Genomic DNA, 72,089 nt, shown 5'->3' on the forward strand with positions numbered 1-72,089 from the left:
GTCTCTCGATCTTCTGGTGACTCCTCTCAAACTCAATTTCTGGCTTTCAAGATTGCCCCTGGGTAAAGAAAATTATCTTTCTTCTGCATCTTTAAGTTTGTATCATTATACTGACTCATGAAATTCTTCTTAGCGGTTAAGCAAAGCCCAAGAAAGCCAGGGTGGCTAAGCCAGCGGAAGACCGGAAAGACCCTGCTCCTGAACCGGCAATACCAACTCCTGCTCCTGAACAATCGAAAGCACCAGAAGACCCTGCCGTCATTGTTCGAATAGATCCTCCTGAATCGTCTGTTGATGAAACTATTCTCAACCCGTCTACTGTTGAACCGTCAAGCTCAGCTAACCCGCCGATGACTTACAATAGTGACGTTTTAATCACTGGTAGTAGATTTGTTGAACCGGGCAATCCAATTGTACTGGCCAAGCACTCTGCCAAGCAAGAGGCTTTAGAAAGGCAGAAAGTGCGGTTTGACGTCTCTCACTATGCTCACCTGAGTATTAGTCACGTGCTATCTAGATACCTCAGTCATGTGCATTCCAGCCGTGACTCTGAAATTGAGATGGTCAAACAGCTGCAACTGAAATATGAGGTATGCTCTCCGGCTTTCATTAGTTTACATATGCTCTGCCAGCCCCCAAGTCTCCGGATTATGATGAACCTGAATGATATGTAGACTTATGATATAGGTTGATTCTTTGTCTTAGATTTTCCCTCAGTGGATTAGCATAAATTTCACATGTAGTCCCCAAGGGCCGGCTTAATTAATCATGAATGAGCCGGTACTTGACTTCATAACTGTTTTGAATTAGTCCAAACAAATGTTGTTATCCGGCTCAAGATGAAAAAACTTTCTTAATATCATGCATTAGCCCCCAAGTGCCAAGCATTGTTACTTGTAAAACACTTGGGACTTTCATCATAGAAGAGTCAATTTTGCCTTTAAAAATTGCTTTGGCAGACATTAGCCCCCAAGTGACGAGTGGTTTTGCATTGCAAAGAACTTGGGACTTTAATCATTTGACCTTTATTGGAATAAACTTTTGACACACCTGTGCATGTCTGTAGACCGCCATCACTGAATTGGGTTCTCAACTGACTGACGCAAAGACCCGGTTGGCGGCTCAAGAGACTGAGATAAAGAATGCCGGCTCCAAACTCCAATTGAGCCTATCTAAAGCAGAGAAACTGAAGACTAGTTTTGATGTGGAGAAAAAATCCTGGGCCGATGAAAAAAACCTTGCTGATACAGCATGCTGAGACAGCCGAGGCGGCTCTCAAGGAGGTTACCACGGAGCTCATCGGTTTAAAAAACCGTGTGTCTCAGATGGTCTCTGCAATCTTTGGTGAGTCATTGTATTATTTACTTGAACTCTATTTTTGCTAGAAATATAAGCCGCCTGCTTATCCTTTTAAAATACTCATAGGTCCACGGAGCAACAATATGAGCCAAAACAAATTAAACAAACTCAAGGCGGTTTACACCCTGGTGGAGCAGCTGTACATTGGAGCTCAACGGGCGCTTGCCATTATTTCCCCAGCCAATCAAGGACCAAACCTCTTGAGTGATGTTTTGAAGAAGTTATCTATCTTACCCACCAGATTCCAAGAGGTCAAGCGGTCTTGTGCAAGAGCCGGAGCCCTCACTGCTCTAAGCCGCTCGAAAGACTAGGTGCCGAAGCTAGACCCAGCGGATGTAGCCAAGGGGTATCCCAGCCTTAAGGAAGACAAGACTCCGTTTGATCAAGATGATTTTGTTGCTTGTGTGAGGGGAGTTCGTCCTCATGCTACCATCCTTGGCGACGAGACCAATATTGAGAATAAAATGATGGCTACTCCTTATAAAGTGACAGATCTCATCCTGCCGGTTCACCAACACACGTTCACCCCAGAAATTGACCTGTATGGTCTAATTGATGATCAAGATGAGTTTGTTGCTCTTCATGGCTTTGATTGGTCCAAGCCCAGTTTCCAACCAGTGGAGGAAGATGAACCGGCGAGGGAGGAGTCATAACCATCCAAATAATCTGGCTAAGACTTAATGAAATGGCCTTAGCTTAACATCTGCTTAGGAGAAAAAATAGTTTTAACCTTTTGGGCTCCCAACGCCTTGTAATAGGTTAGCTTAAAACTGCATGTTCTGCCTATTCCATCGTGCATATCATACTGCGTATGACTTTTTTATCCGTCATGTCAATATATGCTTTATATCCTTTATCATATCTGCAGTGTTTAAACCTGTTCCTGTATGTGAAAGATGAGAAATTGTCCTGGCGGTTTGTCGCTGGACGGGTCAAAACACCCAATACATAACTATGAAATTACCATAGCGGAATAATCAGGGCTATATGTAAATATAAATAAGGCTGGAAAGCCTTTGATTAAAGAAAAAACACAGATAATTCTATTTACGCACGACAATGTCATACTTGTGCTCTTTGATGCTGGACTGCCGATTTATGTGACCCGGATAGTAAGGGTGACAACCCAATCATTTTAGAAGTCAATACTTCCATATTCCTGATGACTGTTATACATTGGCAACTTATTGTCAAAGAACCAAGCCAGCTTAAATTGAAACCATACTTACAGTTAGATTCTAGACAACAAAAACCAGTAAAACAAAAGGGTATCTTTCAAATAATGTAAATCAAGCATCAAGAAAAACTTGGAGGCTTCTGATTCGAATACGATCAGTAAACCAAACCAAAGGGGTTAAGATAGGATTCAAATATGATCATGTAGCCCTCAGTGGCTTTGGCGTTGCGCCGATCAAGAGGGTACCGACAACTATGTTCTCTTTGGTTTGAATACGACCTATGTTTGAATAGGAAGCCCCCAAATGACCTTGAGAGGTTTTTAACGACCCTGATTCGAATACGATCCAAGTTGGACCCAAAAGGGGTTAATCTATGATTCAGATACGATCAAGAAGCCCCCTAGTGAGTTTGGCTTTGCGTCGATCAAGAGGGTTATGACAGCTATGTTCTCTTTGGTTCGAGTACAACCTATGTTTGAACAGGAAGCCCCCTAGTGACCATGAGGTTTTAACGGCTAGATTCGAATACGATCATGAGCCAGACCAAGAGGGTTAAGCTAGATTCGAATACGATCAACCTCCACTTGGTCGTCTTATACTTAAGATAACAAAGATATGTGATCATTAAGGAAAAAAGGACAGATGTCCTACTTTATTATTTATCATAATATATACAATGTCAAAGTATGTACATTATGAGAGCCGGTGGCTCAAGTGTAGTAAGGCCGAAGTTGAGCAATATTCCACGGCCGGCGGGTCTCCTGCTCCGACTTACGTGAGTCTTTGTGCTCTCGAACATCGATAAGGTAGTATGACCCATTATTCAAGTTCTTGCTGACCACAAAGGGTCCTTCCCAAGGTGGGGATAGCTTGTGCGCATCAAACTGATCCTGGATGAGCCGAAGCACCAAATCACCTTCTTGAAAGGTTCTTGACTTAACCCGGTGGCTATGATAATGGCGCAGGTCCTATCGGTAAATTGCTGAACGGGCTGCTGCTAAGTCACGCTCTACATCCAATAAATCAAGCGCATCCTGACGAGCTTGTTCATTATCAGCTTCAACGTAAGCCACCACTCGGGGCGACTCATGACGGATGTCACTGGGCAGGACTGCCTCTGCTCCATAGACCATGAAGAAAGGCGTATAACATGTGGATCTGTTAGGGGTATTATTGATGCTCCATATCACATAGGGTAACTCTTCCACCCAACAACCCGGCGTCCGTTGTAAAGGGACCATAAGCCAGGGTTTTAGACCTTTCAGGATTTCCTGATTGGCTCTTTCAGCTTGACCATTGGATTGGGGGTGAGCTACTGATGAAACATCAAGCCAGATATTTTCTCGATGGCAGAATTCTTCTATAGCTCCTTGTGATAGGTTGGTGCCATTGTCAGTAATAATGCTATGTGGAAAATCAAAACAAAAGATCACTTTCTTCATGAATTGAACCGCCGTGGCCGCATCTGACTTACTGACCGGCTCTGCCTCAACCCATTTTGTGAACTTGTCCACTGCCACCAAAAGGTGCATCTTTTTATCTTTGGATCTTTTGAAAGGTCCAACCATATCAAGCCCCCAGATTGCAAATGGCCAAGTAATTGGAATCATCCGCAATTCCTAAGCCGGCACATGCGCACGTCGTGTGAGTTTTTGACACCCATCACACCTACTGACCAGATCCTTCGCATCAGCGTGAACCGTTAGCCAGTAAAAACCATGGCGGAAAGCTTTGGCCACAAGAGACTTTGAACCGGCATGATGGCCACAATCTCCTTCATGGATCTCACGAAGAATTTCTTGACCTTCTTTAGGAGAGACACAATGTTGAAACGCTCCGGTGACACTGCGATGATACAACTCATTGACTTGGACCGCCGGGTTATCTGTCTAGCCAAGGTTTCATCCTCCGGCAACTCGCCCCGGGTCATATAAGCCAAATATGGCACTGCCCAATCTGGAATGACATGAAGATCCGCCACTAATTGTGCTTCCGGGTCTGGAACAACCAAGTCTTCCTCTGGAGGCAACTTGACAGAAGGGTTATGCAGAACATCTAAAAAGTGTTAGGTGGCACCGGCTTACGCTGAGATCCCAACGGGCTTAAAGCATCGGCTGCCTCATTCTTTCTACGGTTAATGTGCTCCAATTGATAACCCTTGAAGTGTCCAGCAACAACATCAACCTCACGTCGATAAGCCACCATGAGAGGATCCTTGGAATCCCACTTGCCTCATACTTGCTAAGCCACCAAATCTGAGTCGCCAAGGCACCATACCCGGCTCAAACTCATTTCTTTAGCCATTCGAAGACCATGGAGTAAAGCCTGATACTCAGCTGCGTTGTTAGTACAAGGAAACATCAACCACAACACATAACAAAACTTTTCACCTCGAGGGGAAGTTAAAACAACTCCAGCCCCCGAGCCCTCCAATTGCCTGGACCCATCAAAATGAATCGTCCAATATGTGTTGTCTGGCTTCTCTTCAGGTATTTGCAACTCCTTCCAATCATTAATGAAATCCACCAGTGCTTGAGATTTGATGGTTGTACGTGGCATATATTTTAAACCATGAGACCCAAGTTCAATGGCCCACTTGGCGACTCGTCCAGTGGCTTCTCTATTTTAAATAATATCTCCTAAAGGAGCAGAGCTAACCACAGTGACAGGATGACCCTGAAAGTAATGCTTAAGCTTCCGGCTCGCCATGAACACCCCATAAACGAGTTTATGCCAATGTGGGTATCTCTGTTTGGACTCAATGAGCACCTCACTGACATAGTAAACCGACCGCTGAACCGGATATTCCTTACCAGCCTCTTTGCGCTCTACAACAATGGCCACACGGGCAGCACATGTGTTAGCGGTCACATATAACAATAGTGGCTCCTTATCAATGGGAGCAGCAAGAACCAGCGGCTCAGCGAGTTGTCTTTTCAGATCTTCAAAGGCAGAGTTGCAGCATCACTCCAGACAAAATCATCCGTCTTCTTCATTTGATATAACGACATAGCCTTCTCTCCTAACCGGCTTATGAACCAGCTTAAAGCCACAACACGACCCGCCAGCCCTTTGAACGTCATTGATGCATGCCGGCTTAGCCAAAGACGTAATCGCCTTGATTTTCTCCGGGTTAGCCGCAATGCCTCTGTTAGACACCAATAAACCCAAAAGCTTGCCTGCTGGTACTCCAAAAACGCACTTGGCCGGGTTAAGCATCATCTTGTAGACCCGGAGGTTATCAAAGGTTTCCTTCAGATCATCTACCAAGGTTTCCTTCTCTCTGGATTTCACCACTATATCATCCACATAAGCATGACATTACGCCCAATCTGATTATGAAGACAGTTCTGCACACACCACTGATAAGTCGCCTGGGCACTCTTAAGCCCAAAGGGCATGGACACATAACAAAATACTCCAAATGGAGTAATGAAAGCTGTCTTCTCCTAGTCCTTAACCGCCATCTTGATCTGATGGTAACTAGAATAAGCATCCAAATAGCTTAAATGCTCACAACCTGCCGTAGCATCAATGATTAGATCAATAGGACAGAGAGCAAAAGGATTATCCGGACAAGCTTTGTTTAAGTCCGTGTAATCCACACACATACGCCAGGTGCCGTTCTTTTTAAGCACGAGCACTGGGTTAGCCAACCACTCTAGATGAAAGACGTCAATAATGAACCCGGCTGCCAAAAGCCGGGCCACCTCTTCTCCAATAGCCTTGCGCCTTTCCTCGTTGAACCGCCGAAGAAACTGCCTGACCGGCTTTAACTTTGGATCAATATTGAGAGTGTGCTCAGTGAGTTCTCTCGGTACACCCGGCATGTCAGAAGGCTTCCATGCAAAGATGTCCCGGTTCTCATGGATGAACTCGATGAGCGCGCCTTCCTATTTGGGATCCAAATTAGCACTGATAATAAATTGTTTGGATGAGTCGCCAGGCACAAAATCAATTATTTTGGTATCATCAGCTGACTTAAACTTCAGCGCCGGCTCATGCTCCGTAGTTGGCTTCTTCAAAGATGTCATGTCTGCCGGGTCAACATTGTCTTTGTAGAACTTTAACTCGTCCGTTGTGCAAACAGATTCTGCGTAAGCAGCATTGCCTTCCTCACACTCCAAGGCTATTTTTCGGCTTCCATGTACTGTGATAGTACCTTTATAGCCCGGCATCTTGAGCTGCAGATAAACAACATGGCCGCGCCATGATTTTTGCATCAGCCGGTCGCCCAAACAGGGTGTGATATGGGCTTTTGATTTTAACCACCTCAAAGGTTAATTTCTCAGCCCTGGAATCATGTTCATCTCCAAAAGCTACCTCCAGCTCAATCTTACCCACTGGATATGCCGACTTACCAGACACCACTCCATGAAAAACAGTGTTGGACGTCTTAAGACTTTTGTCAGTCAACCCCATGCGACGGAATGTCTCATAATAGAGCATGTTGATGCCACTGCCTCCTTCCACGAGCACTTCAGTGAATTTATATCCACCAACCTGAGGCGCCACCACCAAAGCCAGATGACCCGGATTGTCAACCCGGGGCGGGTGATCCTCCCTACTCCATAGAATAGGTTGCTCAGACCATCTCAAATAACGAGGAACCGCCCGCTCAACAGCGTTGACCGCTCTCTTATGAAGTTTCTGGTCCCTTTTGCATAAGCTGGTGGTGAACACATGATACTGCCCACTACTTAGCTGCTTTGGGTTACTCTGAAACCCGGATTGCTACTGCTGACCTTCTTGGCTAGATTGCTGATTATAACCACTTTGATTACCTTGAGGGCCCTGGCCATGAAAACTGCCACCGCCTGAATTGCCGCCCGGGCCATGAAAGCCGCCACCGCCTGAGCTGCTGCCAGGTCCATGATTACCATTGAACATGTTAGAATTCTTGAAAGCCTTCATGATCGTATAGTCTATCCATAGATGGGTGGCCGGCTTCTCCCGGGTGTCGTGTCTTGGATAGGGTTCATTTAGTAACTGCTCAAGGGTGGGATCTGACCTGCCTGACCGAGGAGGTGGCCTCCACTTACGCCGTTGATTGTTGCCCTGTGCGTTGGTGTTAGCCACAAACTCTAGACTACCGTCAGCCTTACGTTTATTATTACCTCCTTGATTTGTCGGGTTATGCTGGTGACCTTTGCCGTTGCCGTTCTTCTTTCCCTTCCCTGTCTTCTCTTCGTCAGACGCGGGATCCTTGGTACTATCAGAGTCGACGTAATTGACCAGAGCCGCCATCAACTGGCCCATGTCATTGCAATCATGCTTGATCCGCCCCATCTTCTGTTTCAGAGGTTCAAAATGGCAATTTTTCTCCAACATTAACACCGCGGAGCCGGCATCCATCTTATCAGCTGAATGTATTATTTCCTTTACCTGGCGCACCCAATGGGTTGTGGATTCACCTTCCTCTTGCTTGCAATTAGTCAAGTCCACAATCTACATGGGTTGCTTGCATGTATCTTTGAAGTTCTGAATAAACCGGGCCTTTAACTCTGCCCATGAGCCGATGGAATTGGGTGGCAACCCCTTCAACCAAGTGTGAGCTGTTCCATCTAACATCATAGTGAAGTACTCGGCCATCATTGCGTCATTGACCTCCAATAATTCCATGGCCATCTCGTAACTTTCAATCCATGCCCCGGGCTGTAAGTCGACTGTGTAATTAGGCACCTTATGAGGCCCCTTAAAATCCTTTGGCAAGCGCTCATTACGCAGAGCCGGCACCAAGCAAGGGACACCTCTAGTCCTCGTGGCCGCGCCCGCTTCAAAAGAGGTTGTTGGATAAACCAGAAAAGCCTGGTGAGACACCTGCTCAGCTGCCTGCTGAACCGCCCGCTCAGCCTCTTGGCAGATCCTATCCTGGTTAACCAAGTTAAGAGCTCCATCGTGTGCCGGGTCATGCCTACGTGGCTGGTTACGACGCTGGGCGTTGCTTGACACAGCCGCTGAATCCATATGCCTGCTATAGCTCGGGCTCCGGCTTGGGCGAGGGGTCGAATGGATCCTGTCTCGACTATAAGAGTATGCTTCCTGCTGTGCCAGAGCCGTCTGAAGAAGTTCTCTGACCCTTCGCGTTTCGATCGCCGTCGGAGAGTCGCCTTCCATCGGGAGAGCCGCCAAGCATGCCGATGCAGCGATCAGATTCTCCAAAGGGTTAGAAAAATGACCCGGTGGTGTTGGTGCATAACGAGGCGGAGCAGTATTCACACGAGGGGGTTCCATAGCCCGTGGTTGAACTGGCACCCCAGCCCTGGGTGTTGTAATCCGGTTTGCCTCCGGCAGGTTACTGGGACCGGCTCTGGGCGTGTGGAAGAGGTTCCTAGGCTCGTAAGTAAGAGGCAGACATGATTGAGTTTTCTGGTGCCTTCTCCTCATGACCTCGTTTGGTGCGTTCAGATCCATTGTGAGCCGAAAGGTCTCTGATTGAAGTTGCTGAGCCCGAGCATCCAAAGCCGCCCACTCTGCAGCCATCCTGATGTCCTCCACCACCAAGTTTTCCTTGGGTTGTGCTACCTCCCCGCGTAACTGTTCCACCTCCGCATCATGCTGAGCCTTATCCGTCCGTTCGACCACGGCGGTCAATAGGGCAGTCATCCTATCCATGAGATCCATCAGCACCTGAGCCAGCGGGCGCATGGGGTCTCCTGACCCGGCCACTGCCGACCCGATGGTTATTGCTGCCGCAGCCGTAGAGTTTTGAGCGGGCTGCGTACCAGTCATGAAGATCCCCGCTATGTTCGGCGGCTCAAAGGGGTCCGGAATACTGCTGCCATCAGAACAGCCCCCAAGCCCGCCATCTTGTAGTTGATACAATGAATCTGTCTCACCTGTGGATGACTCACCGTTAGAGTAGACGGCCATCTCACCGCCATCCACAGATCCTTCAGAAAACTCCCCTGCATGGATGCAACCCACGAAGGCACGCCTCACGGCGGGCTGAGTCCGGGCGGGTCTCGCATGCTGAGCCGTCTTGATGAGGTCGGTGCAGATGTCCGGCTCAGGGCCCGGCTCGTCGATCCGGCCGATGAAGACGTGGATTCCGCCGAAGGGGACCCGGTACCCGTACTCAATTGAGCCGGCATCGGGGCCCCAGCCTGCATCGTCGATGTAGAGCTTGCCGCGATGACTCTTGGTCATCCGGCCCACAGCATATCCCTTGAGCCCTTCGAAGCTGCCCTTCAAGAACTCAAATCCACCATGCGCTAGCCCCACGGTGGGCGCCAACTGTCGTGGAATTGTCACGGCAGATGTCCTAGTGAAAAGACTTAGTCGTGGAGCCATCACAACTAGGAATCTTAAAGGGGTTAAATGGGACAAAGGACAAGAGAGGTTTACAGTGGTTCGGCCCCTTGCGGTGAAGGTAAAGCCTAGTCCAGTTGATGTTGTATTGCTAGGTTTCGATGACCAAAGAGATAAATATGCTAGCTTGGCTCTTGATCTGTTGTTTCTTGCCCTGAGCCGCCGCCGGGTCGTCCCCTTATATACACGGGTTGACGCCCTGCGGCCTTGAGTCCCGACCGGCTCATACAACGTGTCTGGCTCGGTGACAACTCTTACATGCCTTACTTTACAAGTCTTATTCATACATGGCAGTTTATACTTACGGGCCTTAAGCCGCCTCTGGGCTTGGGCCTACTACAAGCCTTATCATAAACCGTCACATTGTATACTCTTCGGGCTTCCTTTTAAGTAACCCGCCATTGTGATTGACCCGGCCCCTCCTGGGCGGGTCATACCTGGTAGTCATATCCCCAACAATATGCAACATATATAGCTAGCCAACATATCCAACAACAAGCATCCAATGGTTTCATCCATACATACATATATAGGTAGCAAGTTTCACATTGTTCATGCTACAAAATCAAAACAAGAAGGAAGCATAAATAGAAGAGTAGACTCCATCAATGCAAGCTTCCTCATCTAAAGCAAATGTACAAATTGGGAAATAAGAAAGTTAGAAGAAGAAGAAGACTAGTTAGAAGAGGAAGAAAAAGAAGAAGAAGAAAAAGAAGAAGAAGAAGAAGAAGAAGAAGAAGATTTTTTTCTTCTCTTTCTTTTTCTCCTCTCCTCTTCTTTATCTTCTTCTTCTTCTAACTAAGGTAGGTAAAAATGCCACTTTATTGCTAAGCTAGGTAAAAATGCTAAGTGTAGGTCATTTTAGAGCTAAGCTAGGTAAATAGGTCTTTTTGGAGCTTAGTAAGGTTATTATGTCATTTTCGAGGAAAATAAGCTAAGTCTATATCATTTTGGAGGTAGCAAAGATTATCATGCCATTTTTGATCTAAGTATGTCATAAATGAACTGAAGAAGCTAAGTATAGCTCATTTTTATCTAACTTGGGTAATAATGCCATTTAGGAGGAAAATAAGCTAAGTATCCATTTGTAAAGCAAAACAGTAGAGAAAACTTACCCTCATCACAATAAATGTGATGAAGATCGCAACTAAGGTAACAGTTGATCCAACAGCATAATGATACCAAGCCTCATTATCAATGGCATATTTTTTAATCTTCTTAATATTCACGCTCATTGCATCCATCTTAAAGCGCATTGCATTCATCTTCATCTTGTGATCATCGACGACATCGGCAACATACAACTCCAATATCTTCTTCTCTTCTTCAATTCTTTTAATTTTTTCTTTCAAATACTCATTTTCTTTTTCAACTAAATTTACCTTCTCGATTATGTCTACTACACAACCTTCTTGTAGACATTGTTGGGTCTCCAAGTGCAGAGGTTTGTAGGATAGTAGCAAATTTCCCTCAAGCGGATGACCTAAGGTTTATCAATCCGTAGGAGGCATAGGTTGAAGATGGTCTCTCTCAAGCAACCCTGCAACCAAATAACAAAGAGTCTCTTGTGTTCCCAACACACCCAATACAATGGTAAATTGTATAGGTGCACTAGTTCGGCGAAGAGATGGTGATACAAGTGCAATATGGATAGTAGATAATGGTTTTTGTAATCTGAAAATATGAAAACAGCAAGGTAACTAATGATAAAAGTGAGCACAAACGGTATTGCAATGCGTTGAAACAAGGCCTAGGATTCATACTTTCACTAGTGCAAGTTCTGTCAACAATAATAACATAATTGGATCATATAACTATCCCTCAACATGCAACAAAGAGTCACTCCAAAGTCACTAATAGCGGAGAACAAACAAAGAGATTATGGTAGGGTACGAAACCACCTAAAAGTTATTATTCCAATCAATCCATTGGGCTATTCTATCAAGTGTCACAAACAGCCCTAGAGTTCATATAGAATAACACCTTAAGACACAAATCGACCAAAACCCTAATGTCACCTAGATACTCCAATGTCACCTCAAGTATCCGTGGGTATGATTATATGATATGCATCACACAATCTCAGATTCATCTATTCAAACCAACACAAAGTACTTCAAAGAGTGCCCCAAAGTTACTACCGGAGAGGCAAGACGAAAACGTGTGCCAACCCCTATGCCACTAGTAGAAAAAGGGTCAAACGTGAAGCACATTAGTGCCGGTTTGAATTTGAGCCGGCACTGATGTGTACATTAGTGCCGGTTCCAACGGCTAGCCGGGCCGCTCTCATTAGTACCGGTTCATGGCGAACCTTTAGCACCGGTTCGTGCCACGAACCGGTACTAAAGTGAGTGGTGGCAGGATGTTGTCAGTCCGGGGCCCCTCCAGCACCTTTAGTACCGGGTCGTATCACGAACCAGTACTAAAGGTCGTCCTACATAGACCCTTCGTCCACCCGAGCTCGCTCTGTTCTTCCCCTTTCCCCTCTCCTCTCTGTTCTTTTCCCTCTTCCTCTCAAGCTCATCACACATTTTTCCCAAGATTTGAAGGCCCCCATCCATTCAAATGATCACAAAGGTTAGCAACTTTTTCCTTTCATCTCTAATTGCTAGTATTTGATTTATATGCAATTTGAGGTCAAAAATAACACTTAGTTTGCATATGTAGGTGTGGTTTACTTAGTACCTTCTAAATCTCCGTCGTAACCACCATCGATCGCTCGCAATGTCCCGTCGCCGGCACCACCTTGTGGTGAGCCTCTTGTTCATGAAGTTTTATATAAAAAAAAATTATGTTTGTGTGATTTGGATATATAGTTACTCGTATAATTATCTTACCCATATGTTGTTTGTTATACATAGTGCCATGGTTTTGATATTCGTCCCCATCGGCCCTCGTCCGGGTTATGATTCGGATGTGGTATATTCTCTTTTAAAACTATTCATTGCATTTCATGTTTATGACAAATTATGCCCATCAAGTTGACATAGATATTTGTATGTAGGAGGTAGTTGAACCGGAAATTCCAACCGACCCTATTGTCGAGAGGTTAAATTTAGTTGAAAGAGAAAACGAGGATTTGAAGGAAAAATTGAAAAGAATTGAGGGGGAGAAGATGGAATTGGAGTTGCATGTTGCCGATGTCGTCGATGATCACAAGATTAAGATGGAGAAAATGCGCTTGAAGATTAGAAAGATTAGAAAATATGCCATTCATAGTGAGGCTTGGTATGATTATGCAGTTGGATCAATTGTTACCATAGTTACGATCTTGATCGCATTTGTTGTTGCATTTAAATTCTTTAGCTAGAAAGTTATTTGTTTGTTGCATTAAAGTGTTGTATGATCTTTATGTATGAACTTTATGTATTGTATTAATTTGATGTTTTCGGTGCTGTGTATTGAAGATGAGCCAGCAATGGATGTACGATAACCGATGCTCTCCCGAGTTCATTAATGGCGTGCATACTTTTCTGCTTGCGGCTGAGGCAAACAAGCGAGCGGATGGTTTTATGCATTGTCCATGTGCTGACTGTAAGAATGGTCACAATTACTCTACGTCAAGAACCATTCACGTCCACCTGTTTGAGTCCGGTGTCATGCCCCACTATAATGTTTGGACCAAGCATGGAGAAAGAGGGGTTATGATGGAAGACAATGAAGAAGAAGAGGACGACGACAGCTATCCTGGCCATGGGTTCCCTGAATATGATGATACAACAATGAGGGAAGAAGCTGAGCCAGTAATGCGGGAAGAAGCTGAGCCGGCAATGCGGGAAGAAGCTGAAGAAGAGGCATCAGCTGAGCCCGTTGATGATCTAGGTCGGGCCATAGCCGATGCAAAGAGAAACTGCCCAAGTGATTTGGAGAAGAAGAAGTTGCATCGCATGTTAGAGGGTCACAAAAAATTGTTGTACCCGAATTGCGTAGGTGACAAGAAAAAGCTGGGCACCACACTGGAATTGCTGCAATGGAAGGCAGAGAATGGTGTATCTGACAAGGGATTTGGAAAGTTGCTGGTAATGATAAAGGATATGCTTCCAAAGGACGACGAATTGCCCGAGAGTACGTATGAAGCAAAGAAGGCTGTCTGCCCTCTAGGGTTAGAGGTGCAGAAGATACATGCATGCCCTAATGATTGCATCCTCTACGGCGGTGAGTACGAGGATTTGAACGCTTGTCCGGTATGCGGTGCATTGTGCTATAAGATCAGCCGTGATGACCCTGGTGATGTTGAGGGCGAGCGCCCCAGGAAGAAGATTCCTGCCAAGGTGATGTGGTATGCTCCTATAATACCACGGTTGAAACGTTTGTTCCAAAACAAAGAGCATGCCAAGGCGATGCGATGGCACAGAGAAGACCGTAAGAAAGACGGAAAGTTGAGAGTACCCGCTGACGGGTCGCAGTGGAGAAAAATCGAAAGAAAGTACGGGAAGAAGTTTGCAGATGACGCAAGGAACGTATGGTTTTGTCTAAGCGCAGATGGCATTAATCCTTTTGGGGAGCAGAGCAGCAACCATAGCACCTGGCCTGTGACTTTATGTTTGTATAACCTTCCTCCTTGGTTGTGCATGAAGAGGAAGTTCATTATGATGCCAGTGCTCATCCAAGGCCCTAAGCAACCCGACAACGACATTGATGTGTACCTAAGGCCATTGGTTGAAGAACTCTTACAACTGTGGAATGGAACAGGTGTACGTGCGTGGGATGAGCACATGGGGGAAGAATTTGACCTAAAGGCATTGCTGTTCGTGACCATCAATGATTGGCCTGCTCTTAGTAACCTTTCAGGATAGACAAATAAGGGATACCGCGCATGCACGCACTGTTTGGACGATACCGACAGTATATATTTGGCTAATTGTAAGAAGAATGTGTACCTAGGACATCGTCGATTTCTTCCGAGCAGGCATCCCGTAAGAAAGAAAGGCAAGAATTTCAAAGGTGAGGCGGATCACCGGATGAAGCCTCGCCACCGTACTGGTGCTGATGTACATGATATGGTCAAGGATTTGAAGGTGGTCTTTGGAAAGGGTCCTGGTGGACAACCTGTTCCGAATGACGCTGACGGACGCACACCCATGTGGAAGAAGAAATCTATATTTTGGGACCTGCCCTATTGGAAAGACCTAGAGGTCCGCTCCGCAATCAACGTGATGCACGTGACGAAGAATCTTTGTGTGACCCTGCTTGGCTTCTTGGGCGTGTATGGGAAGACAAAAGATACACCTGAGGCACGGGAGGACCAGCAACGTATGCACGGAAAATACGGCATACATCAAGGTCATGCAAGCTACGCTCTTACCAAAGAAGAGAAGGAAATCTTCTTTGAATGCCTGCTTAGTATTAAGGTACCGTCTGGCTTCTCGTCGAATATAAAGGGAATAATAAACATGGCAGAGAAAAAGTTCCAGAACCTAAAGTCTCATGACTGCCACGTGATTATGACGCAACTGCTTCCGGTTGCATTGAGGGGGCTTCTACCGGAAAACGTTCGATTAGCCATTGTGAAGCTATGTGCATTTCTCAATGCAATCTCTCAGAAGGTAATCGATCCAGAAATCATACCAAGGTTAGAGAATGATTTGGTGCAGTTTCGAGTTGGTGTTCCCACCATCCTTCTTCAACATCATGACGCACGTCCTAGTTCACCTATGCAAAGAGATTAACGTTTTGGGTCCTGTATTTCTACACAATATGTTCCCCTTTGAGAGGTTCATGGGAGTCTTAAAGAAATATGTTCATAACCGTGCTAGGCCAGAAGGAAGCATCTCCAAGGGCCATGAAAATGAGGAGGTCATTGAGTTTTGTATTGACTTTATTCCTGACCTTAAGCCGATTGGTGTTCCTGAATCGCGGCATAAGGGCAGACTGGATGGAAAAGGCACGCTAGGAGGGGAACAAATAATATGTATGGACGGACATTCTCTCACTGAAGCACACTACACAGTTCTACAGAATTCCGCCTTGGTGGCTCCGTATATGGATGAACACAAGAATTTGCTACGCTCCAAACACCCGGAGCGGTCTGATGACTGGATTACACGTGAACAAACCAGGAGTTTCGCCAGCTGGTTGCAGACACGTACCATGCATGACACCTCTATTGAAGATGACCTGTACTTGCTGTCCCAGTTACCATCTTCAAATATAATGACTTTCAAAGGGTACGAGATAAATGGTAATACATTTTACACGATCGCCCAAGATAAGAAGAGCACCAACCAAAACAGTGGTGTCCGCTTTGATGCAGAAACCAAGACGGGAAAGGAAACATATTATGGTTATATACAGGACATATGGGAACTTGACTATCGACGTGGTTTGAAGGTCCCTTTGTTTCGGTGCAAATGGGTCAATATGACACGAGGCGGGGTAACGGAAGACCCGCAGTACGGAATGACAACAGTGGATCTCAACAATCTTGCGTATGCAGATGAACCATTCGTCCTAGCCAATGATGTGGCACAGGTTTTCTATGTGAAGGACATGTCTACCAAGCCAAGAAAAAGAAAAGATAAGGAAGCAAATGCATCGTACGATGAGCCAAAGCGGCACATAGTTCTTTCTGGGAAGAGAAACATCGTGGGAGTGGATGACAAGACAGACATGTCAGAAGATTATGAAAAGTTTGATGAAATTGCTCCATTCACAGTGAATATTAACCCGAGCATCCCGTTAAATGATGAAGATTTTCCATGGTTACGGCGCAAAGGGACACACGCGAAGAAAAAGTTTCACACCCAAAGATCTGGGATGTGATCGGCTTCACTATCATCACTTTCTTCTGTGTTTCACACCTAGGAGGGAATCTCTGTAATAGTTAGGGTAGTTATGTGTTTTGGCATTTGAAACGCGAAGAAATTTTATGTGCAAACAAATTCTTTCATGCCTTTACTGATTTTTAAAGTTAAGTTATTCACAAACTAGTGATTCACACTAATTTCAAATAATTCAAAATTTAAACTATTCAAATTTGAAAACTACGGGCACTAACAGAAAGTTTGTAATTTTTTGTACCTAAAGCAAAAATATTCACAAAGAAACTCTAAATACACTGATTTTTAAAGTTAAGTTATTCACAAACTAGTGATTCACACTAATTTCAAATAATTCAAAATTTAAACTATTCAAATTTGAAAACTACGGGCACTAACAGAAAGTTTGTAATTTTTTGTACCTAAAGCAAAAATATTCACAAAGAAACTCTAAATACACAAAAACAACTCAAAAATAAATAAAGCAAAAAAAGCCTGCCTACTGGGCCAGAGCGGCCTGCATACGACTAGAAACCCAACCTGTTGTTGGGCCAGGATGCAGGCCCACAAAGGCCCAGTAGGCCCACAGGGCAGCACAGAACATGTAGGCGTAGTAGGCCTGCTTTGGACAGGAGCTCGAGAGAGCTACCGCACGGGAGGTTATAAACCAGTGCGGATGCCCCTCGGCTAGCGAGGTGGGACTAAACTTGCCAAACCGCACCAAGCCAGCGCACCCCCTTTAGTACCGGGTGGTGGCACCACCCGGTACTAAAGGGGGTGCGCTTCCCGCCGCTTGGCCTGGCCAAAACAGGCCTTTAGTACCTGTTGGTGGCTCCAACTGGTACTAAAGGTCCATCCTATATAACTAAACACTTCAAAATTTTCAGTTTCTCATCTGCTTCTTCTCCTCTGCCCCGTCGCCCGTCGCCCCGTCTCCATATCCCTCGTCGCCCCCATCGCCGTCCCGTCCCCGTCGTCGCCGCCCCGTCGTCCCCGTCCCCGTTGTCCCCGTCGTCACCGCCGCGCCGTCCCGGCCCTTCCCGCGTCGTCCGTCCCCGTCATCGCCGCCCCGTCCCCGTCATCGCCGCCCCGACCCGTACGTCCCCGTCCCCGTCGTCGCCGCCCCGTCCCTGTCCCCATCGTCGCCATCCCCGTCGTCGCCGCGCCCGTCGCTGCCCCGTCGCCGCCCCCCGCCGTGTCTCGCCGCGCCGGTGAGCACACACACATACATTTTTTTAGTTTTTAGTTATAGAAATAGTTATAAAAATGTTAGAAATTTTTCTTTTTTAGTTATAGAAATAGTCAGTTATATAGCATTGTTAGAAATGTTAGAATTGTTAGAAATTTTTTTGTTTTTTAGTTATAGAAATAGTTATAAAAAAGTTAGAATTGTTAGAAATTTTTCTGTTTTTCAGTTATAGAAATAGTTATAAAAAGTTAGAAATTTTCTTTTTTAGTTATAGAAATATTAGAAATGTTATACAAATGTTAGTTATATATATAGAAATGTTATAATTTTTTTCTTCTGTTTTTTAGTTATAGAAATATTAGAAATGTTATAGAAATGTTAGTTATATAGCATTGTTAGAAATGTTATAGGAATGTTAGTTATATAGAAATGTTAGAAATTTTAGTTATCAAAATCCAATCATTAAAAAAATGTTACTTTTTTGCGGGCATATAGCTAGTATTTGTTCTCGACGATGCCCAGCCCGCATCCTCGCCGTCGACCCGTCCGCGACGACGTCCGGCTGACCCATGTCCGGGACTGGGCTCCGCCGGGCTGGCACTGGGAGGTGCTGCCTGGAGGGGCGCGCCGCTTGATGAGGAACCCGGCCTCGGGTCCCGTCGTCGACCCTGATCTCGTTTGGTGGCGTTCGCGTGGGCCAGTTTCGGTGCGGAGGGAGCCGGCCCGCCGGAGGTGGTACGTCGCCGTGTCAGGGAGGAGGACGAGCACGTCCATCGCTACATGGTTGCGTTAGAGGGCGGCAGGTTCTCCAATACCTGGCAGTTTCTTCAGGGATCTCACTTCAGCTATGATCCTGTGAGGGTTCCTTCTCTTTGGGTGTCCACCACCCGCGCCGCATGAACCGCGAGTGTCCTAGATTCTTCTGTAGTATTCGATCTTTATTAGCTACCTAGCCAGTGATGTATTCGATATATAATATTCGAGATGATGTATTCGAGATTATATTATTATTCGAGACGATGTATTCGAGTTATATCTATTATTCGAGACGATGTATTCGAGATTATATCTATTATTCGAGACGATGTATTCGAGATTATATCTATATTCCAGACGATCTATTTGAGATTATATCTATTATTCGAGACGACGTATTCGAGATTATATTCGATGATGCTTATTATGTACTATGATTGATTTAGTTTTTCCTTATTAATTGATTGCATCCATGCATTGTAATTTGAATATATTTCTTTTGGATTAGTTAAACAAAACCTATGGCGGACAATACCGGCAGAGAGGGAGAAGAGGCATCTGGTGATCATCTGGTGATCATCACATGTTTTAAATGACTTGAAGATATATTAACGAATCGATCTTTCTTCTTTCAGCCATCCGGATCGAGCAAATCTTCAGGCAACAAGACGAAACAAGGACCGAACAAAAAGTTGAAGGAGGGCATAAAGTACAATATCAAGGCAATCAGACCTAATGGCGAACCACTAGAGCCTAAGAAGATTGCGGACAAGTTCATTCGTCAGTGCGGAGTTCTTGTGAAGGACCAACTCCCGATCTCCCTTCAAGAATGGAGAGAGCCAGCAAAGCCACATCCAGGAGTTACTTTTGTCGACGACAGACAAAAACATTTGCTTTGGGAAACGCTCATGGAACATTTCACCCTACCAGATCATTTCACAGATGCAGATGTGGAGAAAGTCAAGACGCTGCTCTTAGGAAGATGGCGGTTGCATTCAAGAACCACAAGATTCGTGAATGGGCCAAGTACGTCAAGGGAGGAAGGAAGACTCCAATATTCGAGGGAACACTAGAGAAGCAAAGTGCTCATTGGGACGATTTCGTGAAATTCAAGGATTCGGAATTATCTAAGGAACGGTCCAGAATAAACAAGGCCAATGCCGCAAAAAAGGATAAGTTCCATAAGCTGGGGCCAGGTGGCTATGCGGTGGGAATGCCTAAGTGGGATAAGTCTGAGAAAGAGATGCTGGATGCAGGTGTCACTCCAGAAACATTGAGCTGGCCCCCCAGGTGCAGGACTTGGTTCTATGCGCATGGGGGGGGAGTTGGACCCGAAGACAGGCAAAGTTTTCGAAGAAGGCATGTCTGGACGGAGCCGAAGATAAGCTACTTGTTGCAATAGAAGAGGCTCGATCGGGGTTGTTCGAGCCCAACAGAGAGAACGACGAGCTTACGCGTGCCCTGGGAAATCCTGAACACCCGGGAAGAACACGAGGCATGGGCGCTATTCCGTGGTATGAGGGGTTTTCGGACTGGAACGCCGACTACAGAACCCGTGCGAGAAAGAAGATTGCGGAGGAGAAGAAGAGGAAGATGGAGGAGGAGCAGAGGAAGCTAGACTATGAACGCCTTCAAGGCCTAGAATCAGCGCACGCGGACTTGGCAGTCAAATTCCAGCGGCAGCAGGAGCAGATCGACTCACTTAGCCAGCAAAGGGGGTCTCAGCAGCTAGCGGATGATCCACCAATGGATAGCACCGTCCCATCCATGCCGAGAAGCAGCGTGGGTTCCGCCCCGGGCGACGCATTGCTGGATAGCTACCCAGTGGATGACATCATGGAGAACACTAACTGCGAGCTACACTTCAAAATGAAGAACATATCCATGAAGGTGGCGGACGCCCTTGCTTTTACAAATCCCCCCGAGGCAACCTTCCATTGCAACCCGATTCCAGCGGGCTATGCTCGTGTCTTGGTTGATGAGGTGGTGGACCAATATTCGGGGCTAGAGCTTGACATTCCTGGAGGTGACGATGAGCACACACTAGGAGAGGCCAACCATCGTATCATCCTATGGAGAAAGGATTGCATCATCTTTCGAAGGCCACCGACACCGCGTCATCCGACTCCTCGTCGCAAGTCCGCCACCGAGTCAGCAGACTCCCGCTCCTCAAGTCCACCAACGCGTCAGGCCACTCCTCCTCCAAGTCCGGCACAGCTTCAGGCCACTCCTCCTCCTCCAAGTCCGGCAAAGCGTCAGGCACTCCTCCTCCAAGTCCGGCACAGCTTCAGGCCACTCCTCCTCCAAGTCCGGCACAGCTTCAGGCCACTCCTCCTCCTCCAACTCAGCCACGTCAGCCGTCTTCGCCGCCTCAGCAATCACGGAAGAGAGCCGCCTCAGCTATGGTGCGTAGCGGTACAAGTCGAGGTAGTACTGGAGGTACAGGCGGAGGCAAGCGATTTCAATATGGTCCAAGCCTCGCGCCTCTTCCGCAGAGGCCTTACGACAAGTCCGAGGAGGAAAACGTAGCCATATCGAAGGCCGAGGTGGAAGCCCATTTTGCACCGAAACCGCCACCGCCGCCAAGGGAGAAAGTGCCTGTGGAAAAGATTGACCACTTCATTCGTATGGCTAGACCACCAGCTCCCAAGCATGTTGACACAGACTATGAGCGCCACATCAAGAAGTTAAATCGAGCACGTCTACAGAAAGAGGCGAGCTCGAGCTCGAGCAAATCAGCTGGCAAAAGGAGCGGTAAAACCGTTCCCCAGCTGGGAGAACAGGCGGCGCAATCAATCCCCCCGCTTGTTGTGCCAACAACACATGAGAGTAGGCGCGCCCAATATTATTGTGGGCAAACCGTTAACGTTCCTGGGGTGGGCGATGTGGTAATAACCGAGGAGCATATTGCGCAGGCTGAATCGATCGGGATCACTGTTGGACAACTCCTCGATATCGAGCCCATGTCTCCGACTAGAGAGGAGGAAATAAAATGGAAATATGCCCGGGGCCAACCTTTGGTCGAGCCAGAGGAGGTCAATAAGCTCCCAACGAGAATGTATGAATTGCATCAATGGTACATGGACATTACCAAGATTTCCAATCGAGAGTCCCTCATGGTGAATGTCAACAAGGAGCATTACTACCATGAGAAAGCTGTGACCGTTGAGTATTCAGAACTATTTCAGCTATACAATAAAGACGCACTCGACAAATCTATCGTCAGTTGCTATTGTCTGTAAGTGATTTCTTTCTGTAATTTAAGTCTCAAGCTAGCTGTAGTGATCATTTTGATCAATCATTACCTGTAATTATCCTCACTATATTCTTTTCTGTGGTATTATGCAGGATGAAGATTTATGAAATGAAAAAAGGTGGACGCTATGGCATTGGGTTCGTTGACCCAAATACCATTAATGAATACACATGGAAAATAGATCCATATCACGAAAAAAGTGTAGAGGAAAGCATGCTACAGTTCTTCAAGGAACTCAAATACAATGAAGATATACTACTTCCTTACAACTTCCAGTGAGTCACACTGTCTTGTACTACAAATTCTGTTTTTCCCTACTAGCTATAGCTACATGTTTTTGCTTACATATGCCCGCTTAATTAAGACATGCAAACGTGTGTGCATGCAGATTTCACTGGATCTTGTTAATCATTAAAGTTGATGAAGGAACAGTTGAAGTACTAGACTCACTACTTAAGAAAGCAAGTGACTACACCATCGTGAAGGGGATAGTCCACAGGTAATTTCAATCATTATTAACTATATCTCGGCCTATTTAATTAGTTCGTCATTTCCTGATAACAACTATTTAATAACCCATTTATTCATTTTCTTTGTCGGGGGGCATGGCTTGGGCAAAGTTCATCAGGGCCACTCCAGGCCCATGGAAACAAAATCTGAAATGGTATCGACCCAAGGTAAGTAATTAAGTAGTACTAGCTAGCTGCCATCTCTTTAATTATCATGCTTGATTAATAATTATCTGATCAAATTCCATTCTCGTAAAGGCCCTGAAGCAGGCACCGGGGAATGATCTATGTGCATACTACGTTTGCGAGAACATTCGCATGATGGCATCCGAAAGGAGCAAATCTCAAAGACAGGAGTGGGTACGATATCGATTGTCAGAACACTATTCACAATTTTTACACCATTATCGATATCTAGTCGCACAACTAATACACATGCATATTGATCTCCTTCTTAACAGTTCAAAGAGGTGCGGGACAAGCTCCTAGCATAGGACCGCATAGAAGCAATTCAAGAGGAAATAGCGGGATTTTTGCTCGACTAGGTCATAGATCCCAAAGGAGAATACTATTACCCGCTACCGCCCCCATGAACCACTTCCAATTGTTATCGTGCTCCGAAGGCACCAATTAGCTAGGCTAATGCCACTGGCTCCGAAGGCACCAATTAGGAGAAATTGTATATATATACATGTGTGTATATATGTGTGAATTAATTAATGGTGGTTGTGAGACATTCGATGATATATATATATATTATGATCGGTTCTGCTAGAAATTCTATTTATATATATGCATAATGTGTACAATATGTAGTATCGTAAAATACCAGCAAACAAAAAATAATTAAATGGAAAACACAAAATTAAATGAAAAAGAAATCATAAACCCACCCCCCCCAACATTTTAATAATGGTTGGTGACACCAACCGGTACTAAAGGGCTCCCTGCCCCCAAAGCTGGCTCGTGCCACGTGGTTGCCCTTTAGCACCGGTTCGTACTGAACCGGTACTAAAGGGGGGGGCCTTTAGTGCCTACATTTTAGCGCCGGTTACCAAACCGGCACTAAAGGGCCTTACGAACCGGTGCTATTGCCCGGTTCTGCACTAGTGTGCATAGCTTCCCAAGGTCACGGAACCCGCAAGTTGATCACCAAAACATACATCAAGTGGATCATAGAATACCCCATTGTCACCACATGTATCCCATGTCACCACATGTATCCCACGCAAGACATACATCGAGTGTTCTCAAATCTTTAAAGACTCAATCCGATAAGATAACTTCAAAGGGAAAACTCAATCCATTACAAGAGAGTAGAGGGGGAGAAACATCATAAGATCCAACTATAATAGCAAAGCTCGCGATACATCAAGATTGTACCACCTCAAGAACACGAGAGAGAGAAAGATCAAACACATAGCTACTGATACATACCCTCAGCCCCGAGGGAGAACTACTCCCTCCTCGTCATGGAGAGCACCAGGATGATGAAGATGGCCGCCGGAGAGGGATTGCCCCCTCCGGCAGGGTGCCGGAACGGGTCTAGATCGGGTTTCGGTGGCTACGGAGGCTTTTGGCGGCGGAACTCCTGATCTATTGTGCTCCCCGATCGTTTTAGGGTATATGGGTATATATAGGGAGGAAGAAGTACGTCAGGGGAGCCACGAGGGTGGAGGGCGCGCCTAGGGGGGTGGGCGCGCCCCCTGCCTCGTGCCTCCCTCGTTTCTTTCCTGACGTGCACTCCAAGTCTATCGGTTTGCTTTCCTTCCAAAAATAACTTCTCCAGAAGGTTTCATTCTGTTTCGACTCCGTTTGATATTCCTTTTCTTCAAAACACTGAAACAAGGTAAAACACAGGAACTGGCACTGGGCTCTGGGTCAATAGGTTAGTCCCAAAAATAATATAAAAGTGTTTAATAAAGCCCATAAACATCCAGAACACATAATATAATAGCATGGAACAATCAAAAATTATAGATATGTTGGAGACGTATCAGCATCCCCAAGCTTAATTCATGCTCGTCCTCGAGTAGGTAAATGATAAAAACAGAATTTTTGGTGTGGAATGCTACCTAACATATTTCTCTATGTAATTCTCTATTGTGGCAAGATAATTCAGATCCATAAGATTCAAGACAAAATTTTAATATTGACATAAAATAATACTTCAAGCATACTAACTAAGCAATTATGTCCTCTCAAAATAACATGGCCAAAGAAAGTCCATCCCTACAAAATCATATAGTTTAGTCATGCTCCATTTTCATCACACAAGAATGCTCTCATCATGCACAACCCCGATGACAAGCCAAGCAATTGGTTCATACTTTAGTAATCTCAAACTTTATAAGCCTTCACGCAATACATGAGCGCGAGCCATGGATATAGCACTATGGGTGGGATAGAATATGATGATGGGGGTTATGTGGAGTAGACAAAAAAGAGAAATCTCACATCAACGAGGCTAATCAATGAGCTATGGAGATGCCCATCGATTGATGTTAATGCAAGGAGTAGGGATTGCCATGCAACAGATGCACTAGAGCTATAAATGTATGAAAGCTCAACAAAAGAAACTAAGTGGGTGTGCATCCAACTTGCTTGCTCACGAAGACCTAGGGCACCTGAGGAGGCCCATTGTTGGAATATACAAGCCAAGTTCTATAATGAAAAATTCTCACTAGTATATGAAACTGACAAAACAAAAGACTCTCTATCATGAAGATTATGGTGCTATTTTGAAGCACAAGTGTGGCAAAGGATAGTAGCATTGTCCCTTCTCTCTTTTTCTCTCATTTTTTGGGCCTTCTATTTTTTTATGGCCTTTCTCTTTTTTTTATTCCTCACTTGGGACAATGCTCTAGAAAATGATGATCATCACACTTCTATTTATTTACAACTCAATGATTACAACTCGATACTAGAACAAAAGATGACTCTATACGAATGCCTCCGGTGGTGTACCTGGATATGCAATGAATCAAGAGTGACATGTATGAAAAATATGAATGGTGGATTTGCCACAAATACTATGTCAACTACATGATCATGCTAAGCAGTATGACAATGATGAATGTGTAATGATAAAAGGAATGGTGGAAAGTTGCATGGCAATATATCTCAGAATGGCTATGGAAATGCCATAATAGGTAGGTATGGTAGCTGTTTTGAGGAAGATGTAAGGAGGTTTATGTGTGAAAGAGCGTATCATATCACGGGGTTTGGATGCACCGGCGAAGTTTGCACCAACTCTCAATGTGAGAAAGGGCAATGTATGGTACCGAAGAGGCTAGCAATGATGGAAGGGTGAGAGTGCGTATAATTCATGGACTCAACATTAGTCATAAAGAACTCACATACTTATTACAAAAATCTACAAGTCATCAAAAACCAAGCACTATGCGCATGCTCCTAGGGGGATAGATTGGTAGGAAAAGACCATCGCTCGTCCCCGACCGCCACTCATAAGGAAGACAATCAAAGAACACCTCATGTTTCAAATTTGTTACATAACGTTTACCATACGTGCATGCTACGGGACTTGCAAACTTCAACACAAGCATTTCTCAAATTCACAACTACTCAACTAGCACGACTTTGATATTATTACCTCCATATCTCAAAACAATCATCAAGCATCAAACTTCTCTTAGTATTCAACACACTCATAAGAAAGTTTTTACTATTCTTGGATGCCTAGCATATTATGATTATTTAATAAAATTACCATGCTATTTAAGACTCTCAAAATAATATAAGTGAAGCACGAGAATTCATCTATTTCTTCAAAATAAAACCACCACCGTGCTCTAAAAAGATATAAGTGAAGCACTAGAGCAAATGACAAACTACTCCGAAAGATATAAGTGAATATCAATGAATAGTCTAATAATTATGCAACTATGTGAAGACTCTCTAACATTTAATAATTTCAGATCTTGGTATTTTATTCAAACATCAATAAAAACAAAAGTAAATAAAATGACGCTCCAAGCAAAACACATATCATGTGGCGAATAAAAATATAGCTCCAAGTAAAGTTACCGATGAACGAAGATGAAAGAGGGGATGCCTTCCGGGGCATCCCCAAACTTAGGCTCTTGGTTGTCCTTGAATATTACCTTGGGGTGCCTTGGTCATCCCCAATATTAGGCTCTTGCCACTCCATATTCCATAGTCCATCAAATCTTTACCCAAAACTTGAAAACTTCACAACACAAAACTTAACAGAAAACTCGTAAGCTCCGTTAGTATAAGAAAATAAATCACCACTTAGGTACTGTTGTGAACTCATTCTAAATTCATATTTGTGTAATATCTAATGTATTCCAACTCATCTATGGTTCATACCCTCCGATACTACTCATAGATTCATCAAAATAAGCAAACAACACATAGAAAACAGAATCTGTCAAAAACAGAACAGTCTGTAGTAATCTGGATCAAACGTATACTTCTGGAACTACAAAAATTCTAAAATAAATTTATGGACGTGAGGAATTTATCTATTAATCATCTGAAAAAAGAATTAACTAAATAGCACTCTCCAGTAAAAAATGGCAGCAATTCTCGTGAGCGCTAAGGTTTCTGTTTTTTACAGCAAGATCAACAAGACTTTCCCCATGTCTTCCCAACAGTTCTACCTGGCACAAACACTAATTAAAACATAAAAACTCAATCATAATAGAGGCTATATAAATTATTTATTTCTAAACAGGAGCAAAAAGTAAGGAACAAAAATAAAATTGGGTTGCCTCCCAACAAGCGCTATCGTTTAACGCCCCTAGCTAGGCATGATGATTTCAATGATGTTCACATAAAAGATAAGAATTGAAACATAAAGAAAGCATCATGAAGAATATGACTAGCACCTTTAAGTCTAACCCACTTCCTATGCATAGGGATTTTGTGAGCAAACAACTTATGGGAACAAGAATCAACTTGCATAGGATGGCAAAACAAGCATAACTTCAAAACTTTAAGCACATAGAGAGGAGACTTGATATTATTGCAATTCCTACAAGCATATGTTCCTCCCTCATAATAATTTTCAGTAGCATCATGAATGAATTCAACAATATAACCAGCACCTAAAGCATTCTTTTCATGATCTACAAGCATATAATTTTTATTACTCTCCACATAAGCAAAATTCTTCTCATTCGGAATAATGGGAGTATCATAAGAGACTCGAATACTATAAATTATTTCCACATTAAAGGAGTAATGTTCAGAAAAGGGGTAACCATAATCGAGACAAGTTTTATAAAGATAATCACTACTTTTTATATCATAAGTATCATCACAATAATCATCATAAGTAGGAGGCATGCTGTCATCATTATAAATTTGCATATCAAAACTTGGGAGACTAAAAATATCATCTTCATTAAACGTAGCACCCCCAAGCTTGGTACAAACATTAATTACCGAAAATATATTCTCAGAAACATCATCTTCATCAAAGATAGCATCCCCAAGCTTGGGCCTTTTCATATCATAAGCATAATCACTATCATCATTAATAGTATGGATAGCACCAATAGTATAGAAATTATCATATTCTTCCAAGCAAGTGGCAAAAAAATTTCAAGATCATAAGGAGTATCATTATATTCCACAATTATATTTTCATGAGGCACAACAGTAATAGGAGCAACATTATTTGGGAGAGATATCTTTTTACCTCTCTTCCTTTTTCTTTTCTTTTTCTAGACCACATCACGTGTGGGTTCAATCCTCTTTTTGGAGCTCCTTATTAATGATATTGGTTGAATAGGAGGCTCCTCCTCGTTACCTGATTCATCGTAAGAAATAATAGGTGGGTATTGGGAAGTATCTTCCCTTTCATTAGTATTCTCTTCATCTTCTATTTGTTTTCTTTTCTTTATGTAATTGGCAATATAAGGATTTTCAATACAATTCACCGCACAATACATATAAATTTCCTCTAGATCAAAATGAAGAACTCTATCAAGGGCAAATTCTGGAATGTCCTTAGTTATACGTTTCATTTCTTCATAACCCAAGAGCAAACTAAGTTCATTATGATGTGCAAGGGAGATCAAGTCATCACAATTTTTGGACACGATATGATCATGAAACAATTTGCATTGGGTACTGAAATGATCATGTTCATTGCAAAGTTCACAAGTACGGCTAAGAAAATTTAAATTTTCAGCACAAACTAGCCTTTCTTGCAACCATTTAGTTTCTAAATGCTTATGCATGTTGCAATATCTATCTTCCCTATTTGGTGTATACTTGCAAACCCAATGCACTCCACAAAAATTGACATGTTTATAAGAGATATTTTCATCATGACTAGTGCAATCATCATTAGTACTATGGATATTCAAGGAGTTCATACTAACAACATTGCAATCATGCTCATCATTCAAAGATTTAGTGCCAAACATTTTAATGCATTCTTCTTCTAACACTTTGGCACAATTTTCCTTTCCATCATACTCACGAAAGATATTAAAAAGATGAAGCATGTGAGATAAACTTAATTCCATTTTTTGTAGTTTTCTTTTATAAACTAACTAGTGCTAAAAAAACAAACTAGAAGACTCGATTGCAAGATATAAAGATATACCTTCAAGCACTCACCTCCCCGGCAACGGCGCTAGAAAAGATCTTGATGTCTACTACACAACCTTCTTCTTGTAGATGTTGCTGGGCCTCCAAGTGCCGAGGTTTGTAGGACAGTAGCAAATTTCCCTCAAGTGGATGACCTAAGGTTTATCAATCTATAGGAGGGGTAGGATGAAGATGGTCTCTCTCAAGCAACCCTGCAACCAAATAACAAAGAGTCTCTAGTGTCCCCAACACACCCAATACAATGGTAAATTGTATAGGTGCACTAGTTTGGCGAAGAGATGGTGATACAAGTGCAATATGGATAGTAGATAATGGTTTTTGTAATCTGAAAATATGAAAACAGCAAGGTAACTAATGATAAAAGTGAGCACAAACGGTATTGCAATGCGTTGAAACAAGGCCTAGGATTCATACTTTCACTAGTGCAAGTTCTGTCAACAATAATAACATAATTGGATCATATAACTATCCCTCAACATGCAACAAAGAGTCACTCCAAAGTCACTAATAGCGGAGAACAAACAAAGAGATTATGGTAGGGTACGAAACCACCTAAAAGTTATTATTTCCAATCAATCCATTGGGCTATTCCTATAAGTGTCACAAACAGCCCTAGAGTTCATAATAGAATAACACCTTAAGACACAAATCGACCAAAACCCTAATGTCACCTAGATACTCCAATGTCACCTCAAGTATCCGTGGGTATGATTATATGATATGCATCACACAATCTCAGATTCATCTATTCAAACCAACACAAAGTACTTCAAAGAGTGCCCCAAAGTTACTACCGGAGAGTCAAGACGAAAACGTGTGCCAACCCCTATGCATAGATTCCCAAGGTCACGGAACCCGCAAGTTGATCACCAAAGCATACATCAAGTGGATCATAGAATACCCCATTGTCACCATAGGTATCCCACGCGAGACATACATCAAGTGTTCTCAAATCTTTAAAGACTCAATCCGATAAGATAACTTCAAAGGGAAAACTCAATCCATTACAAGAGAGTAGAGGGGGAGAAACATCATAAGATCCAACTATAATAGCAAAGCTCGCGATACATCAAGATCGTACCACCTCAAGAACACGAGAGAGAGTGAGAGATCAAACACATAGCTACTGGTACATACCCTCAGCCCTGAGGGAGAACTACTCCCTCCTCGTCATGGAGAGCACCGGGATGATGAAGATGGCCACCAGAGAGGGATTGCCCCCTCCGGCAGGGTGCCGAAATGGGTCTAGATGGGTTTTCGGTGGCTATGGAGGCTTCTGGCGGCAGAACTCCCCATCTATTGTGTTCCCCGGTCGTTTTAGGGTATATGGGTATATATAGGAGGAAGAAGTATGTCAGGGGAGCCACGAGGGGCCCACGAGAGTGGAGGGCACGCCCAGGGGGTGGGCTTGCCCCCCTGCCTCGTGCCTCCCTTGTTTCTTTCCTGACGTGCACTCCAAGTCTATTGGGTTGCTTTCCTTCCAAAAATAACTTCTCCAGAAGGTTTCATTCCGGTTCGACTCTGTTTGATATTCGTTTTCTTCGAAACACTAAAACAAGGTAAAAAACAGGAACTGGCACTGGGCTCCGGGTCAATAGGTTAGTCCCAAAAATAATATAAAAGTGTTTAATAAAGCCCATAAACATCCAAAACACATAATATAATAGCATGGACCAATCAAAAATTATAGATACGTTGTTTCAAATTCCGGTTCACATACCTCCTAGATTAAAATATCTCTATGTCAACTTGATGGCCATAATTTTCATAAATGCGAAATGCAACAAATAGCTATGAAAGAGAATTTACCACATTCGAATCATAAAGCGGGCGAGGGCCGACGAGGATGGACATCATGACCATGGCACTATGTATAAGAAACAATCATACAAAGTAAGAAAATTATAAAAGTAACTATATAAATCATACAATCATACAAGTAACTATATAAATAAAGTACAACATAAAAAATTGAATACCTAATAATATTCTGGATCATCGGGTTTAATAAATGTGAGGGAGTCCTGGATTAGGGGGTGTCCGGATGGCCGGACTATACCTTCAGCCGGACTCCTGGACTATGAAGATACAAGATTGAAGACTTCGTCCCGTGTCCGGAAGGGACTTTCCTTGGCGTGGAAGGCAAGCTTGGTGATACGGATATGCAGATCTCCTACCATTGTAACCGACTTTGTGTAACCCTAACCCTCTCCGATGTCTATATAAACCGGAGGGTTTTAGTCCGTAGGACAACATACAGAACAACAATCATACCATAGGCTAGCTTCTAGGGTTTAGCCTCTCCGATCTTGTGGTAGATCTACTCTTGTACTACCCATATCATCAATATTAATTAAGAAGGAAGTAGGGTTTTACCTCCATCAAGAGGGCCCAAACCTGGGTAAAACTTCGTGTCCCTTGCCTCCTGTTACAATCCTGCCTAGACGCACAGTTCGGGACCCCCTACCCGAGATCCGCCGGTTTTGACACCGACATTGGTGCTTTCATTGAGAGTTCCTCTGTGTCGCCGCCGTCAGGCTTGATGGCTCCTACGATCATCAATAGCGATGCAGTCCAGGGTGAGACCTTCCTTCCCGGACAGATCTTCGTCTTCGGCGGCTTCGCACTGCAGGCCAATTCACTTGGCCATATGGAGCTGATCGAAAGCTATGCCCCTGGCTGTTAGGTCAGATTTGGAAGTTTAAACTACATGGCTGACATCCGCGGGGACTTGATCCTCGATGGATTCAAGCCACTGCCGAGCGCGTCACACTATCACGACGAGCATGATCTAGCTCTGCCGCCGAACAGTGCCCTGGAGGCCGCACCCGCATCGGCTTCGACCTTTAATTCGGAGCCAACTGCACCGATCGAGGAGGGGTGGTTGGACGCCGCCTCGGGGGATGCGATCCCAACAGCGATCGAGCCAAACACCAGCCCCGCACTCCGTGAGACTCGTGACTCCAAGGAGCCAGACTCCTCTCCGGACTCCGAACCCTCCGCGCCCCTGCGGATCGAATCCGATTGGGCGCTGATCATGGAGTTTACTACCGCGGACATCTTTCAGCACTCGCCCTTTGGCAATATTCTGAAGGCACTAAAGTCTCTCTCTTTATCAGGAGAGCCCTGGCCAGACTACGGTCAGCAAGGTTGGGATACGGATGATGAAGAAATTCAAAGCCCACCCACCGCCCACTTTGTAGCCACTGTCGACGATTTAACCGACATGCTTGACTACGACTCTGAAGACATCGACGGTATGGACGCCGATGAAGGAGACGATGAAGAACCAGCGCCTACTAAGGTCTGGAAAGCCACCTCGTCATATGACGTATACATGGTGGATGCACCAAAAGATGACGACGAGGAGCGGAAGGACGCACCGAAGGCTTGTTCCCTCGAGAAGCAGTCAAAACGGCGATGCAAGCGCCGCCCCAAATCCCGCCTCGACAAAAATAACGATCACATAGACCCGGCGCTGGAGCAGGGCGAACTGCTGCCGGATAGTGGAAATCCGGATAATCAAACTGAATAAACAAATTCTATCAAGGATAATGGTCCAGACGATATAACACCGGACAGGCACCTGGAGCAGCAGAATGCCCGTAAAAGGCTTGTTGCCACCGTGAGGAGTCTTAAAAAATAGAAGCAAAGGCTCAAGGCTGCGCAAGACACACTGCAATTCAGATGGAGTAAAATACTAAACACAGCAGCGAGGTACGGTGACAATCGCCCCTCCAAGAGCTACCCAAAGCAGAAGCTTCTACATGAATTCGATGAGGAGGCCTCAGACCCCCCACAACCAAATATCAAAGCAGCCACCTAGCTGGATAAACGACCCCTCTACCAACACAGAGCGGCATACAACGCCACTCACAATACAACACGCGACCCATGCGAGGGCTCGCACCCAAAGGACGGTGCAACAAGATCCATCTATGGACCACGCAAGCGCGCCCCAACATACAATGCAACACAACAAACATCCGAACAACGCGGTACACCCAGCTACAGGGGTGCCGCACACCCCCTATGTTTCACCGATGAGGCGCTGGACCATGAATTTCCAGAGGGATTCAAACCCGTAAACATAGAGGCATACGACAGAACAACAGACCCTGGGGTCTGGATTGAGGACTACATCCTTCATATCCATATGGCTCGAGGAGTTGATCTCCACGCCATCAAGTACTTATCCCTCAAGCTCAAAGGGCCAGCTCGTCACTGGCTTAAAGGCCTCCCCGAAAGCTCCATTGGAAGTTGGGAAGAGCTCGAAGACGCCTTTCGGGCAAATTTTCAAGGGACTTATGTCCGACCCCCGGATGCGGAAGATTTGAGTCATATAACTCAACAGCCCAGAGAGTCAGCCCGAATGCTTTGGAACAGGTTTCTTACTAAAAAGAACCAGATTGTCGACTGTCCGGACGCCGAAGCCTTGGCAGCTTTTAAGCATAGCGTCCGTGCCGAATGGCTCGCCAGACACCTCGGCCAAAATAAGCCGAGAACGATGGCCGCATTAACAAACCTCATGGCCCGCTTTTGCGCGGGTGAGGACAGCTGGCTAGCCAGATGCAGCACCAGCGACCCCAGTACATACGAAGTTAGAGATGGAAACGGGAAATCATGGTGCAACAGCAATAACAAACGCCAGAATAAAGAAGACAACATGAAGGGCATGACAGTAAACGCCGGATTCAAAAGCTCTCGGCCAGGTTAGCAAAAGCCGCCCTCTAAAGGCACCAGGGATGAACTGTCCAGCCTCAACAAAATTCTGGACCAAGTATGTCAGATCCATAGTACCCCTGGTAAACCGGCTAATCATACCCTTAGAGAATGTTGGGTCTTCAAGCAGTCCGGCAAGCTCAACGCCGTACACAAGGGGGAGGATACACCAAGTCAAGACGAGGACGAGCCTCCCAAGCAAGACACTGAGGAACAAAAGAAATTTCCACCAGAAGTCAAAACAGTAAACGTGTTACACGTGATCAAGGGAAAAAACAACGCGGCACTCCCAGGAAAATATACCCAAGTGCCTGTCACCGAGAAGTCCTGCCACTGGTCGTCTCAACCGATCACTTTCGACCATCGCGATTACTCCGCAAGTATTCGACACGTAGGATGGGACACCCTGGTATTAGACCCAATAATTGGCAGACATCACTTCACACGAGTCTTGATGGACGGTGGCAGCAGTCTAAACCAAATATATCAGGATACAATCCATGGGATGGGGTTAGACCCAACAAAAATTCGCCACAGCAATACTACCTTTAAAGGATTAACGCCGGGCCCAGGGGCTCGTTGTACGGGCTCCCTCCTATTACAAGTTATATTCGCCCCCCCCCCCCCCGATAACTTCCATCGCGAGCGTTTAACCTTCCACATCGCTCCGTTCCAAAGTGGCTATCAAGCACTGCTCGGACGCGAAGCTTTTGCTCGCTTTAATGCAATACCACACTACGCCTCCCTCACACTCAAGATGCCCAGTCCACGTGGCATCATTTCAGTGAAAGGAAATATCAAGCGATCTCTGCGCGCCGAAGAGAGTGCGGCTGCCTTGGCAGACACACACTAAAGGCGCCCGGACCAGCGAAAGCACCGACCTCAGACACAATTAATCAAGTCCGGCGCCGCTATTTATACCGAATAAGTGGTCACACCCCTAGTTGTCAATACAAGGGGCTCAACGCGCGCAGACAAGTGGCAATTTTTTCTCATCTTGAATTATACATGGTTTCTTTAAAAACTATCTTTTTGCACGACAACTTTTTCACCTAAATTCCTCTCTTTTACAGACGATCATCGTGCTACACCCGTCCAGGATACGGCACAACGGAGACACAGGCGCAGACTTGCAGCAAGGACCCGCTCCAAGGATTCCTTTTGAGATTAAGACCCTGCGTAAACCTTTTTTACTGTCTCTTGTTGATACATATCCACCGTTGAGAAGGATGCTAATGTCTTGGCATGTGGCCACGCCAGAACAATGCACGTACCTGGACACAAGGGGCTTCTTACAAAGGCCATTATTTAGGCCCGGTTTATACCACAAAGACCGAATACCTTAGGGAGTGTTCGGCGTCGCGAGTTTGGCCTTATATGCATCAGCTCCGAATCATTGTCTTTGGTCAAATGTTGGGTTTGCCCGGCTCCTGTGTTTTGGTGCCTTACGTTTCGCTTTACCGGCTAAGGTAGCACCAGGAGAACTACTGCGATTGTGCCCTGGTTCATCCAGACGAGCACCTCAGTAGAGAAAGCCGAAAACTGACTGTCATGATATAGCGTGAGACTGGTCAACCACTCGATGACCTCTTGGAATGTTAGAATTCCTCCGCCTTAACGAAGGGCCATTTTCCGGCCAGGCATGTACGCACCCCGGGATCGGGAGAGTGCGGAGCCACCAGGGGCTATCTAGTAGCCCCACTGTCAAACTCCTATGGCCAAGTGAAAGTGCTAAATCATTATAGTCCGGTTGCCTCGCTCGCTCCGCTATCACCTCCTTAATAGGACCAAGACATTGGGTTAAGTGTGAACGCGTGTTTTTTGCAAGCACGTTCGCATTATATGCGTGGGGGTTGAAGCCGACGGCTGCAATCTTTCAGGTTATACACATGTATACATAAACGGCCGCCCAGGAGGCATCATATTACTTTCAGGCAAAAGTATAAAAATAGCCTCATAAAAATTTATAAAAGCATTTCTCTTACAATGAGATTACATATCACTCAAACATAATATTTTTTGAGCACTGGGTCTCTATCAAACGAGCACCCTCAAGAACTTCTTCAAAGTAGTGCTCAGCAGCCATTCGACCTATGGCCGAATCCCGCGCTGCAACAGTGGTAGCATCCATCTCCGCCCAGTATGCTTTAACACGGGCAAAGGCCATCCGTGAGCCCTCTATGCACGCCGTCCTCTTCACCGCATTAATGCGCGGCACCACGTCAAGGAGCTGGTGCACCAAGATGAAATAGCTGTTTGGTTTTGGCCTTTCCGGCCATAGCTGATCCACAACAGACCTCATGGCGAGTCCGGACAACCTATTCAGTTCGGCCCATTCAGATAATTGGTCAGTCAATGAAAGCGGACGCTCGGGAGAATGGAATTTTGTCCAAAATAGCTGGTCCACTTCACGGTCCGTCTGACCCTGGAAGTACTTGGCCGCATCGGCAGCGCTCGCCGCCAAATCCGTATACACATCCTCCGAACTCCACAGCCGATCCAGAGAGGCATACCGTGGATCTCCGAACTTCCTCCGCAACATGAAGGATTTCCCAGCTACAATATCCGCGGCTTCCCGCAGCTCCTCGTTCTTCGCCCTCATAGCAGAGCGGATGTCTTTTCTCGTCGCAGCAGCCTTCTCAAGGTCCGATGCCTTCGCTAGGTTTTCCTTTTCTAGAACCCGGCAACGGTCGGCGGCGGCTTTTAATTCTATGGCCATCTTATCTTGGCTCTCGCCATGCGCGGCCTTCTCGGTTTTCAACTCTTCAGCCGCCTTCAAAGCAGCTGCATTACTAAACCTTGCTTGTTCCTTGCCTCGGGCAAGTTCTACCCGCAAGGCTTCAACAGTGGTAGCTCCATCTGCGGTCACAACATATTAAAGATACTGGCATCATGCTACTCTTACTATGTGGCGTTTACCAGATAATGACACTTACCCTGTGCCTCGTCAAGCCTTTTGTTAACAAGCTTGATGTCGGCGTCTGCCGCATCCAACTACCGTTTTAAATGGGCAAACTCGCTAGTCCGGCTAGCCACCGGAGCTTCCATCACCTGCACATAGAGTCAGTATGGTTATTACCTGGGAATATGATCCTCTGTTCATCGTTGTTTCCGACGACAACCAGAGTCTCAAGGGCTACTATCTACACAGGGCACACCTAGTATGTGCAGGACTATCATACGTTATTCTACGTACCTCAAAGCCTGTCAGTAGACTCATAAAAGTTTCATGCAACCCGCTTTTGGCGGACAAGATTCTCTCCATCACCGTATTCATCAGCACATGGTGTTCATCTGAGATGGCCGCTCACCCCACCAACTCCCTCAGAACATCCGATCGTACACCAGACGGTGCTGGACTCTTTTTTCCGCTCTCTTCGGGAGCCGGACACTGGGAGCTTCGGGGGTCAATGGGATTATCTTCTGGCCTCACCAGACCCGGAGTGGCCCTCCGCGACGACACTTCGGGGTCGCCCGCTTCCGGAGCGGAGGAGTCCGGACGGGGCGTTTCGCTCTCCATCATCTTTGGAAGAAGATCCCTCGAAGACGAGCTCATTTGAGAGGGGCTAAGGCTTGAACTGCAAAGATATATGCGGTGGTTGTTTTCTCAGAAGAGAAAGATGGCATACCTGTACTATTAAAGTATTTCGGGTCACTTACGACTCGCTGGAGAATTGATCCCCCCGCGGACTTTGTGCGGCAAAAGCTGAAGGAAATATGCCCTAGAGGCAATAATAAAGTTATTATTTATTTCCTTATTTCATGATAAATGTTTATTATTCATGCTAGAATTGTATTTACCGGAAACATAATACATGTGTGAATATATAGACAAACAAAGTGTCACTAGTATGCCTCTACTTGACTAGCTCGTTAATCAAAGATGGTTATGTTTCCTAACCATGAACAATGAGTTGTTATTTGATTAACGAGGTCACATCATTAGTTGAATGATCTGATTGACATGACCCATTCCATTAGCTTAGCACCCGATCGTTTAGTATGTTGCTATTGCTTTCTTCATAACTTATACATGTTCCTATGACTATGAGATTATGCAACTCCCGTTTACCGGAGGAACACTTTGGGTACTACCAAACGTCACAACGTAACTGGGTGATTATAAAGGAGTACTACAGGTGTCTCCAATGGTCGATGTTGGGTTGGCGTATTTTGAGATTAGGATTTGTCACTCCGATTGTCGGAGAGGTATCTCTGGGCCCTCTCGGTAATACACATCACATAAGCCTTGCAAGCATTACAACTAGTATGTTAGTTGTGAGATGATGTATTACGGAACGAGTAAAGAGACTTGCCGGTAACGAGATTGAACTAGGTATTGGATACCGACGATCGAATCTCGGGCAAGTAACATACCGATGACAAAGGGAACAACGTATGTTGTTATGCGGTCTGACCGATAAAGATCTTCGTAGAATATGTAGGAGCAAATATGGGCATCCAGGTCCCGCTATTGGTTATTGACCGGAGACGTGTCTCGATCATGTCTACATTGTTCTCGAACCCGTAGGGTCCGCACGCTTAAGGTTACGATGACAGTTATATCATGAGTTTACATGTTTTGATGTACCGAAGGAGTTCGGAGTCCCGGATGAGATCGGGGACATGACGAGGAGTCTCAAAATGGTCGAGACGTAAAGATTCATATATTGGATGATATGGTTAGGCCAAGGGGTCAAGCCCATGAGGCTTTAGGTCGGTGCAAAAGGAGTTTTGCGGAGGCCAGGGGGCCAAACGCCGGAGACCCTGGCGTCTGGCCCTGGGCCAGACGCCAAGGCCCATGGCGTCTGGGCCAGACGCCAAGGATTGTGGCGTTTGGTCCTGGAGTCCGAGTGGGACTCTTGCCTTTCGGGCAAAACCGACTTTGAGGAGGCTTTTGCTCCAAGTTTCGACCCCGGGGCTCAACATATAAATAGAGGGGCAGGGCTAGCACCAAAGGGACAAGAAGTTGATCCACGTGATCTATTCCTTAGCCGTGTGCGGCGGCCCCAGCCACCATATTCCTCGATAATACTGTAGCGGAGTTTAGGCGAAGTAGAGGACGTCTAACTTGTTTTTGCAGGGCATGTTGTGATGTGATATGGTCAAGGCATGATGCTGAATTTTATTGTATGAGATGATCATGTTTTGTAACCAAGTTATCGGCAACTGGCAGGAGCCATATGGTTGTCGCTTTATTGTATGCAATGCAATCGCGATGTAATGCTTTACTTTATCACTAAGCGGTAGCGATAGTCGTGGAAGCATAAGATTGGCGAGACGACAACGATGCTACGATGGAGATCAAGGTGTCGCGCCGGTGACGATGGTGATAATGATGGTGCTTCGGAGATGGAGATCACAAGCACAAGATGATGATGGCCATATCATATCACTTATATTGATTGCATGTGATGTTTATCTTTTTATGCATCTTATCTTGCTTTGATTGACGGTAGCATTATAAGATGACCTCTCACTAAATTATCAAGAAGTGTTCTCCCTGAGTATGCACCGTTGTGAAAGTTCTTCGTGCTGAGACACCACGTGATGATCGGGTGTGATAGGCTCTACGTTCAAATACAACGGGTGCAAAACAGTTGCGCATGCAGTATACTCAGGTTAAACTTGACGAGCCTAGCATATGCAGATATGGCCTCGGAACACGGAGACCGAAAGGTCGAGCGTGAATCATATAGTAGATATGATCAACATAGTGATGTTCACCATTGAAACTACTCCATCTCACGTGATGATCGGACATGGTTTAGTTGATTTGGATCACGTGATCACTTAGAGGATTAGAGGGATGTCTGTCTAAGTGGGAGTTCTTAAGTAATATGATTAATTGAACTTAAATTTATCATGAACTTAGTCCTGGTAGTATTTTGCAAATTATAGATCAATAGCTCGCGTTGTTGCTTCCCTGTGTTTATTTTGATATGTTCCTAGAGAAAATTGTGTTGAAAGATGTTAGTAGCAATGATGCGGATTGGATCCGTGATCTGAGGATTATCTTCATTGCTGCACAGAAAAATTATGTCCTTGATGCACCGCTAGGTGACAGACCTATTGCAGGAGCAGATGCAAACGTTATGAACGTTTAGCTAGCTCAATATGATGACTACTTGATAGTTTAAGTGCACCATGCTTAACGGCTTAGAATCGGGACTTCAAAGACGTTTTGAACGTCATGGACCATATGAGATGTTCCAGGAGTTGAAGTTAATATTTCAAGCAAATACCCGAGTTGTGAGATATGAAGTCTCCAACAAGTTCTATAGCTAAAAGATGGAGGAGAATCGCTCAACTAGTGAGCATGTGCTCAGATTGTCTGGGTACTACAATCGCTTGAATCAAGTGGGAGTTAATCTTCGAGATAAGATAGTGATTGACAGAATTCTCTAGTCACCATCACCAAGTTAGTAGAACTTCGTGATGAACTATAATATGCAAGGGATAACGGAAACAACTCCCAAGCTCTTCGTGATGATGAAATCAATGAAGGTAGAAATCAAGAAAAACATCAAGTGTTGATGGTTGATAAGACCACTAGTTTCAAGAAAAGGGCAAAGGGAAGAAGGGGAACTTCAAGAAGAACGGCAAGCAAGTTGCTGCTCAAGTGAAGAAGCCCAAGTCTGGTCCTAAGCCTGAGACTAAGTGCTTCTACTGCAAAGGGACTGGTCACCGGAAACGGAATCACCCCAAGTGATTGGCGGATAAGAAGGATGGCAAAGTGAACATAAGTATATTTGATATACATGTTATTGATGTGTACTTTACTAGTGTTTATAGCAAACCCTAAGTATTTGATACTAGTTCAGTTGCTAAGATTAGTAACTCGAAACGGGAGTTGCAGAATAAACAGAGACTAGTTAAGGGTGAAGTGACGATGTGTGTTGGAAGTGGTTCCAAGATTGATATGATCATCATCGCACACTCCCTATAATTACGGGATTAGTGTTGAAACTAAATAAGTGTTATTTGGTGTTTGCGTTGAGCATGAATATGATTTGATCATGTTTATTGTAATACGGTTATTCATTTAAGTAAAAGAATAAATTGTTGTTCTGTTTACATGAATAAAACTTTATATGGTTACACACCCAATGAAAATAGTTCATTGGATCTCGATCTTAGTGATACACATATTCATAATATTGAAACCAAAAGATGTAAAGTTAATAATGATAGTGCAACTTATTTATGGCACTGCCGTTTAGGTCATATTGGTGTAAAGCGCATGAAGAAACTCCATGCTGATGGGATTTTGGAATCACTTGATTATGAATCACTTGATGCTTGCGAACCATGCCTTATGGGCAAGATGACTAAAACGCCATTCTCTGGAACAATGAAGCAAGCAACAGATTTGTTGGAAATCATACATACCGATGTATGTGGTCTGATGAAAGGCTTACAGTAGGTATCATTATTTTCTGACCTTCACAAGATGATTTGAGCAGATATGGGGATATCTACTTGATGAAACATAAGTCTGAAATAATTGAAAGGTTCAAAGAATTTCAGAGTGAAGTGGAAAAATCATCGTAACAAGAAAAATAAAGTTTCTGCGATCTGATCACGGAGACGAATATTTGAGTTACGAGTTTGGTCTTCAATTAAAACAATGTGGAATAGTTTCATAGCTCACGCCACCTGGAACACCACAATGTTATGGTGTGTCCGAACGTCGTAACCGCGCTTTATTGGATATGGTGCGATCTATGATGTCTCTTATTGATTTACCATTGTCGTTTTGGGGTTATGCATTAGAGACAGCTGCATTCACGTTAAAAGGGCACCATCTAAATCCGTTGAGACGACACTATATGAACTGTGGTTTAGCAAGAAACCCAAGTTGTCGTTTCTTAAAGTTTGGGGCTGCGATGCTTATGTGGAAAAGTTTCATCCTGATAAGCTCGAACCCAAATTGGAGAAGTGCGTCTTCATAGAATACCCAAAGGAAATTGTTGGGTACACCTTCTATCACAGATCCGGAGGCAAGATATTCGTTGCTAAAAATGGATCCTTTCTGGAGAAGGAGTTTCTCTCGAAAGAAGTGAGTGGGAGGAAAGTAGAACTTGATGAGGTAACTGTACCTGCTCCCTTATTGGAAAGTAGTTCATCACAGAAATCAGTTCCTGTGACAAATACACCAATTAGTGAGGAAGCTAATGATATTGATCATAAAACTTCAGATCAAGTTACTACAGAACCTCGTAGGTCTTCCAGAGTAAGATCTGCACTAGAGTGGTGTAGTAATCATGTTCTGGAAGTCATGTTACTAGACCATGATGAACCTACGAACTATGAGGAAGCGATGATGAGCCCAGATTCCGCGAGATGGCTTGAGGCCATAAAATCTGAGATATGATCCATGTATGACAACAAAGTATGGACTTTGATTGACTTGCTCGATGATCAGCAAAGCCATGTTAAATAAATGGATCTTCAAGAGGAAGACGGACACTGATAGTAGTGTTACTATCTACCAAGCTCGACTTGTTGCAATAGTTTTTCAACAAGTTCAAGGTGTTGAATACGATGAGGTTTTCTCACTCGTATCGATGCTTAAGTCTATCTGAATCATGTTAGCAATTGCCACATTTTATGAAATCTGGCAAATGGATGTCAAAACTGCATTCCTTAATGGATTTATTAAAGAAGAGTTGTATATGATGCAACCAGAAGGTTTTGTCAATCCTAAAGGTGCTAACAAAATGTGCAAGCTCCAGCGATCCATCTATGGACTGGTGCAAGCATCTCGGAGTTGGAATATACGCTTTGATAAGTTGATCAAAGCATATAGTTTTATATGGACTTACGATGAAGCCTGTATTTACAATAAAGTGAGTGGGAGCACTACAGCCTTTCTGATTAGTATATGTGAGTGACATATTGTTGATCAGAAATGATGTAGAATTTTTCTGCAAAGCATAAAGGAGTGTTTTAAAGGAGTTCTTTAAAAAGAAAAGACCTCAGTAAAAAGCTACTTATATATTGAGCATCAAGATCTATTGAGATAGATCAAGACGCTTGATAAAGATTTTCAATGAGTACATACCTTGGCAAGATTTTGAAATAGTTCAAAATGGAACAGTTAAAGAAAGAGTTCTTGCCTGTGTTGCAAAGGTATGAAATTGAGTAAGACTCAAATCCCGACCACAGCAGAAAATAGAAAGAGAATGAAAAGTCATTCCCTATGCCTCAGTCATAGGTTCTATAAAGTATGCTATGCTTTGTACCAGACCTATTGTATACCTTGCTCTGTATTTGGCAAGGGAGTACAATAGTGATCTAGGAGTAGATCACTGGACATTGGTCAAGAATATCCTTAGTAAGGACTAAGGAGATGTTTCTCGATTATGGAGGTGATAAAAGAGTTTGTTGTAAAAGTTACATCAGTGCAAATTTTTACACTGATCCAGATGACTCTAAGTCTCAATCTGGATACATATTGAAAGTGGGAGCGATTAGCTAGAGTAGCTCCGTATAGAGCATTGTAGACATAGAATATTTGCAAAATACATACGGCTCTGAATGTGACAGACCCGTTGACTAAGCTTCTCTCACGAGCAAAACATGATCACACCTTAGTACTCATTGGGTGTTAATCACATAAGCGATGTGAACTAGATTATTGACTCTAGTAAACCCTTTGGGTGTTGGTCACATGACGATGTGAACTATGGGTGTTAATCATATACAAATATGAATATTGGTGTTAAATCACATGGCGATGTGAACTAGATTATTGACTCTAGTGCAAGTGGGAGACTGAAGGAAATATGCCCTAGAGGCAATAATAAAGTTATTATTTATTTCCTTATTTCATGATAAATGTTTATTATTCATGCTAGAATTGTATTTACCGGAAACATAATACATGTGTGAATATATAGACAAACAAAGTGTCACTAGTATGCCTCTACTTGACTAGCTCGTTAATCAAAGATGGTTATGTTTCCTAACCATGAACAATGAGTTGTTATTTGATTAACGAGGTCACATCATTAGTTGAATGATCTGATTGACATGACCCATTCCATTAGCTTAGCACCCGATCGTTTAGTATGTTGCTATTGCTTTCTTCATAACTTATACATGTTCCTATGACTATGAGATTATGCAACTCCCGTTTACCGGAGGAACACTTTGGGTACTACCAAACGTCACAACGTAACTGGGTGATTATAAAGGAGTACTACAGGTGTCTCCAATGGTTGATGTTGGGTTGGCGTATTTCGGGATTAGGATTTGTCACTCCGATTGTCGGAGAGGTATCTCTGGGCCCTCTCGGTAATACACATCACATAAGCCTTGCAAGCATTACAACTAATATGTTAGTTGTGAGATGATGTATTACGGAACAAGTAAAGAGACTTGCCGGTAACGAGATTGAACTAGGTATTGGATACCGACGATCGAATCTCGGGCAAGTAACATACCGATGACAAAGGGAACAACGTATGTTGTTATGCAGTCTGACCGATAAAGATCTTCGTAGAATATGTAGGAGCCAATATGGGCATCCAGGTCCCGCTATTGGTTATTGACCGGAGACGTGTCTCGATCATGTCTACATTGTTCTCGAACCCGTAGGGTCCGCACGCTTAAGGTTACGATGACAGTTATATCATGAGTTTACATGTTTTGATGTACCGAATGAGTTCGGAGTCCCGGATGAGATCGGGGACATGACGAGGAGTCTCGAAATGGTCGAGACGTAAAGATTCATATATTGGATGATATGGTTAGGCCAAGGGGTCAAGCCCATGAGGCTTTAGGTCGGTGCAAAAGGAGTTTTGCGGAGGCCAGGGGGCCAAACGCCGGAGACCCTGGCGTCTGGCCCTGGGCCAGACACCGAGGCCCATGGCGTCTGGGCCAGACGCCAAGGATTTTGGCGTTTGGTCCTGGAGTCCGAGTGGGACTCTTGCCTTTCGGGCAAAACCGACTTTGAGGAGGCTTTTGCTCCAAGTTTCGACCCCGGGGCTCAACATATAAATAGAGGGGCAGGGCTAGCACCAAAGGGACAAGAAGTTGATCCACGTGATCTATTCCTTAGCCGTGTGCGGCGGCCCCAGCCACCATATTCCTCGATAATACTGTAGCGGAGTTTAGGCGAAGCCCTGCTGCTGTAGTTCATCAAGATCATCACCACGCCGTCGTGCTGACGGAACTCTTCCCCGACACTTTGCTGGATCGGAGTCCGGGGATCGTCATCGAGCTGAACGTGTGCTCGAACTCGGAGGTGCCGTAGTTTCGGTGCTTGATCGGTTGGATCGAGAAGACGTACGACTACTTCCTCTACGTCGTGTCATCGCTTCCGCAGTCGGTCTACATTGGGTACATAGACAATACTCTCCCCTCGTTGCTATGCATCACATGATCTTGCGTGTGCGTAGGAAAATTTTGAAATTACTACGAAACCCAACAGTGGCATCCGAGCTAGGTTATTTATGTTGATGTTATATGCATGAGTAGAACACAAGTGAGTTGTGGACGATACAAGTCATACTGCCTACCAGCATGTCATACTTTGGTTCGGCGGTATTGTTGGACGAGACAACCCGGACCAACCTTACGCGTACGCTTACGCGAGACCGGTTCCCTCGACGTGCTTTGCACATAGATGGCTTGCGGGCATCTGTCTCTCCAACTTTAGTTGAACCGAGTGTGGCTACGCCCGGTCCTTGCGAAGGTTAAAACGGAGTCTATTTGACAAACTATCGTTGTGGTTTTGATGCGTAGGTGAGATTGGTTCTTACTTAAGCCCGTAGCAGCCACGTAAAACATGCAACAACAAAGTAGAGGACGTCTAACTTGTTTTTGCAGGGCATGTTGTGATGTGATATGGTCAAGGCATGATGCTGAATTTTATTGTATGAGATGATCATGTTTTGTAACCAAGTTATCGGCAACTGGCAGGAGCCATATGGTTGTCGCTTTATTGTATGCAATGCAATCGCGATGTAATGCTTTACTTTATCACTAAGCGGTAGTGATAGTCGTGGAAGCATAAGATTGGCGAGACGACAACGATGCTACGATGGAGATCAAGGTGTCGCGCCGGTGACGATGGTGATCATGATGGTGCTTCGGAGATGGAGATCACAAGCACAAGATGATGATGGCCATATCATATCACTTATATTGATTGCATGTGATGTTTATCTTTTTATGCATCTTATCTTGCTTTGATTGACGGTAGCATTATAAGATGATCTCTCACTAAATTATCAAGAAGTGTTCTCCCTGAGTATGCACCGTTGTGAAAGTTCTTCGTGCTGAGACACCACGTGATGATCGGGTGTGATAGGCTCTACGTTCAAATACAACGGGTGCAAAACAGTTGCGCATGCAGAATACTCAGGTTAAACTTGACGAGCCTAGCATATGCAGATATGGCCTCGGAACACGGAGACCGAAAGGTCGAGCGTGAATCATATAGTAGATATGATCAACATAGTGATGTTCACCATTGAAACTACTCCATCTCACGTGATGATCGGACATGGTTTAGTTGATTTGGATCACGTGATCACTTAGAGGATTAGAGGGATGTCTGTCTAAGTGGGAGTTCTTAAGTAATATGATTAATTGAACTTAAATTTATCATGAACTTAGTCCTGGTAGTATTTTGCAAATTATAGATCAATAGCTCGCGTTGTTGCTTCCCTGTGTTTATTTTGATATGTTCCTAGAGAAAATTGTGTTGAAAGATGTTAGTAGCAATGATGCGGATTGGATCCGTGATCTGAGGATTATCCTCATTGCTGCACAGAAAATTATGTCCTTGATGCACCGCTAGGTGACAGACCTATTGCAGGAGCAGATGCAAACGTTATGAACGTTTAGCTAGCTCAATATGATGACTACTTGATAGTTTAAGTGCACCATGCTTAACGGCTTAGAATCGGGACTTCAAAGACGTTTTGAACGTCATGGACCATATGAGATGTTCCAGGAGTTGAAGTTAATATTTCAAGCAAATACCCGAGTTGTGAGATATGAAGTCTCCAACAAGTTCTATAGCTAAAAGATGGAGGAGAATCGCTCAACTAGTGAGCATGTGCTCAGATTGTCTGGGTACTACAATCGCTTGAATCAAGTGGGAGTTAATCTTCCAGATAAGATAGTGATTGACAGAATTCTCTAGTCACCATCACCAAGTTAGTAGAACTTCGTGATGAACTATAATATGCAAGGGATAACGGAAACAACTCCCAAGCTCTTCGTGATGATGAAATCAATGAAGGTAGAAATCAAGAAAAACATCAAGTGTTGATGGTTGATAAGACCACTAGTTTCAAGAAAAGGGCAAAGGGAAGAAGGGGAACTTCAAGAAGAACGGCAAGCAAGTTGCTGCTCAAGTGAAGAAGCCCAAGTCTGGTCCTAAGCCTGAGACTAAGTGCTTCTACTGCAAAGGGACTGGTCACCGGAAACGGAATCACCCCAAGTGATTGGCGGATAAGAAGGATGGCAAAGTGAACATAAGTATATTTGATATACATGTTATTGATGTGTACTTTACTAGTGTTTATAGCAAACCCTAAGTATTTGATACTAGTTCAGTTGCTAAGATTAGTAACTCGAAACGGGAGTTGCAGAATAAACAGAGACTAGTTAAGGGTGAAGTGACGATGTGTGTTGGAAGTGGTTCCAAGATTGATATGATCATCATCGCACACTCCCTATAATTTCGGGATTAGTGTTGAAACTAAATAAGTGTTATTTGGTGTTTGCGTTGAGCATGAATATGATTTGATCATGTTTATTGTAATACGGTTATTCATTTAAGTAAAAGAATAAATTGTTGTTCTGTTTACATGAATAAAACTTTATATGGTTACACACCCAATGAAAATAGTTCATTGGATCTCGATCTTAGTGATACACATATTCATAATATTGAAACCAAAAGATGTAAAGTTAATAATGATAGTGCAACTTATTTATGGCACTGCCGTTTAGGTCATATTGGTGTAAAGCGCATGAAGAAACTCCATGCTGATGGGATTTTGGAATCACTTGATTATGAATCACTTGATGCTTGCGAACCATGCCTTATGGGCAAGATGACTAAAACGCCGTTCTCCGGAACAATGAAGCAAGCAACAGATTTGTTGGAAATCATACATACCGATGTATGTGGTCCGATGAAAGGCTTACAGCAGGTATCATTATTTTCTGACCTTCACAAGATGATTTGAGCAGATATGGGGATATCTACTTGATGAAACATAAGTCTGAAATAATTGAAAGGTTCAAAGAATTTCAGAGTGAAGTGGAAAAATCATCGTAACAAGAAAAATAAAGTTTCTGCGATCTGATCACGGAGACGAATATTTGAGTTACGAGTTTGGTCTTCAATTAAAACAATGTGGAATAGTTTCATAGCTCACGCCACCTGGAACACCACAATGTTATGGTGTGTCCGAACGTCGTAACCGCGCTTTATTGGATATGGTGCGATCTATGATGTCTCTTATTGATTTACCATTGTCGTTTTGGGGTTATGCATTAGAGACAGCTGCATTCACGTTAAAAGGGCACCATCTAAATCCGTTGAGACGACACTATATGAACTGTGGTTTAGCAAGAAACCCAAGTTGTCGTTTCTTAAAGTTTGGGGCTGCGATGCTTATGTGGAAAAGTTTCATCCTGATAAGCTCGAACCCAAATTGGAGAAGTGCGTCTTCATAGAATACCCAAAGGAAATTGTTGGGTACACCTTCTATCACAGATCCGGAGGCAAGATATTCGTTGCTAAAAATGGATCCTTTCTGGAGAAGGAGTTTCTCTCGAAAGAAGTGAGTGGGAGGAAAGTAGAACTTGATGAGGTAACTGTACCTGCTCCCTTATTGGAAAGTAGTTCATCACAGAAATCAGTTCCTGTGACAAATACACCAATTAGTGAGGAAGCTAATGATATTGATCATAAAACTTCAGATCAAGTTACTACAGAACCTCGTAGGTCTTCCAGAGTAAGATCTGCACCAGAGTGGTGTAGTAATCATGTTCTGGAAGTCATGTTACTAGACCATGATGAACCTACGAACTATGAGGAAGCGATGATGAGCCCAGATTCCGCGAGATGGCTTGAGGCCATAAAATCTGAGATATGATCCATGTATGACAACAAAGTATGGACTTTGATTGACTTGCTCGATGATCAGCAAAGCCATGTTAAATAAATGGATCTTCAAGAGGAAGACGGACACTGATAGTAGTGTTACTATCTACCAAGCTCGACTTGTTGCAAAAGTTTTTCAACAAGTTCAAGGTGTTGAATACGATGAGGTTTTCTCACTCGTATCGATGCTTAAGTCTATCTGAATCATGTTAGCAATTGCCACATTTTATGAAATCTGGCAAATGGATGTCAAAACTGCATTCCTTAATGGATTTATTAAAGAAGAGTTGTATATGATGCAACCAGAAGGTTTTGTCAATCCTAAAGGTGCTAACAAAATGTGCAAGCTCCAGCGATCCATCTATGGACTGGTGCAAGCATCTCGGAGTTGGAATATACGCTTTGATAAGTTGATCAAAGCATATAGTTTTATATGGACTTACGATGAAGCCTGTATTTACAATAAAGTGAGTGGGAGCACTACAGCCTTTCTGATTAGTATATGTGAGTGACATATTGTTGATCAGAAATGATGTAGAATTTTTCTGCAAAGCATAAAGGAGTGTTTTAAAGGAGTTCTTTAAAAAGAAAAGACCTCAGTAAAAAGCTACTTATATATTGAGCATCAAGATCTATTGAGATAGATCAAGACGCTTGATAAGATTTTCAATGAGTACATACCTTGGCAAGATTTTGAAATAGTTCAAAATGGAACAGTTAAAGAAAGAGTTCTTGCCTGTGTTGCAAAGGTATGAAATTGAGTAAGACTCAAATCCCGACCACAGCAGAAAATAGAAAGAGAATGAAAAGTCATTCCCTATGCCTCAGTCATAGGTTCTATAAAGTATGCTATGCTTTGTACCAGACCTATTGTATACCTTGCTCTGTATTTGGCAAGGGAGTACAATAGTGATCTAGGAGTAGATCACTGGACATTGGTCAAGAATATCCTTAGTAAGGACTAAGGAGATGTTTCTCGATTATGGAGGTGATAAAAGAGTTTGTTGTAAAAGTTACATCAGTGCAAACTTTTACACTGATCCAGATGACTCTAAGTCTCAATCTGGATACATATTGAAAGTGGGAGCGATTAGCTAGAGTAGCTCCGTACAGAGCATTGTAGACATAGAATATTTGCAAAATACATACGGCTCTGAATGTGACAGACCCGTTGACTAAGCTTCTCTCACGAGCAAAACATGATCACACCTTAGTACTCTTTGGGTGTTAATCACATAAGCGATGTGAACTAGATTATTGACTCTAGTAAACCCTTTGGGTGTTGGTCACATGACGATGTGAACTATGGGTGTTAATCATATACAAATATGAATATTGGTGTTAAATCACATGGCGATGTGAACTAGATTATTGACTCTAGTGCAAGTGGGAGACTGAAGGAAATATGCCCTAGAGGCAATAATAAAGTTATTATTTATTTCCTTATTTCATGATAAATGTTTATTATTCATGCTAGAATTGTATTTACCGGAAACATAATACATGTGTGAATATATAGACAAACAAAGTGTCACTAGTATGCCTCTACTTGACTAGCTCGTTAATCAAAGATGGTTATGTTTCCTAACCATGAACAATGAGTTGTTATTTGATTAACGAGGTCACATCATTAGTTGAATGATCTGATTGACATGACCCATTCCATTAGCTTAGCACCCGATCGTTTAGTATGTTGCTATTGCTTTCTTCATAACTTATACATGTTCCTATGACTATGAGATTATGCAACTCCCGTTTACCAGAGGAACACTTTGGGTACTACCAAACGTCACAACGTAACTGGGTGATTATAAAGGAGTACTACAAGTGTCTCCAATGGTCGATGTTGGGTTGGCGTATTTCGAGATTAGGATTTGTCACTCCGATTGTCGGAGAGGTATCTCTGGGCCCTCTCGGTAATACACATCACATAAGCCTTGCAAGCATTACAACTAATATGTTAGTTGTGAGATGATGTATTACGGAACGAGTAAAGAGACTTGCCGGTAACGAGATTGAACTAGGTATTGGATACCGACGTCGAATCTCGGGCAAGTAACATACCCATGACAAAGGGAACAACGTATGTTGTTATGCGGTCTGACCGATAAAGATCTTCGTAGAATATGTAGGAGCCAATATGGGCATCCAGGTCCCGCTATTGGTTATTGACCGGAGACGTGTCTCGATCATGTCTACATTGTTCTCAAACCCGTATGGTCCGCACGCTTAAGGTTACGATGACAGTTATATCATGAGTTTACATGTTTTGATGTACCGAAGGAGTTCGGAGTCCCGGATGAGATCGGGGACATGACGAGGAGTCTCGAAATGGTCGAGACGTAAAGATTCATATATTGGACGATATGGTTAGGCCAAGGGGTCAAGCCCATGAGGCTTTAGGTCGGTGCAAAAGGAGTTTTGCGGAGGCCAGGGGGCCAAACGCCGGAGACCCTGGCGTCTGGCCCTGGGCCAGACGCCGAGGCCCATGGCGTCTGGGCCAGACGCCAAGGATTGTGGCGTTTGGTCCTGGAGTCCGAGTGGGACTCTTGCCTTTCGGGCAAAACCGACTTTGAGGAGGCTTTTGCTCCAAGTTTCGACCCCGGGGCTCAACATATAAATAGAGGGGCAGGGCTAGCACCAAAGGGACAAGAAGTTGATCCACGTGATCTATTCCTTAGCCGTGTGCGGCGGCCCCAGCCACCATATTCCTCGATAATACTGTAGCGGAGTTTAGGCGAAGCCCTGCTGCTGTAGTTCATCAAGATCATCACCACGCCGTCGTGCTGACGGAACTCTTCCCCGACACTTTGCTGGATCGGAGTCCGGGGATCGTCATCGAGCTGAACGTGTGCTCGAACTCGGAGGTGCCGTAGTTTCGGTGCTTGATCGGTTGGATCGAGAAGACGTACGACTACTTCCTCTACGTCGTGTCATCGCTTCCGCAGTCAGTCTACATTGGGTACGTAGACAATACTCTCCCCTCGTTGCTATGCATCACATGATCTTGCGTGTGCGTAGGAAAATTTTGAAATTACTACGAAACCCAACAAAAGCACCCCCCAAGGTAGGACCCTCTGTGGGAGACTTCTTCTCCCATTTGGAAGCTTCGGCTTCCGAATCCCCGGGCGCAGTCCTTTTCCTCCTCCGGTCGTCTTCCTTCATGGAGACGCTCGCTACCTCGGTTAGAATGGGCAGCGTTGGGGGCCCGCGTCCACCCATGTTATCCTCCCCTGTATCTTCCTTCAAGGGCTCCGGGCAAGGTGCGACCTGGAGCATGTTTTCCAATACCGGATTCTCCAAACCCTCAGGGAGGGGGGCCGAACACAGAATCAACTTCGCCTTTGTTAGCCAGTCCTGGTCAAAAGCAAACTCTCAGAAATAACTTCGTAACAAGTGAGAGATAGTCTGTTCGGCCGGAAGATTCCTCACCTGTTCAGCGGCGCGGTTACTGCTCAGGCCCACGTCCTCGGTAATTTCCGGACACTCTACCTGAGGTCCGAAGAACGACTTGTACATCTCCTCGTGTGTCAGGCCGAGGAAATTTTGAATGACATGCGGTCCCTCGGGATTGAACTCCCACAAGCGAAGGGGGCGGCGTTTGCAAGGCTGGACTTGACGAACCAGCATAACTTGTATTACCGCAACCAAACTAAAATCTCCATTGAAGAGATCTCGAATGCGGCTTTGCAGTATAGGCACGTCCTTGGCTGGACCCCAGCTCAGACCTCTGCTGATCCATGACATCAGTTGTGGTGGAGGGCCCGAGCGGAAAACTGGGGCGGCCGCCCACTTGGCACTTCTAGGAGCCGTGATGTAGAACCACTCATGTTGCCACAATTCAGACACCTCTGGAATGGAACCTTTGGGCCATGGAGCTCCCGTCATCTTGCATATTGAGGCACCTCCACACGTTGCGTGTTGCCCCTTGATCATCTTCGGCTTTACTTCAAAGGTCTTGAGCCACATGCCAAAGTGAGGGGTAACCCGGAGGAAGGCCTCACACACGACAATAAATGTCGTGATATGAAGAAAGGAGTCAGGAGCTAGATCATGGAAATCTAGCCCGTAATAAAACATCAAGCCCCTGACGAAAGGATCGAGAGCAAAGCCTAGACCTTGGAGGAAGTGGGAGACGAACACGACATTCTCGTTGGGTTCGGGGGAGGGGACGGCCTGCCCTCGAGCGGGCAGCCGATGCACAACCTCGGCGGTCAGATATCTGGCCTCCCTCAACTTTTTGATGTCTTCTTCCATGACGGAGGAAGGCACCCATCGGCCTTGAAGGCTAGATCCGGACATGATTGAAGGTTCGGAGCACCTGACCTGAACCTTGGGTGTTTGAGCTTGAGGTGGGGGAAGGATTCGATTGAGCACGGGAGGGAAAAAGTAAGAGCCTTGTCCCTTTATAAAGAGGGTGAATATCAAGCGTCCTCTCCGTGGCCGTTTTGGACTTGCCTATAGTCTAGGAGTCCTAGAAGCGGTTGGGTTACCCACACCCGTATTGATGAGAATCCTGGAATAAGGGGACACGATCACAGCTTTAACAAGACGTGCCAAGGAAACCGCCTCGCGTGAGACGCTGAGGTGGGATAATAAAACGATTCGAATAAAGGCTTGGCCGTGGTGCGTCTCACTACGGAATACGTCAGCAGATTAATTTGTGTAAATATTATTCTCTCTATGGCAATATGTGGAAACTTATTTTGCAGAGCCGGACACTATCTTTGTGTTCAAAATCTTCTATGAAGTACTTGGAGGAGGAACCCGCCTTGCAATGCCGAAGACAAACTGCGCGCCGGACTCGTCGTCATTGAAGCCTGGTTCAGGGGCTACTGAGGGAGTCCTGGATTAGGGGGTGTCCGGATGGCCGGACTATACCTTCAACCAGACTCCTGGACTATGAAGATACAAGATTGAATACTTCGTCCCGTGTCCGGAAGGGACTTTCCTTGGCGTGGAAGGCAAACTTGGCGATACGGATATGCAGATCTCCTACCATTGTAACTGACTTTGTGTAACCCTAACCCTCTCTAGTGTCTATATAAACCGGAGGGTTTTAGTGTGTAGGACAACATACAGAACAACAATCATACCATAGGCTAGCTTCTAGGGTTTAGCCTCTTCGATCTCGTGGTAGATCTACTCTTGTACTACCCATATCATCAATATTAATCAAGAAGGACGTAGGGTTTTACCTCCATCAAGAGGGCCCGAACCTGGGTAAAACTTCATGTCCCTTGCCTCCTGTTACCATCCTGCCTAGACGCACAGTTCGGGACACCCTACCCGAGATCCGCTGGTTTTGACACCGACAAAATGCTCTGGGATCAATAAATGCATCATCGTCATCACTATCGGTAATGACGTGCTCATCATCATCATAAATAAATTCAACATCATGTGGAAGGCCACCTTTATGTAATGGGTCAAGCATTGACAGGTCATCCGCATCAATAACCTCCTCTAGTTCAGGCTCTTCTTGTTCCGGCTCAAGGGTGAAGTCGGGTTCACTGTCGTTGTCTGCTTCAATGTTTTGGGGTGAAGTAGAGCGGTCCTTGAAATGTTTTTTGGAAAGACGTGTTTCTTGGAAGAATTCTCCTTCATATGTGTCTGGGTTAATGTGAGGTTCATAATCCTCTTCATTGGGGGAGGTGGTCTAACACGTGGCGGCACTTCATAAACGACATCCCAACCATTGAGATTTGGATCACTTTGACAGGCCCACGGTAGATAGGAAACTTGGGTTGCCTATTGAGCCATAATATGGACATCGGGAACATCCAAATGGGTGCTTTGTTTGATTTCCACTAGCCCTAAATGTTCATGAGTCCTTCTAGTCTCCTTCGGCTGGAACCAATAACATTTGAAGAATACAACGTTTGGTGGGTTTGCACCATAGAATTGAAGTTCATAAATTGCTTCAACTCTTCCATAATACTCGGTATCTGTTTCGCCGATAGCAGAGACACAACATTTTGTAGACTTTCGGTCGGCCATAGATAGCTCTTTGCCATAGGTATGAAAGCAATACCCGTTGATGTCGTATTTGTCAAATGAACGGACCTTAAAGTCAAAACCATTAGCGACTTGTCTCAATTCAGCGTCCATTAACTATGAATTAGCCTACAAGTTTAATATGAAAGGTATTCTTGCATTAGCCACAAATTAGACGAAGAAATGAAATGGTCTAATGGAAATTACCGTTTGTTTGAACCAAGAGATGAAACCGGGATAGCCGCCTCCATGCTTTGCCAGAAGCTCATACTCTTCGACGGAATCTTTTGGATCACCGCTCCATACGAGAATTTGGCGACGTATCGACTGTATCAAATTTATCTATGAATAAGAGCAGTTCAAAGGAATTAGAAGTTGTGAAACAATGTACCAAGAACTTACTCGATGTAAGGTCACACTTCTGTTAGGTTGGTGAAGATATACAACGAAATGATCTGCCATTCTTTGAAATCCAACGTTAAGGAATTAGAAGCACCGCCTGGTGCAAGAACCCCTTTGAATAGGCTGAGGTTGGATCCACCCTTTTTAGGTTCGTCGCCATTGTACCGAGGTTTCGGATTATGCAAATGAGATTTTTGGCTTCGTTGTGTGTTGTCACGAAGTTTGCCGCCTCCTCAGTAATGAATGCCTCAGCCATCGATGCTTCAATTCTAAGTTTATTCTTACATTTTGCTCGTAGTGTCTTATGCATCCTCTCCGTGGCGTGGCACCAAAGATTTTGCATGGCCCCCCAATCTTGCCTCGGTTGGGAGATGCAAAATCAAGTGCTGCATTGGATTAAAGAAGCCCGGTGGAAAGATCTTCTCTAACTTGCAGATCAACTCCGGCGCCAAACTCTTCCATTTCTTCTAGCAGGTTAGGAGATAGTTCTTTCGCACAAAGAACGCAGAAGAAATAGCTCAGCTCTGCCAGTACTAGCCATTCATCCTCAGGGATGAAGCCACACAACATCACCGGCATTACCCGCTCAATCCATATGTGCTAATCATGACTATTGAGACCAAATATCTTCAATTTATCAAGACTCACTCCCCTCTTTAGATTCGCTACATACCCATCAGGGAACATCAACTACTGTTGCACCCACAAGATAATTTCCCTCATAGCTGGCCTTCCAAGATTGAACCATGCCTTTGGCTTCGTCCAGTTCTACTTTCCTTCCGATTCTTTTAAGTTTTGTAACGGCCTATCACATAGCGCCTCCAGATCGACTCTAGCCTTAGTATTATCCTTTGACTGCCCATCTATGCCGAACAATGTACCAAAAAGTGTCTCGGTGATATTCTTCTCAGTGTGCATCACGTTGATGTTGTGTGGGTAAAGGAGGTCTTTGAAGTAAGGCAGATCCCGCAAGCATGTCTTGTGACTCCAGGCGTGTTTCGAATTATACCCCTTGAAATACCCTGGATGCTCTGGATCTGGCTCGAGAGCATTTAACTGATCCAGGGTCTCTTGGCTTGTCAATGCAGGTGGTACGGAGTTTTTGACAACTCTACCTCTCGTGAAGTTCTTCTTGTCTTTCTTGAACTTATGGCGGGGATCCAGGAACTGTCTATTAATGTTGAATCAAGAAAACTTGCGACCGGCCTGAAGCCAACGAAACTCAAGAGCTCCCTTCCATGTGGGGCATGGGAACCTTCCATGCACACACCAGCCAACGAATAGCGCATACACTGGCAAGTCATGCGTCAAGTACATGTACCAGACACGCATTATGAAGTTCCATTTGCTAAAGGCGTCGTATGTCTTGAACCCATTATCCTAGGCTTCCTGCAATTCGTCCTTCAGCGGCTGCATTTACACATTCATATTCGTCCCTAGATAGTTGGGCCCTGGAATTATCAACATCAGGAAAATGTTCTTTCTTTGCATAATCTGTCCAGGGGGAGATTGAGTGGAAAGACAAATATGGGCCAACAACTGTATTGGGCTGCCGTCAAACCAAACACACTGAACCCATCCGTGCTGATGCCGACTCGAGGATGCCTCAGATCTGCCGCTTTGTCATCATGTAATGCATCGAAGCTCTTCCATGCTTCCCCGTCCGATGTGTGCACCATCATCAGCTTCCCATGTGCATCTAGTTGGGTTCTTTTGCCCGTTTTGTGCCATGTTATCTGTCTGGCCGTCTCTTTGACCATGAAAAGACGTTGAAGTCTTAGTACGATTGTTATATACCAAAGAACATTAACTGGGATTTTGGTGTGCGTCTTCTCACCCATACCGTTGTCTACCATAACATACCTGGATGACTTGCAAATGGGACAATATATAGTTCAAGTCCACATACTGAAGCCTAAATAAGGCACATCCTTTCTCATAGGCATGTATCTTCTCATAGGGCATCTTAGGAGCACGGAGGGTTTTATCTGGCTGGTACATGTTTGCAGGTAGTACATGGCCTTTGGGTGCAAAACGTCCAAATACTGTCATCATTGCGCCATAGCATTCTCTGCCCAAGTTGAATTGAGCCTTTAGAGCCATTATTTGTGAGATGGCATCCAGCTCACAAAGCTCAGTGTGCTCGTGGAGAGGACGTTTTCAAGACTCCAATATTTCATTGAAGGCCTTTGCAAATTCCTCCATCTCATCGTCCGAGTCCTGAGCATCATCAAAGTCTTCCATCCCGCTACCATGCTCATCGATGCAACAAAGAAGCACCTCAGCTTTGGCGATGGCGGCGCAGCGCGGCGCAGCCGGGTGGCGGTGGCTTGGGATGGGGGCGGGGCGGTGCAGGGCGGTCGGCGACTCGGGATGGGGGCGGCGCAGCCGGCCGGGCGGGGTGGTGCGGCCGGGTTGCAACGGCTCGGGGCGGGGCAGTGCTAGGCGGCCGGTGACGGGGGTGGCGCGGTGCTGCCGGCGCCAGGGGTGGTGGCGCAGGTTAGGGGCGGCGGCAGGGGTGGGGGGCGGCGACGGCTCGGGTAGGGGAGAGAGAGTGGACAGAGAGAGGGGTGGGGCGGGGTGCTGGCCACTTTTTAGTTAGGTCACAACTCTTTGTCGTCTGCTAGCAGACGTCAAAGAACCTAGCTAACGGACGTTAGGTTGGCCACTTTCTCTGCCGTTCGCTAGAGGACGGCAAAGAAGCTTTGCCGTCTGCTACCGGATGGCAAAGAAAGTGGCCGTTAGGTGATTCTCGCTAGTGGGCAACCCTCCCTCTTTGCCGTCTGCTAGAGGAAGGCAAAGCTTCTATGCCGTCAGCTAGCTGACCGCAAAGAGCTTGCTGATGGCAAACATGTTCTTTGCCGTCAGCTTTCCTTTAGCTTCTGGCAAAGAGCTTCTTTGCCATCAGCTAGCTGACGGCAAAGAGCTGGCTGACGGAAAAGATCCTGATTCCAGTAGTGATGATTGGGGCATGAATATAACATTGACTTAAGCCTCCCCCAAGCTAGAGCGATACTTTCTCCTTCACGAGGCCAAAAATTATTTATATAATTCCGATCACGATGAACTGGACGCATAGGATATTTTTTGGTGAAATTCCAATTTCAATCAATTCCAGTTCCAAGATCCAATATCATCGCATAGACTATACCATGTCAACACTTTTCCCTTCAAAGATAAAGGGAAAACCTTCTTCTTAGCTTCATCTCCGGATAAACCTGCAAGCTTAAATAATCCACAAATTTCATCCACATATATCAAGTGCATATCAGGATATTCAGTTCCATCTTCTGCATAAGGATTAGCTAGCAGTTGTTCTATCATACCCGAAGGGATTTTATAACCAATATTTTCAGTAGGTGTAGTAGGTTGAGGGGCAACAAGTTGTGCTTTCGGTCGAGGTGAAGATACCCCGAACAAACCCATCAAAGGATGACTATCCATAGTAACTAGTAACAATAAATTTCAGCATGTAGTAATAATTTTTCCTTACCAATTTCCACTTCCCAAGAGCGCTTCACTCCCCGTCAACAGTGCCATAAAAGAGCCTTGATGACCCACAAGTATAGGTCATCAATCCTAGTCATTTCATAAGTAAGAGTGTCAAACCCAACGAGGAGCAGAAGGAAATGACAAGTGGTTTTCAGCAAGGTATTTTCTACAAGCACTGAAATAGCCGGTAAAAAGTACTTTGATAGCAAGATAATTTGTAATGAGCAAGTAATGACAACGATAAATAAAGTGCAGGAAGGTATCCCAATCCTTTTGTGGCAAAGGACAGGCCAAAACGATCTCTTTGTTGGGGAACGCAGCATGCAATTTCAAAAAAATTCCTACGCTCACGCAAGATCTTTCTAGGAGATGCATAGCAATTAGAGGGGGAGAGTGTGTCCATGTACCCTCGTAGACTGAAAGCGGAAGCGGCACCGTTTGACAACTCGGTTGATGTATTCGAACTTCTTCTCGTTCTGACCAATCAAGCACCGAATGTACGGCACCTTCGAGTTCTTCACACATTCAGCTCGATGACGTCCCTCGAACTCTTGATCCAGCAAAGTGTCGAGGGAGAGTTTCGTCAGCACGACAGCGTGGTGACGGTGATGGTGAAGTGATCCGCGCAGGGCTTCACCTAAGCGCTACGACAATATGACCGGAGGCATAAACTGTGGAAGAGGGCGAGAGGAATCAATGTTCTATCTTCTAGCGGTGCCCCCCCACGTATATATAGGTTGGAGGGGACGAGAGGCAGCCAAGGTGGCGCCCAAGTAGGAGGAATGCTACTTGGGCCCCTATTCCAATTCGGCCTCCCCCTTTCCTTTTACCAAAAGGGGGAAAGGGAAGAGAGGGGGAGGAAGGAAAGGGGGGCCGAACCCCCACCTACTTCTCCTATTCGGACTCCATCCTTAGGGGGCGCACCACCCCTTGTGGGCTGGTGTGCTTCCTTCCTATTGCCCATAAGGCCTATTATTCCCCCGGGGGGTTCCGGTAACCACCCGGTACTCCGATATGTACCCGATAGGCCCCGAAACACTTTCGGTGTCCGAATATCATCGTCCTATATATGAAACTTTACCTAACGACCATTTCGAGACTCCTCTTCATGTCCATGATCTCATCTGGGACTCCGAACAACATTCTGTCACCAAATCACATAACTCATATAATACAAAATCGTCATTGAACGTTAAGCGTGCGGACCCTATGGGTTTGAGAACTATGTAGACATGACCGAGACACCTCTCCAGTCAATAACCAATAGCTGAAACTGGCTGCTCATATTGGTTCCTACATATTCTATGAACATCTTTATCGGTCATACCATAATGACAATATACGTTATTCCCTTTGTCATCGGTATGTTACTTGCCCAAGATTCGATCGTCGGTATCTTCATACCTAGTACAATATTGTTACCGGAAAGTCTCTTTACTCATTCCGTAATGCATCATCCCGCAACTAACTCCTTAGTCACATTGCTTGCAAGGCTTATTATGATGTGCATTACCGAGAGGGCCCAGAGATACCTCTCCGATACTCGGAGTGACAAATATCCTAATCTCGATCTATGCCAACCCAACAAACACCTTCAGAGACACCAGTAGAGCATCTTTATAATCACCCAGTTATGTTGTGAAGTTCGATAACATACAAGGTATTCCTCTAGTATCTGGGAGTTGCATAATCTCATAGTCAAAGGAATATGTATTTGACATGAAGAAAGCAATAGCAATAAAAGTTAAAGATCATTATGCTAAGCTAACAGACGGGTCTTGTCCATCACATCATTCTCCTAATGATGTGATCCCATTTACCAAATGGGAACTCATGTCTATGGTTAGGAAACTTAACCATCTTTGATTAACGAGCTAGTCTAATGGAGGCTTACTAGGGACACTGTGTTTTGTCTATGTATCCACACATGTATCAAGTTTCTAGTTCATATAATTCTAGCATGAATAATAAACATTTATCATGATATAAGGAAATATAAATAACAACTTTAGTATTGCCTCTAGGGCATATTTCCTTCAGTCTCCCAATTCCACTAGAGTCAATAATCTAGATTACATTGTAATGATTCTAACACCCCTAGAGTCTTGGTGTTGATCATGTTTTGCTAGTGGAAGAGGCATAGTCAACGGGTTTGCCACATTCAGATATGTATGTATTTTGCAAATCTCTATGTCTCCCTCCTTGACTTGATCACAGATGGAGTTGAAGCGTCTCTTGATGTGTTTGGTTCTTTTTTGAAATCTGGATTCCTTCGCCAAGGCAATTGCTGCAGTATTGTCACAAAAGATTTTCATTGTACCCGATGCACTAGGTATTACACCTAGATCAGAAATGAACTACTTCATCCAGACTCCTACATTTGTTGCTTCCAAAGCAGCTATGTATTTCACTTCACACGTAGATCCCACCATGAAGCTTTGCTTGGAACTGCCCCAACTGACAGCTCCACCATTCAATATAAATATGTATCCAGTCTGTGACTTAGAATCATCTGGATCAGTGTCAAAGCTAGCATCGACGTAACCATTTACGATGAGCTCTTTGTCACCTCCATAAATGAGAAACATATCCTTAGTCCTTTTCAGGTACTTCAAGATGTTCTTGACCGATGTCCAGTTATCCACTCCTGGATCACTTTGGTACCTCCCTTCTAAACTTATAGCAAAGCACACATCAGGTCTGGTACACAACATAGCATACATGATAGAACCTATAGCTAATGCATAGGGAATGACTTTCATTTACTCTCTATCTTCTGCAGTGGTCAGGCATTGAGTCCGACTCAACTTCACACCTTGTAACACATGCAAGAACCCTTACTTTGACTGATCCATTTTGAACTTCTTCATAACTTTATCAAGGTATGTGGTTTGTGAAAGTCCAATTAAGCGTCTTGATCTATCTCTATAGATCTTGATGCCTAATATATAAGCAGCTTCACCGAGGTCTTTCATTGAAAAACTCTTATTTAAATATCCTTTTATGTTATCCAGAAATTTTGTATCGTTTCCAATCTACAATATTTCATCCACATATAATATTAGAAATACTAGAGAGCTCCGACTCACTTTATTGTAAATACAGGCTTCTCTGAAAGTCCGTATAAAACCATATGCTTTGGTCACACTATCAAAGCATATATTCCAACTCCGAGATGCTTGCACTAGTCCATAAATGTATCGCTGGAGCTTGCACACTTTGTTAGCACCTTTAGGATCAACAAAACCTTATGGTTGCATCATATACAACTCTTCTTTGAGAAATCCATTAAGGAATGCAGTTTTGACGTCCATTTGCGAGATTTAATAATCATAAAATGCGGCAATTGCTAACATGATTTAGACAGACTTAAGCATCGCTTCGGGTGAGAAAGTCTCATCGTAGTCAACTCCTTGAACTTCTGAAAAACCTTTTGTGACAAGTCGAGCTTTGCAGACAGTAACATTACCATCAGCGTAAGTCTTCTTCTTAAAGATCCATTTATTCTCTATGGCTTGCGGAATCTGGGCTCATACATGGATCCCATCTCAGATTTCATGGCCTCAAGCCATTTTGCGGAATCTGGGCTCATCATCGCTTCCTCATATTTCGTAGGATTATCATAATATGACTTCCAGAACAGGATTACCATACCACTCTAGAGCGAAACGTATTTTGGTTGACCTAAGAGGTTCGGTAGTAACTTGATCTAAAGTTTTAAGATCATTATCATTAGCTTCCTCTCTAGTTGGTGTAGGCATCACGAGACCGGTTTTCTGTGATGAGCTACTTTCCAATTCGAGAGAAGGTACAATTACCTCATCAAGTTCTACTTTCCTCCCGCTCACTTCTTTCAAGAGAAACTCCTTCTCTAGAAAGGATCCATTCTTAGGAACAATGATCTTGCCTTCGGATCTGTGATAGAAGGTGTACCCGACAGTTTCTTTTGGGTATCCATTGAAGACGCACTTCTCCGACTTGGGTTCAAGCTTATCAGGCTGAAGCTTTTTCAAATAACCATTGCAACCCCAAACTTAAAGAAACAATAGCTTAGGTTTCTTGCCAAACCATAGTTCATATGGTGTCATCTCAACATATTTAGATGGTGCCCTATTTAAAGTGAATCACTACTGCAGGATGGTCCAAATGCGACACTACGATCATAGACCCTTCAACGAAACTATGTGCGATGCCATAATCGCAAACGGTGGTGTCAAAGAACCGTCAAAAAAGATGCAAAACATTTGCGATGGCGGAGCTATCAAACACGGTTCAGATTTTAGTTGCGTGTGCGATGTAGGGCATACGGTTCAGCTCAATGAACTGTTTGCGATGGGGCGGAACAAAAGAAATGGGTAGCCTGATGAAGGCGTGTGCGATATAGAGCATACGGTTCACTCGGATGAACTGTTTGGGATTAGGGAACACAAAAGAAACAGTCAGCCAGATGAAGGTGTGTGTGATACGTGGCAAACAGGTCCGTAATCAGAAATGTGTGCGAAGACCAATAATAACACAAACGATTGCTGCTAATAAGCTGTGTGAATTTATCTGTCTACAGTAGAATAACATATATATATATATGTAACTGAAATAAACATCCAATTACATAAGTGACTATACAGATCATTAGCACGCACGTCAATAAACAATTGCATGCATTCTAAAGTAGGATAAATGATCGTCTAGTCATCTACTTCTTGTGATGCTCCTGCCACTGCTATGTGGCACGATCCCTTGTCTGGGTCAGGAGGAAAACAATTCCTCATGTCAATGATCCACGTGTACATCTCGTAGCTTGTGTACGCGTCCATGGCCGCGTACTTGACATATTGTTCATCCAGTCTCTCATGCCACACACTGTGCCAGGCGTTCTTGTCCTTATTGCTCTCTTCCTTCATCTTCGCGTAGTAGGGGTCGATGATGGCCAAGGCGAGGTCAACCAAGGAGTTCAGTTTGTTTTTGTCGCGCCCAAGACCTTGTAGTGGTGCTGGATGTTGACAAGATTCGGGCATTTCATGTCCGAAACCTTGAGCGCTTTTAGATCGTTGGTGGTGTCCACCATAGCAAAACTGTAGTCGGAGCTATTGATAAACCTGGAGAAACGCTCGCAAAGCCTTGTGGCAAGGTGGTAGTGGTAGACGAGGACGTCATGTCTCACGCACAACTAGGCGACGACAACCTTCTGATCGTGCCCGGCACGACCGATGGTGTACTCGAGGTTGAAGCCGACCACTCGGTACTTGTCCTCAGCAAGGAACTGCCCCATAGTTTGAATGGAGCTCTCCACCGAGACCGGATCATTCGTGTACACCACCGAGAGGGCCATCCCCCTCACGTGGGTGTCCACTATGTTATGCGTGGTGAATTTCCCGCTGCTGTCGTCATCGGCCGCTGGGAGCGCCATTGGAGCCACAGGGAGCGCCATTGGAACCGCTGGATGTCCTCTCTATATGTGTCCACGCGGGTGTGCTTATTGTGTCCTGTGAGACGAGAGATGAAGGTAAATGGCCACAGGAATAAAAGGGGGCCGATCGAAGTGGATTCTTGGCGCATCCGCATGGCAGTTTTTGCAGCGTGTAACTACATCGTCACGCCGCGCCCGGCGCAATCGCTTGCACACGAACATGTGTGATCGTGCGCCGGCCCCAAACACTGGCAGCGCATGTGGAGGGATGAGGGCAGAGTACCCGGAGGGACGCGAGAGTAGAGTGCACGCGGCGGGACACGAGCAGAGCGCGCCGCGGCCGCCTGAACCGCAAGCAACCACACACATAGAGCAGTTGAACAAGCAGGAAATGGTCGCCTACAAGTTGGCCGACAGTTGTGTCGCTGCGTAGAGAGCGGGCGTGTGCTACCACTTCCGTCTAGTCAGTAGTCTCCTTTATATTCTGTGCCATAGTTTGCCCTCAAATTTAACCAACAAAATGTTAATGCATGTTTTAAAAATTATATAATTGGAAATTATGTTCAAATACAAATCCAACTATATAATCTTTGGCGACATGCATTCCTATTTTATTAGTTAAATCATACTTATAAACCAGGATGGTGGTATAGTAGGTAATTAAATCGTAAACGTTTTTTTATTAACCGTATGCGTACGTGGCCTTTCGTCCACCTCTCGCACGTCTTGTCACCCCGCTGCCGTAGACGGCTTACAATGCAAGCTTGTGCAGCGCGCGGGGGCGTTCTTTTGGCCAAACGGTGGCGCCAATGAATCGTCGGTGAGACTGTTCCCGTGCAACCTCCCAGGTTCCCGCGCAAGCTTCCCGGCCCACTCGGTGAAATCCCCCAAAATCCCAATGCTTACCGGCCTGCTATAAAAACCCTCACGGCCGGGGAGTCCTACGTCGCATTTTCCCCTCCCTCCTTATAGCTTATCTCGTCTGCTTCTCCCACAATCGCCAATGGCACCAGCCCGTCATCGTTACTCAACCACTCCGCCGTCATCAGAGGACAACTCCAGCTGGGAGGCTACACCGCGGCGGCGGCGCAGTCCCCGGCGTAGTGTAGTGCGTGTGGCGTCCCTGTTGGGTGTGCGCGGAACACCCACCACACGCTCCACCATCGGTGGCCATCGGCAGTTGTTGCCAGCCGCCGTTGCCGCTACATCACCGTTGAAATCCAGGACCATCGCGCACTCCGCCACCACGGACCGAAGGCGGGAGGTGGCCGTCGTGGCCACCACCACACTGCCGGCCACTGTGGCCATTACCCGCTCCGCCACCGCGGCCCGAAAGCGGGAGGTGGTGGTCGTGGATGCCACCCTGTTGTCGGCCGCCGTGTCTGCCAGCCCATCGTCGACCGCTGGGGTCATCACCCGCTCCTCCACTACTGCCCGAAGGCGGGAGGAGGAGGTGGATGCCCGCACGTGCGTCAGTGACCTTGCGTGCTACACCGAGTTCCTGCGGGAGGAGGAGGAAGCCTCGTTGAGCATGCAAAGAGCTTTACCGCCTCCGTGGCCGTGGCACATGCCGCCTCAGAGGCGAGGAATCAGGAGATCTACAAGGAGAACCACCGCTTCAGGAGGGGTCATTTGGAGCGGCAGCGGGCGTTCGAGGTGAGCGTCGGTGAAGCTACAACAGCGGCAGGCACCATATTGCGGTTGCGCAGCTTGTCGGTAGGCTCCTCCTCCTCTGCCTCTTATTGAGCGCGCTCGATAGAGGAGAGGCAGCCGGAAGTAGTACAAATCCCCTCCGCGGTAGTAGTAGTATTTAGGGGCTACTTTGTTCAGTTCATCTGACTATGATGTGGTGGAACTGTACAACGTACTTAAAATTAGCTAGTATATATAGTTGAACTAGTTATTTCAGTACATGGTTGACAACAATAGGGAAAAAGTTTGGTCGGTTCAGCTGTCGAGTTGAACTGTTTGTATAAATTAAAAACGACTGTTTAATCTATGAATGAAATATATGCTTAATTAGTGAATTTTAGTTGCAAAAATTAGATACTGCTAGTGATTTTTAGCTTCATATTTTGAAAAATCGCAGTGTTACAAGGATTGACAAATCTTACCAAATTGTTTGTACATGGTTGCACACGGGTCATCCAAAACAATCGTTTGCGTTGAAGGGATGCACAAATCCTGCACTGCTCTCACTTTGCATACGGGTGTTCTATCTAAAACGTTTGCGATCAAGAGCAGCAGAAATCCTGCTCGGCACATTTTCACTTGGCTTCCCGGGGAAGCTGTCGGTTTGCATACGGGTGTTCTAACTAAAATGTTTGCGATGATTGTTGTATATTTAAAAAGCGAAATAAATAGTGGCTTGGGCGCCATTAATGGAGAGGATGCGAGCAAGGCGGGTGGCCATGGAAGTCAAAGGGCTCACTTCCAAGTGAGCCTGCGCAGCGTATAGCTCGCACGCTTCTCGATGAGCCTGCGCATTCGAGGACAGCTTGCACGCCTCTCGGTCAGCATATTCATAGGACGACGCTCGCACGCCTCCCGTTCAGTCAAGGTCAAGCAGCTGTCCGCATGGCACCTCCCACAGCCATTAAAACCAAGACAAGTGGTGTCACATGAATGGTTAACAGAACGCACATGGTTTGAATTATACAAACATTTGAGATATTAAATTGGCAACTATTTTTTCAAAATGCCTTTGTTGGCTGTCATTATTCGAATGCGCCTTCTCTCAAAATGGACACGAAAAATACCACAGCATGTCGGGTGCCATTCCATGACACCATGCCAAGTTTCATGAATTTCAGACGAGTTTTTGATTTATTAGAATTTAAAAACCAGGCATCTCAATGTTTTTCCGGCAATCAACGGTGCCCTGGTGTTTGAAATTCATTTCCATTTCTTGCGTGGGACCTAAGCATGCACCCAAGGACACATATTTGATTTTTCAACCAATTCATATGCATTGGAGCATGTGCATGTAGTTTAATTTGAATTATGCACATAAATGCGTTGAAAACTCAGTTAATGCATAAAAATGTCCAAATGAACCCCGAAAAATCACAAAAATTCACACAACACTCCTATTGTTCAATGTTGACACAATAAAAAAAGTTGAAAGCAATAAGAGGCAATGGATATCATTTCGTCCCCAAAGGTGGGACGTTCCCTACCGAAAACCATCATGCTTGTTGTGAGAAGCGCCGGTTTGTGAGAAGCATATACCCAAACCTGCCCCAAATGGGACAATTTTTTTACCATGGCATGTTAATGCCGCTCCATGATAGAATGCCAAGTTTCATGAATTTCAGACGGGTTTTGGATTTACTAGAATTTAAAACCAGGCATCTCAATGTTTTGTCAGCAATCAACGGTGCCCTGGTGTTTGAAATTCATTCCTATTTCTTGCATGGGACCTAAGCATGCACCCAAGGACACATATTATATTTTTCAACCAATTTATATGCGCTGGAGCATGTGCATGTAGTCCAAATTTGAATTATGCACGTAAATGCATTGAAAACTCGGTTAATGCATAAAAATGTCCAAACGAACCCCAAAAAATCACAAAAAAAATCTCACAACACTCCTGTTGTACTATGTTGACACGAGAAAAAAATTTGAAAGCAATAAGAGGCAATGGACATCATTTCGTCCCGAAAGGTGGGACATTCCCTACCGAAAACCATCACATGTTTGTTGTGAGAAGCTCCGGTTTGTGAGAAGCATATACCCAAACCTGCACCAAATGGGACAAAAAAATTTACCACGGCATGTTGATGCCGCTCGATGATAGCATGCCAAGTTTCATGAATTTTAGACGGGTTTTGGATTTACTAGATTTTAAAAACCAGGCATCCCAATGTTTTGCCGGCAATCAACAGTGTACAAGTGTTTGAAATTCATTCTCATTTCTTGTATGGGACCTAATTAAGCTTGCACCCAAGGACACATATTTGATTTTTCAACCAATTTATATGCACTGGAGGATGTGCATGTAGTTCAAATTTGAATTACGCACATAAATGCATTGAAAACACAGTTAATGCATAAAAATGTCCAAACAAACCCCGAAAAATCACAAAAATTCACACAACACTCCTGTTGTTCTACGTTGACACGAGAAATTTTTTGAAAGCAATAAGAGGTAGAATGGATATCGTTTTGTCCCCGAAGGTGGGACATTCTCTATCGAAAACCATCATGCTTGTTGTGAGAAGCTCCGGTTTGTGAGAAGCATATACCCAAACCTGCCCCAAATGGGACAAAGTTTTACCACGGCATGTTAATGCCGCTCCATGATAGCATGCCAGGTTTCATGAATTTCAGATGAGTTTTTGATTTACTAGAATTTAAAAACCAGGCATCTCAATGTTTTGCCGGCAATCAACGGTGCGCTGGTGTTTGAAATCCATTCCCATTTCTTGCATGGGAGCTAGCATGCACCCAAGGACACAGATTTAAATTTTCAACCAATTTATATGCACTGGAGCATGTGCATGTAGTTTAATTTTGAATTGTGCACCTGAAATGGCTAGAAAACCAGTTTAATGTACAAAATGTTCAAACGAACCCTGAATAATTCCAATTCTTTTACGACACACATATACTTGCATGTTCACTCCATGTAAAAGGTCTAGCAATTCAAACACCGTCCATTGCCGTTGTGACCCCATTATGTAATTCAAATCAAGATCAAAAATCAAGTAGATCGCACACAGTTTATTATCAGCAACGGTGAGAGATGCAACACAAAATATCCTGGACCACAGTCGGTGTATAGTATGCCTATGGCTTACGCGAGAAGGTGCGTCGGTTACAGTCCACAGCCAGCGTCTCAAGCACACTAGCTTGCTCCCCAAATATAATTTCACTGTTCAATTGTCGCCGGTGAAAGATGGGCACGTGGACCCGCATCGTGAGGGCAACTTCGGTGGCCTACTCCAGCAAGAGCGCAGCCACAACCGCCATCCATGTGCTAACAAGGTTCATGAGCGCGGCCGCTATCTGCGACCGGGCAGCAAAGGCCGCCCAAATGGCCGTTGTTGCTTCTCAGGTGGCGGTAGTAACATCTGCCTCGGGGATAGCAACTGGCGAGAGCGGCACAACAGATGTCCGTTCCGCTACGGCGGCCTTAGCCCTGATGGAGGCCGCCCGCACCCAGCTCCTGGCGATCACCGCACAAATCGAATGAAGCTTATCCAACAACGGTCGGCAACCCACGGCCGAAGAGCTGGCAATCGCTGAGAGCGTTCGAGCAGCCGTCGGTTCCTCCGCTACATACCTTGCGATGACGGAGCCCGTCCAAGCCCAGATCACATACGCCCACGCCCAGCTCATGGCGGCCTTTTCCAAAGAGATGGCGGACACGGATGGCGAGATGCCTGCCGAGTATGGTGCGATGGATGCCATGGAGCCCCTTCCCCATGAGACCGTTGGGCGCGAGCTGGACATGGAGGCGGCGGCAGAGATCGATGAGCACTAGCCGTAGTAGTACTCTTTGTTTTGTTTAATTAAGAGTGTCGGTCTTTAATTTGTTAGAGTAATGTTTAGGTCAGCTAGCTTTGTTTAATTGCTGAACTTGCTCGATTAAGAAGTGTAGGTGTGCTGTAGTCTCCTTTGTGTACCCAAATTATGCAATGACGTGGATGACCACTTTAACAGTGGAAATTCGAACCAAAACTTTTGACGTTCAAACTCATCACACACGGGTGAAGCTATCTGAATCGTTTGTGATGTCCACATATCGTACATAGTTCTGAAAAAGGGATCGTGTCTGCTGACACTTTGCGCACCAGTTTTGGCTGAAGCGATTCCAAATTTTTGGCTTCCGCGGAAATATCTACCTCCCCGCCCCCTCCCCTTACCAAAAGCCACATTTCCCCTCTTTCCGCCTTCCTTTCCAAGTTGAAACCTTCACTCCTTGCTTGCAGTGCCACCTCCTCGTCGGTGGCCCTCCTTCACGCTGTTCGGCCTCGTCTATCCAGGCAGGTAATCCACACCCGACCCCATCCTCCTCCTCCTTCCACATCCCACATGCCCCGACCGTCGGTGCGAGCGCGACACCTTCCACCCAAATCACCGACCCCTCCACCAAATAAGCGCCACCCTAAGACATGGTGCACCCAGTATAGCCAGGATCTCAAGGAGCATTTGACAGCGGAGAAGTAAATCGTGGCCGCACGCGCGGATGAGGTCGCGATGGCTGCCATTCGTGCCGACCCCCAGATCTTGGAGGAGCACCTTGCCATTTGCTAGATACACCGGTTAAGCATGCTCGGTTTACCCATTGCATGTGCTGCTCCTGCCTTTCCTTCACAAATTCTAGTGAATTGTGCTATCAAATTTTACCATGCAATCTATTGCTCTAGTGTATATGTTCTATATATCATGCAGTGTGGTGCTCACTTATTAACTATTTTGTTAATTAGTTGTCGTCTTCAGTTAACTGTTTGGTTCAATTTTGCAAATGTGATGTTCAATTCTTCAGGCTGCAATTTTGTATTGTCTTCCATGTGAGAAATAAATCGAATTTATCTTTACAAAATACATGAGAAACAAATACAATTGCTATATTTCCAATTTGTCAAGCAAGCTTGGTTTGGTTATACGTTGTGCAATGTGGTGCTCAGTTAACGTTTGGTTCATTTGTGTTGTGGTGTTTAGTTAACTGTTTGGTTCAATTCTGCAATGCGATGTTCAATAGTTGTGGGTGCATTCTGTTATTGTATACCATGTGAGGAATAAATTGAATTTGGCTGTAGTAAATACATGAGAAAAAAATACAATAGCTACAATCGGATTTAGTTAACTGTTTGGTTAACTGTCTGATCTTCTATTAGGAGTGTGTTATATTGTGCAATGTGGTGCTCAATTAATGTTTGGTTCATTTGTTGTGGTGTTTAGTTAACTGCTTGGTTCAATTCTGCAATGCGATCTCCAATTATCGTGGGTAGAATTTCGTATTGTTGTGCATGTGAGGAATAAATCGAATTTGGCTGCACTTAATACATGATAAAGATATAAAAGTGCTATATTTCCTAGTTCTTAATCATGCTTGGTTTGGGTAAATGGGTTTTCTGTGTGGCTTGAATTATTCTGATGAATCTGTAATGTGCTTATTTTTCATCAACATATTTTACTGATAGCATGCGAATCCTTACTTAACTTGATGACTAACTACCTTATATGTGTTGCAGGGAAACAATGGGAAGCACTGAGGTTTACAATCGAGGTTAGCATGTGCATGGTCCGTTCTCTAATAGCACATTATTGTGCAATTGCAGGAACCATTCTAATATTTTGGTTTTTAACTATTTGGTCTTGCACATGTAGGTCCTGCTGTCAGAGGATTTGACCCACTGTTCGACCCTTTTTGCATATGGGGAAATGAGTTGTCCATGAATATCAATAAAATCAAGAAACTCAGAAAGATTGTTAGGATAAAGAAATTAGCAACCAAAAACAACAAGATCTTTGTCTGCACAATGAAGAAGACATAAGTTCACTACAAGATGGTACTAACTATTATAACTTGCGCAAACATTTACCACATAAAAACTATGTGTGATGGACAGCCTTTGCGACACAATTTCTTCTATGGACCGTGTGTGATACATTCAATAACGCAAACGATTTAACGGGAAAAATTGTGTGTGATGTACCTGTGAACGAAAACATTTTCCTTGGAGCGACTGTGTGGGATGTACATATGAAGGAAACGTTTAGCGGGGACTAACTGTGTGGGATGTACTTGCGGCCGGAAACAATTTTGCCGTATATTTGTAATTTTTTGGCTCTGTTGTATGTATTTCCGTATTTGAGCACCCTCCGGTCGCACACGACCTCATTTTGCTGAACGTGTGTGCCAGGAGGGCATATCCCCGACGGTTTCTGGGTCGTGTGGGAAGAACCCCCCCTATCGCCCACACTCACTTGGTGACGGTTCCAAATGCCGACGCGGAAAGGGGTTAAAAACAGTTTGTTTAGGACCTACGCG

Source organism: Triticum aestivum, chromosome 1A, assembly GCF_018294505.1.
Source record: "Triticum aestivum cultivar Chinese Spring chromosome 1A, IWGSC CS RefSeq v2.1, whole genome shotgun sequence".
NCBI classification, from domain to species: Eukaryota; Viridiplantae; Streptophyta; class Magnoliopsida; order Poales; family Poaceae; genus Triticum; species Triticum aestivum.